The 72,089-nt window shown below is 35.1% G+C and overlaps 3 protein-coding genes across 3 annotated transcripts; all 3 read right to left on the reverse strand.

The window, feature by feature from the left end:
* Window positions 1-24,239: 24,239 nt before the first annotated feature.
* On the reverse strand, window positions 24,240-26,383 carry LOC140014100 (uncharacterized). Its single transcript, XM_072064496.1, has 8 exons — window positions 26,287-26,383; window positions 26,086-26,183; window positions 25,649-25,852; window positions 25,476-25,568; window positions 25,300-25,401; window positions 25,024-25,206; window positions 24,389-24,613; window positions 24,240-24,260 (listed from the first exon to the last, which is right to left on the reverse strand). Exons 1-8 carry the CDS (start codon window positions 26,381-26,383, stop codon window positions 24,240-24,242), a joined length of 1,023 nt encoding a protein of 340 aa, XP_071920597.1.
* Window positions 26,384-28,919: 2,536 nt separating this feature from the next.
* On the reverse strand, window positions 28,920-30,149 carry LOC113708359 (uncharacterized). The gene has a single exon (XM_027230820.1). It carries the CDS (start codon window positions 30,147-30,149, stop codon window positions 28,920-28,922), a length of 1,230 nt encoding a protein of 409 aa, XP_027086621.1.
* Window positions 30,150-31,576: 1,427 nt separating this feature from the next.
* LOC113708357 (uncharacterized) lies at window positions 31,577-55,249 on the reverse strand. Its single transcript, XM_072064497.1, has 6 exons — window positions 54,413-55,249; window positions 53,381-54,192; window positions 52,375-53,278; window positions 51,803-52,012; window positions 51,092-51,445; window positions 31,577-31,741 (listed from the first exon to the last, which is right to left on the reverse strand). The coding sequence occupies exons 1-6, from the start codon at window positions 55,247-55,249 to the stop codon at window positions 31,577-31,579; spliced, it is 3,282 nt and encodes a 1,093-aa protein (XP_071920598.1).
* Window positions 55,250-72,089: the final 16,840 nt, after the last annotated feature.

Raw genomic sequence — 72,089 nt, forward strand, 5'->3', positions numbered from 1 at the left:
CCTTTATTTAGTTTGAACTGTTAAGTTAATCTACTATTTCAACCAACCATTTCAAGGAAAATTTGTAGATATGTTTGAGTTTATTGCAAGATGAAATCATGAAGGGGTGAGAGACTAATTCAATTTTGTACCCGTTGACCTATATTTGTATCTTACTTTGTATCATAAAAATCACTTTTGAACACATTGCACTCTAAAGTCTAAACTCTTGGATTCATCCTATTGGAATCCAAACGTTAAAAACATAAGCAAAACTAATCGAAATAAGAAGTGGGCACACTACGTACATGTATAGCAGCAGTACACCAATAAAAAGATTAATTTCGCTTTGTACTTCCTAACTGATGTCTGATTCTTATTTTGTACCGCTCTGAACTTGTCATTAGAGTACATTGCCCCTTAAATTCTTGGAAACTTCCCATTTGAGATCGTTTCTCACAGTTGTCCATATTTTATATCTCTTGTCTTTGTCAAAAATTTAAAAAAAATAAAAAAAACAACAAAAATAAATACATAGTCGATCATTAACATCAGTAGTTTTGAGGTTTTGTTCTTCAAACTATTATTTATCTATTTTCATCTTCCTAACCCGTGGAGTTTAACATCCATTCACTAACTCCTTGTATCTTGGATCTACTTTGGGGTCAAGCCATTGGAAAAATCTTGCAAGCCGTTGGAAGAATCATTTTTATAATTCAGATTTGGATTGGTTCTTGCTAAAAATATTCCAACTGAAACTCTAAATTTTCAATTTTTATAATGTACTCTCTTTTGCTTTGTCGGGTAACTGGGCTTTCCTTTAACCCTAGCTAAGTCCTGATACATGAGACCATTTCCCAATGGATGGAAAGTTTTCCTTCTCTATTTTTCTATAATTTTTTTTATACAATTGCTCGATTCGTGCATTCTATGCACTCTTTACTTTTGTTGACGTTGATTAGACTGAAATGGGGTAGATAGGGTTGACCATGTAGTCTGGGATGCAAAGTAAGACTCTATTAATACAAGCTAAGGGTGCAAAGTAGAATTATCTTTATGCTGATGTCCATTTGCAACAGCATTAGAAACTAATTAACACGAATCTTGTTAATTTCGTGAATTTTGAAAGAAGGAGATAAACAGAGAAGGAAATAAATAAAAAATAAAAAAGGAGAATAACAGTCAATATGTCTGGTAAACTTTAAGAAGTAGTTATTGGATTGGTAAAAAATTTGAATCTATCTATTTAACACCGATCAAAAGTTGAGTTTGAATGTACAATTATTTTTACATGGACGATAAGAGTCAACCCACATAACACCCACTAATTAAAGGATTTAATTGAGTCACCAATTTAAATGTCATCTTTCATTTAACAATACATTGCTCACCTTTTGGCTAAATATGCATTATCAATTTCAGATTCTTGTGTGTGGAATGACTGTCTATCTTGCTTAGTTATTTTTGCTCTTGAAGCAGATCTAGTGTGCTATTAATAAAATTTGCCTCTCTTTCTATAAAAAAAAATTAAACTCATTTAAAAATTCAATGCATATCCAAACGCAACTAGTAGTGGATGGATTTGGACTGGTCAACTTAAGTGGGTTATAGTTGACATCTATATCTTTGATGTATGATGATGATAATAATACCCAATTGATCCAAATAAATGCAAACCAATTTAATTAACCTTTTTAACCTATGAACGAATAAAAAGGTTAGTTGGAAAGAAAAGAACAGGGGAACTTTGGAGGCAAGCTAGTAGGAAGGAGCAGGCAAATTAATACTCTGTCTAAGAAAAGGACAACTTCAACCGGTCTAATTTCCTGCTGGAAAATGATAAAAAAGAAAGCGTTTTTTTCTGGAAACGGCAAGGACATTACAAGGAAAAATAGCGAAAGTAGAACAGTGTAACATATCAAGTCAATGAAGACCTCGACATATCAAGCTTCACCACTTGCAAGGAAATTAGCTTTCCATTCTCAACACGAGAAACTAATTAAAGGAACTGGTAACTCGTGTATGTACAATTAAGCTAAGGTATGTCAGAAAAGATTTAATTTGGTATTAAAATTGAAACATGCTAAAATGAAGGGGGAGAAAAAAGTAAAAAGCTCTATTTCTTCGAGCAAATTTCTTGAGGTCATAGAAATATTTGTTTAGTAGTCGATTACTCTTTATTATGATTGACATTATGGTCAATTGAAGAAGCAATTTAACTTAAAAGACCTAAATGTCTCTTGTTATGATATAAAAGATAAACTTTGATCACCAAATATACTTTTTCTATAGTCTAAATTAAACATTATATAACTTAAAGCAAATCTTTTATACATTGTCAGTGCATACATCAGCAGATTTAGATGCATGCTATATATGTAAAATTTTGTATGTAAATTTAAATTGAGATGATTTGGCATGCATCTAATTCTGCAGGTATATACATTGATAATATAAAAAAAATTAATCATATAGCCTATCAATAAACAGTTTGGAAGAGAAAGAAGAGGCGAGCGATCCCTTGTGAAGGATGTGGATTCGTGATGGATTATATACAAAGAAGGGACTTGCTTTGATGATGCCTTTTCCAACTCAAAGGCTATACGTAAAATTAAGAGAATTTTATCCTATGATTTTTCATTCAATGATTTTCAGTCTCCCTTATTTCTTTTTGGCACTGTTGGTCTTTAAGCAGAATTTTGCCTAATTCGAGCATTTGTTGGGCCAAAAGTTGAGACTAGATGCAAGTTGCTAAAAATGCCTCGGCAGTTGAAGAATTTACCAAGAAAAGAAATGGAAGAAATAAAAAAATTAAAAGTATTCTCCGCATAGTTTTTGGATACGTATTGCCAATTGGTTAACAATGTCAACGGTAATCATACAACATTTTGTTCATGCAGAGACGTACTAATATGTGTTTTGTAAATTGCAAATTGTGAAAGAAGAGAAAACCACGGGCAAAATTTTTTTGAAAAACAAAATGAAAAGCTAAGCGAGCAGATTACTTAAAAATCAAGAGTGGTAAACGCATTGGATTAAAAGACCTGAAAAATAAATTCTTATCTTATACTATATATCCTTATATTATATAAGATTGAGTTTTGGTCAAAAAATAGGTTGAATTTCAACCGCATAAGTGGGGGCTTTTTGGGATGTGAAATATTGTGCATTAGTTTAAAAGCTTTAGGTACAAGTTAAGGAAACATGTATTTGGGTATGTTTACTGAAATGACCCCATTTTAATACATTTAAAGTTGTCATTGATGATCCATCTGGGTATTGATGGAATGTTTAATTAGTGTGCAACCATTTTTGCATTTTGTACAACCCATATATGCTTATGTGTTGGTGTAATTACCGGAATATCCCTTAACTACCAATAATTTCCCTTTTCAACCGCAAATAACCGTTTGAGATGTTACTTTGTCTGAAGCGTTTGAATGGCAATCGGATTTAGGAAATGAGCCAATGATTTCTCTATCAATGGTAAGAATCCATTTCTCTATCATTTATAACCTGCATTTACGAGTCACAAACGTTGGTCAGTTTATTCCCTTTCAATTTCAGGAGTTAAGTTTTCCCTTTTTGCCTTTGTTTACAACGATTTGCCTTATCGTTTTCTCTTCCATCTAAGATCAACTCTGAAATTACCTATTATTTCGTCATTAATTACACCCAATTCAATTGCTCAACCATTGGTATGTTAATTAGGGGGTCTGTTTCGGATTGGCAGATCGGATTGAGACCCGAGTATAACAGAAAACCCGCTGACCTGAACCGGACTCGCCAACCCGAAATGGGTCAGAATATTTGACACGAATCTGAAAATTTCGAATTGGCGGGTCGATCCGAAATGACTCGAAACTTAATTTTTATTTATTAATTTATCACTATAATTTCTAATAAAATTAATTTTGTACAAGATTAATTACATAATCAAGTAATAAAAATTTAAGTAAATAATCCCAAATCAAATCTAAAATAAATTAAAACACTGTAAAAGTATTTTATCCCAACCAAATATAAAATAAATTAAAATAGTATAAAAGTAAAAAATAATATAATACATTATTTGTCCAAATATAATAATTTCAACTTCACATAAGTTAAATAAATTCATTTATGACTAAGTGATTAATGCCTTTGGAAAAAAAGAATAACTTAGTTTAGTTAGATAAAATAATTTTTATGTTTATTAAATTATTTTTAATTCATAAAACTGGTTATCGGGTCATATCAGGTCACTTACGGGTTGACCCGAATTCGACTCATTTTCTTTCCGGGTCCATTAGGTTCGACCCGATTCTGACCCGAACCTGCGAAACCTTAACCCAAATCCATTAATTTCGTATTAGATTTGTATCATATTTTCAGGTCGTATCGGAAATTGTCACCCCTAATATTAATGCCTAAATGGTTGATTATCAGTTTCTCCCTGTTCGCATTCTAGGATTGAAATAATTCTACCTGACTTCATGCTAATCAGCTCAGAATGCTCTTCAGTCCCAGCTACTCCTGGTGGTTCAGCGTGAGGTTAGATTTCTCCCCCCCAATTTTTCAGTTCCTCCCTTAATTTTGTCGATATGTTCTTAGTACCTACAATTAGTAATTCTTATCGCGTTGCCTAACCCCAATTGGTTTGGGTTGGTTATAATTTTATAGGTTTGCAGCAATAGCAAATAAGAGCTCTCGGTGGAGATTCTGGAATAAGGTTAGCTTTCTGTGTTGTTCTGCCTTTCTGCATTATCAACGACCTTCAATTTGATATAGTTTTATAGTAATGCTGTGTGAATTGATTGATTATATCGTTTATCTTTTCATACTAAATTTTATTTCTTCTCACAATGCATTATTGTTTGTTCAATAAAAAAACCTCCTTCCCCACAAGGACCAAACACCCGCGCGATGCGCGGGCACTCCCCCCTAGTTATAATATATAAGAAGATCTTTCCGGCCACTGTTCATACCATTTTCATCTGCTCTCCATCAGGGGTGTTTTTGTCTTTTTAGTTTCGTGGCCGCTGTTTGTGTAACGTTGTGTGCTAGTGGCAGCTGCATGTTTCTTTGGCTGGAAAGACTATTGTGGGCTTTATATGCATCGTCTGAATGAGGGAAGGAATTCAGGTTGTTCCCTGTGCCTGTTGTGGTCATCTTATTGTTCACTCCCTTTTGGTGTGCCAATTACTCCATTTCCATCTGCTCATTTGGGGGCCTTTTTATTTCCTCCCTTGCATGCTGTACTATTGGCGTCTGCATGCGTGTTAGTCAAGATTACAAAATTGCCCTTCATATGCTTCATACCAACAAAGATGCACTTCCAAGTCTCACGTGCTTTGCTTAGCTGCGTCATAGCGGAGTTTGATCAAGAAACAGAGTAATTTTCAGAATTCAATTACAGATGTACCCTCCAAGATGCTCTTTGCATGGACTTCTTGTGTTTAGCTACTGGGTAAGAATGACATTTTAACTTGGGGTCTCCCACTTGTGCCTTTTGGAAGTGGTGATCACCATAGCAGTTGAGTTTATTCAGGTATAGCCATATTTTCTTTCTAATTTCCTCTTCATCACCTCTCCGGTTTTTCCATTTGCTCTGTGTCAAGCCTTTCTTCTGCAACTTCACCGCCAAGTTTGCTTCTTTTTTTATCCCCTTAGATCTAATTACCTCTGTTTGTCTTTTATATCATTATATGGTTGTAGTGTTTTTGGACGCTCATGTTGTACTATTGTTTTTTGGGATAATTTCAGAAACCTCCCTTGTAGTTTTTGACACTTTCACTGACCTCTCCCCTGAGATTTTAAAAATTACACTAACCTCCCTTATTAAAAATTTGGACCCACTACTTACATAAGATACAGTGAAAGTGCTACTTTGCCCTAAGACATTATGCATTATTACAAATAGATATTTTGTGACGACTCCACTTTCTCCTAGGGTGTACCCAAGATTTTGACAGACTGCCTATCCAACTCTCGTCAAAACTCATTACATTCACTACAATCAATTCTCAAAATAACCATTCAAACATCCATATGAGCACTAGAATTCTACAATTCAACCAATAATCCGAGCTTAATTACAAACCAAAATTGAATGTAAGAGACAACATCAAAAATCTAAAATACACTCTATCTACCAAAAGTACAAGTACAAGTACAAGAGGGTTATACACACTAGTTCATACCTATTTGTTCCGCACTTCCACTCATGTAAGGAAAACAAATTAAAGAAATGAGTTAAAAATCCAGTGAGGTTCCCAAACAAGCATTCAAGTAGTATATCACAGACATGTCACATTTAACAACAACCAATCAAGGAAAACATTTGGAGCATTCAAGTAACAATAGCACATTCAGTAAAAGGATACGTACTCACTTGAAACCATTTATTAATTCAGTCATTCAGTCTCCTTCCATTTCTTCCTTATATCTCCGACATTTGAAAACATTTGAAAATAAAAACTCCAATAGCAATCATTTCATTCAGTCAGTCATTTTATTCATTGCATTTTATTTACTGGCCAGTATTTCACCTAACTTCATGGTCATACTCAAGTATACCAAAACAGCGGCCCAATGTAACGACCCCACCTCCCTCTAGGGCGAATCTAAGGGTTTGACAGACCGCATGCCCAACTCTCGCCAGGACTCAATCTGTCTCTACTTCAAGAAAACAAATTACAACTTCAAAAGTAAGTGAAACAACAATTCCCAAACTTAGAATGTACATCTATACACATGTCTATCTCAAATGCTCATACATACTCAGATCTAACAAAAATTCAAGTTCTAGTTGAACTTCTAACCCATTATTTTTACTTTCAACTCTTTAAGTATATGTGTTCAACATAAATACCCCTAAACATTATAATTACTAATATAAAATTATTTTATGAAAAACTTTTAAAAGATTAAAGTTTGCTTTAGTAATAAAAAATTTATTTAAAATATATGATTATAAATATTATGTATTTTTTAATTGCACACACATTGGGTGTTCATGGAGTGTTGTTCTCCTAGAACAAGAACACAAATGTTAAATAACAAAATCAACAATAGTTATAATAATAATTTTAACAATTATAAAATAAACTATAATAAAATAGTTAAAATAATAATATAATAATGCACAAATGTGGAGGGTTGAGGCACGGATATCTCGCTTTCTTTAAGGTGATTTAAGCTTCTGTGGAATAGAGTTGCAAACGAATCGAGCCGCTCGCGAGTGGCTCGAGTCAAGCTCGAGTCGAGCTCGAGCCGACTCGAGTCAAACTCGAACTCGAACTCAAGCTCAGAATATTAAGCTCGTTAGCTCGCGAGCTGAGTATATATATATTTTTTATTTTTATTTTTATTTTTATTTAATAATAAAATTACGTATATTATATATTTTTTTTTATTTTTTATTTTCATAGTAAAATTACGTATATATCCTTAATATTTTATTATTTATTAAGAAAAAATATTATTTTATTTATTTTTTTAAAAATAAAATAATTATTTTTTATTTTTTTCGAGCTCGAGCTCGACTCGACTTGATTCGAGTCAAGCTCGAACTTGAAAATTGCCGGCTCATCGAGCTCGACCTCGACCTCGAGCTTGGTAAAATTTAGTCGAGGCTCGTCTCGATTAGTTCAAAATTCGACTCGGCTCGGCTCGTTTGCAACCCTACTATAGAAGAATCAATTCCAGTGCAACAGATTCTCTAACTTGTCACCCCCAAAATACAACAACCCTACAACACTTGCTAACACCCTCTCTAGACTGCAAAACTAGGAGAGTATAGCTCTACAAACACCTTTTTTCTTGCTTAACTATGAGATAGAAAATAGTGAATTTAAACTTACAAAACATAAGTTGCAGTATTTTTCCATCTCAAATATACATATTTATAGGTGAAGAAAAGTTATACAAATATAACCTACACTACTAACAAGACACCAAGTAAATATTGAAATTATTGGCCATTCAAAATACATTCAAATTTGTATTGTGGGTTACAAAAATTTATGGTAATTGAAAAGCCATAATTTCATATAATAAATTTTTAGTCAAAACCATTCAAACACCTATAAATTGTAGAAAATTTTACCAATCTATTTTCCTTGTAACTGACACCTTTAATTGAGAATTTAATTATTTTATTAAAATACTCCAACAGTCCCGCACTTATTTTAATAAAATAAAATAGTATACTATTATATTGCAAGAAAGGACTAACATGCATAATATAAGTAGCAATGCTTTGAACCTATATTTAGTGTTATCATAATTTCCAATACCAGAGCCAGTAGTGAATTTCGGTCTTGAACTATGGCTGCTTTTGGGATATTGAATATCACATTACACACACAATAGTCCAAGTGTTCTCATGAGCTAATAAATCTGGCACTTTACGGACTTGTGCTCAATCCCAGTTTTTTCATGAGTGTATAAGAGAACAAGTCTCAATTCTCTTTAGGGCGGTCCCACCCATAACACTCATATAGGTGAAATCTATCAAGGGTGCTCCTGTAACTCAAACACCTCACTCATATAGATTTCATTAAGAGCAATGTAGCTCAACCTTTCTTCCTTTACAGGATGTATGCATATGTACCATAGGGATGGACCATACTTATCAACACTTGCGCATACTTCATTTCAAATCACCATGTAATTCGTTTTTCTCTTTGAACCTAACTCTTGGCACCTCCAATCATTAGGTTGGGTATCGTTACATATGATTTAGAATTTATGGACTTTAGTCATATCCCTCTCATGGTTTATCATATCTTTGCCTCAAGCTTGAGTTGTTTACTATTATCACAAAAATATAAACAAATATATGATCTCATTGCCACTCGAGTCAAATTATTTTCATCAAGTATCGCAATAATGCTGTGGTAATACCAATATTTTGTGAGAATATTTCTCACATAATTGCCATACAAGCAATTATATTCACTTCAGGTGAAGGCCCAATATTTTCATTTTTTTCACTTAGTAGCCAGTAGTCCCACTAGAAATCATCAACTTAGATGACCATTAGTTTACTACTAGGAGCTACTTTATTTCTCAAATATTATCAATTTCATCTAGTAGGCCATTAGTGCACAGACTTACTGGGAACCATTTTTGCCATCTCCATGAAATTTCCATAGAAATTCTTTTCGCAAGAATATGAAATACTTATTTCAAGTGCCTTCACATTATAATATCACTTTTGAGTGTGTGTCCATTTGCACAAACTCGAAGAAAGAATTAAGAAATATGATACTCAATGTCATTTAATATTGCACTTAATTGCAACTTTAAAATTCATATCCACAAGTTGCAAAAATAACATGATACCACATGAGATTTGTATATATATTTTTCAAAAGATAGATCCATGTCATTTAATTGAGTATTCTCATGTAATTAATCTAATTCTTTGCATTAATTTTTAGCAAAGAAAATACCCCCACTATTTCTAACTTTTTATATCAATCTCATAAGAATCACCAAACATAGATTGAAGTCTATGAGTCGTAACATAACTTTCACAAATTATAAAGTATATCAAATTAGATATAAACTAAGCTGATAGATTTTGAAGAACAAAAATGTGGCTAACAAATTCTGTAAGCACAGTCATTGATAGCATTATGACCTGCATTTTTGGAAGCTTTCCTAGAAAAAAAATATTCCACTCTAACTAATTCAATATAGATGGGATGGCCATAGCTTCCTGACTCCCTATAATTCTTTGACAATCAATCACATATATATCCACATAACAATATAATCTTCATTTTTTAAATTCACACATATTCATCAGCTTATCAAACACCACAAGTAGTAGCTAAATTCTTATAACACATGTTAAAGAATTTTATGGTCCTGCTTTGAAATTCATCTTGACACAAGATATTATACAGCTTCTTATTATATACGCAGTGAATGGAGTATACATTTATTACAATTCATAAATTCAAGTAAATAACTCAATTGATAATGCCTATCATTTTAAGAAGAATGGAGTAAAATTTGCATACTAGCATAACTTAGAAGCATGAAATATGGACATTACACAATTAGTATGAATTTCTTTTATCAAATCAAGGGTTCAATATGATCATATCACACAAACCAAATTTATCTAGGTTAATTTGGTTATACATAAACTCTTCAATAGATCAAGTCATCAAGTTGCCCATTTGCCCATTGGAAGAAGTACAAATTCATTTTTTACTTGTCAAGAAGACACCTTTATAATTTCTTCCAAAATGCATGGTGCAACTTGTCTAGTGCAGCAACAAGTTGTAATTGTTCAATAATTTGAACTCCTTTGGATCTATTTCTCTGATGCCACATTTTCCTGTTAAGCCTTCCAAAACTTTTGGTATTAGGATAAGAAATTTCATAGAGACTATAAAAGTCATTATAATACTAGTAATGGAATTCAACAACATCCCTTTTTCCTAAATTTTTCTTCACAAGCATTTTATGCGTCATATATCTCATTGGTAGAGATCTTCTCATTTTTTTCCCGTCCATAAGTAGACTACTCAAGTCACTTGAGTTGATCGTAAGTGACTTGTAAGTTGAACTCCATCTTGATTTGAATCACCTTAAAATTGTTGTTTTTCTAGAACAAAAATACAAATGTTAAATAACAAAATCAACAATAGTTATAATAATAATTTTAACAATTATAAAATTAACTATAAAAAATAGTTAAAATAATAATATAATAATGCACAAATGTGGAGGGTTGAGACATGGATATCGCTTTCACTACTACAAAAATGTCGTTTTATGACATTTAAAAGCGTCATTATAACTCGATGTAATGACGTTTGATCTATAATGACGCTCTACTAGAAACGTCGTCCATTCCAGCGTCACTATAAGTTCATGACAGTTGTACGAGTCCTAATTTGTAGTTCTATTGGCATTTATAAACGTTATTATTTATCGTTTTAATGACACTTTTAAATGACAAGAAATACTAGAGAACAGCTTTAGATACTCGATGCCTGTCATATATTGGATCTATCATGACGCTTCTATTATGTAAGTACAATAAGATATTATGACACATTTGCCGTATAAATAGAATGAAATATTATGACACTTTCATGGTGTAACTAGATCAGATTGTTCTGACACTTGTTAACATGAAATTTTGTGAATATTATGAACCGCAAAACTCGAAGTGGTGACACTTTTAAGTGTCAATACATTATATTGCATTAGCCCTGTATCCTATCCGAGGTTTTATACCCAAAAGCAGAATCACATTTCATCCTGCCTACACAATATAGATTCTAATTTTTGGAATAATAAAGTTATTACTACCACCTTATAAAGGAAAACCAAGGCGATTTACATTTTCATAGTAATTACTGCAATACAAGTAGCCAAAATACTGCAAAAGTACTGCATCCAAGCAACTGACATTGCTGCTATGTCAACAAATTACATGTCAATTCAGAGATTTTTCAAAAGTTAAGAGTATTATAGCAGCATTGCCAATACATATCAAAGAAGCAATTGTGAGGACTCGAAAATTTTCTTATTTTTATAGAATATTACTGGAATATTTAAATGATTATTCACTCATTTTCTTCGAATTATTTATTTCGACCATTTTAAATCCATTTATATGGAATGACGCCTCTTTATATTTTAAAGCGTTTTGTTGAAAAATTCGCTTTTCGAAATTTTGTTTAGTCCGGAACGACGGGTGCACGTTTTTCTAGGCTATACTTGAATCGGGGGTGTATTAATATTGGAGAATTAAGAACGATCAATAATAGATTAAGAAAGGTTAATGGAGGAATTAATACTCAATTCACGCGAGGACTCGTAAAATTATTATTTTTAAAACCCCCTAATTTTGGCTCAATTAATTATCTATTTGGATTTTTACCCCGAATATTATTTTCTATCCTTATTAGACCTAAGTACATGGTTTTATAGCTTCGTTATATTTTTAAAGTATCTCGTTTCAAAAAATTATTTTCTTAGAAGCTTGTTTAGTAAAAAAGTGAAAACGTGTCTAAACACTTTAGCCAATTGGGAGTACACTAAGCTCGAAAATTTGGGGATATGTACAATGGTCCTAAAATAGGTAAATTTAGGTTTAAGTACTCAAGTGATAGTTAGTGGTACGATCGTTATAAGAATTTCTCGAAGGTTTCATTTTATTGCGCCTAAATTGGAAATACGTGTTTTCACGTGCGCGCTTAATTGAGAGACTTTGGACAATTATTTTGGGACAATTAAGAATGAATAATATTTATATGAATGTAAGTGCCCTAGAGGTTTAGTGCACTAGTGCAACAAACTTAAGGGAAATTGAACACAAAACGCGCGAGTAGGGCACTAGTTGCAATTAAATTTTATGTACTTAAAATATTAGACGGTCGGCGTTCTTTGTACGCAAAAAGGAATCAGACTAACATTCATATCTGGAAGCTTCATGGACGGCTAGCAACTGCAGCAAAGAGCAACCGAAAACTTCCACCATTTCCTCTACAAACTCCACCAAATTCAACCAAAACTTCACACACACTTAGCTCTTCACTTGGACAATCACTTGGACAAAGAAGGAGCTGCACATTCACGGTTTTTCTTGGGGCTTTTGGACACCACAATCTGACCTTTTAGCACACAAGGTAACCATGATCCACTCTTCAAATCTTGTTCATTGAAGGCCAACTCACACTTAAGAGCTTGATAATGCTTATGGGTAGCATATTATTGTTAGAAATTGTTAAATGTGGGCTCTATGAACTTCCACTTTGAGTTGATGGCTATGATGATGTTTGATAATGGTTTTATTATTGAATTAGTGTTTAAGGGAGTAGATTAAAGGTGCATTATCGCCAGAAACTTCATTGAGCTCTTGAAGCAAAAAGTTCCCATTTTGCCCCTGCTCTGTTCGGTCACTTTGATGCAGAAATTTGAGGATTTAATGGCTTGATTGTGTTGTTTACAGGTTGTAGTAGCTGTGTAAAAATTTTCATTGAAAAATACTGAGTTTTGGTTGGTCAAACGAATTTATTTCCAAAGCTAGTAATCTGGAAAACGGTTTCGTCGTAATCCAGACCAGTGTTCGTATTTCGTCCATAACTCCGTACTCCGACGTCGAAATCAAGTGCCGTTAGTGGCATTTGAAACTAGACGTTCCCATATTTCCAACGGTATATAATGAACATTCTGGTTCCATGTGTGTAAACCGCACCACTCATTTGAATTCAGCTGCCCTGTTTCGCCGTTCTGCCGAAATGATTTGATGATGCTGCAACTTTAGGCTTAATTTCGAGCTAGTTGCATGCTGAAACTTAAAATGATTTCTTCCGTGAAATTATAGCCCTATGCATGTATTTTCTAACACTATCAACCATGCTCAAATCCGAGTTAAATTGAGTGAGTTATGATCAAGATACGGTGACTGTTTTGTTCTTGAAAGCCTTGGATTTGGACAGATTTGACGTGACATTTGTGGTGGTCTTACTAAATGAATTTCTTGATACTAAACACTAACAAAATGTACCATGAATGTTTCTTAAACTTTCCTTTCACATATGAACCATGATTGGAGGATTTTCTTAGCCAAACGATTGGATTTGGGAAGAAAAGGATTAAGGGCAGATTGCCTTGAGAATTTTTCCAAACTTTGGTTGATTGGTTAACCACCTTCCCGAAGGTATTTTTTCATGAAATTTGATAGAGAAATACCCTTCATATAGGAGTACCATACTGAAAAATTTGGTGTCAATTCAAGTTCGTTTCGACACTTAACAAAAGGTCCAAAGTCGGAACCAAATCTGGAAATTTTGTAACAGTCTTGAATTTTTCCCAACTTTGAGCTACCATATCTTGGTGCTCGAAACTCCGATTTTCGATCTGTTTATTCTACCCTAAACCTTACTTGCACCTCTAATTGAGCTATAAATTTCAAGGGCTGGTTTACAACGAGTGAATTTTGCCGAATTTCCAAAGTTAGCGAAAAACCAACCCCGACTCAATCCTGGGTGATCTGGGACAGCAACTTTAAACTCATTTTTAAATATCTTTCATTTAGATTCGTGGAACAGTGTTTTCTAGGAACTTTTAGTACTTTCAAAGACGATTCCAACAGTACCAAGTTTATCAATTTTTGACTAGTAGAAAAGAAGTTATGATTTTTCAAAGATTTTACCAAAAATCGAAAATTCTGGAATTTCAAAAGAAATTCGCGCGGGAAGCATTTTTCTAGAATCCGGCCTTGAATCCGGCCAGTTTCTAGCCGGATAGGTGGCCGGATTGTAGTTGGAATTTGAAAAAAAATGAGGATGGCTACTGCCTCCAATCCGGCCAGGTTCCGGCTGGATTGTGACGTGGCCAGCCCAGTTCCGATTTCGATCGTTCGTTTTGCAATTGTTTCGCTCGTACTCGTTTCCAACCAATGATTTTAAGGATAATAATCCGATTTTACTCGAGTCCTGCACCCTTTTGGAAATCCAACTTCAAAGACAAGCCAAACGAAGTTTTCAAAATATTTCCGAACCTTACTCGTGTTCAAACTTTCTCACCACCTGGGGACCTATAGTAATTATCTACTATTCGATGTTCAGGCACGTACGAGGACCTCCAAGAGGACCCTACCGTGGAAGTTTGAACTCTCAATCCAACCTACTTGCTTGCAGAACTTGGTGAGTGTCAAGTGTATGATTACTTGAACTCTAGGGACTTGATTCATGCTTGACTTACCTGATTACATACGTAGCCTATTCGATTTTGACAAAAATGGAGTCGAGTGTGTACTTGATCGCACTCGTTCTCATTTGAAACGAATGACTCATGCTTAACATGATTTGCCTGGTTACATGACTTGAAATGCCTGCTTAAACCTGTCAAATGCTTGAATACATGACATGGTATGCTATGATTGCATACGTCGTTGGAGTGAATCTCCTCGACACTTACATGATACATGGCGGACGCCCAAACTCATAGGCCGACCTTGGAACTCGAGCCGGCATGGGATTGGTCGGGAACCTTGGTGAGCCATGAGAATTACATGATAAACTTGATCTATTTGAGAGATCTTGCTTGGCATACTCGTGGAGTATAGCCTTCTAAATGTCGTGCGGGCCCGAAGCGGTGTATGGTGGACGGATGAGAAGTAAGTGGTGAACTACGGATATGAAATATCAACCCGGTTGACGGAGAGTCAACGCGGGGAGATATACGAATGACATCGGCAAAATGTGGAACTTAGCTCCTGAGAGCTACCATATCCTTGAATTGTTTTGGTTACATTTTGTTGGCATTATTAATTACTTGCAATTTATTACTTGAATTGTTACTTGGCTTGTTACCTGAGCTATGTGCCTGCATGTGTGCTCTTGGCCTCACGAGCGTTTTACTCATCCTGTAGATTTGTTTTCCTTAACTGGATTGAACTTGGTGAGGTATCGAAGAAACCTTCCTGCTACGCTTTTGTTTAGGGTTTCTATTACTTTTGACTTTGTCTTGGCTTTTGGGTTGTATTTTGGAATCCGAATGTAACTTTTGGAGCATGATGTATATTTGAGATATATGATGGTTGTTGAACACCCGATGTGCGGGTTGGATATCGGATGACTTTTTATTAAACTTGAACGCTTCCGCATTTATTGTATCTAAGTTGTTGACTCGTTTGGTGTGGTCCGGCAATAAGTTTAAATGGAATTGCTTGAGTCCTGGCGAAAGTTAGGCAGGCGTCCCGCGGATACCCTTTGGTTCGCCTTAGGGAGAAGTGGGAGCGTCACAGTTGGTATCAGAGCCATATGTCGACAGTTGGGACCTTAAGTCCTTCGTCTGGAAAAGCCCCGAGCCTCTCGTTCGTGAAAAGTCACGAAGTGAAACTCTCCGTAGGGGATGCCCGGGTGCGGGTGGCAAGCTGATAGGTACCCCGTGATGTGACCCTGAGAACTATCACAGTTGGTATCAGAGCATAGGCTTTAGATCTTGTAGTGTATCCTAGGTTTAAAATTTAGGATGCCTGACTGTGGGATTAATTTGAATATTATGTGAACTAGAGGGTCTATTGTATCCTACGGGTTAAAGAAATTGGTTACTTGAGAGTTTCTTACTTGGGACTTGTAGAAATAAAAAAATTGAGGAATTAGCTGATGTTATATTGAAGGAAAATATGGGATGAGAGATTAGTAGTGAAAGATTGGACGAATTTGAATTATTATTATACTTGTAAGTGTGGAAAGAAGCGAGACAATTATTAGTGCTGGCTAAAGCGGATAAGAGACCGAGATTTGATGGTCAAACTCCATGTATCGTGATTGTGAACCCAGATGAAAGAGTTTCAAAGGAATAAAATGCATTTTCCTACTCATTTACCTCCTAGAGAATTTATGCTTTGAAATTTTAAAGAAAAAAATGAGGATGTACTAGTTTTATTTTCAAACGATGGTTGGAAATAATATATATATGCTTTAAGTATGTGTAATTTTTCGATTTTGGTAAATATGTAAATTTTACTTGAATTTCAATTTAAAAATTTGTGAAAAACTGATGAGTTTGTTGAAATTTTGTATGTGATGGGCTGATACAAAGTTAAAATTTTCTAAACTAGATTTTCCCCCTTGATTGGATACTGGTGTATTCTCACACTTGAATTCATCTATGCTTTAAAAAAAATAATAATAATATCTTGAATTTTCGGAAGAATGGCGAACTTATGTTTTTATAATGAAAATCTTGAACTTGATAAGATTTTTGTTACTTTAAATACTCTTCTTATCTTTTAAAATTCTTGATTTTCAAGAAGGGTGAGCCTATCTTTAGGTGTACGGATTGAGGGAATTTTGAAATATAGAGTAACCGCATTCAAGAACACGCAGTTAGTGTGAATTGACTTGGTTTCCATTTGACACGTAAGTTAGCAAGTTGTACTTATTTCTTGGGTTTGAACTTGGAGCTTGAGACTTTAACTATAAAACCCTAAGACTAGTTATTCTTGAAAATGATGGTGCTCTGGTTGGTGGCTTGCTTATTAAAGATTTTGAATTTCGAATGGATAACCTTTGGTTTCCGCTTGTGTTATGGTTTGATTGGATCTAATTTCGTAAAGACATGTGATCTGATTGAAATTAGTGATATTCGGACCCATTGATTTAATTAAGGACTTAGGAAGGGTGGTGCACGTCGTGAGACCTTTTGTATCCCGCTTGCATATACTTCTACATTTTGTGACCCTTAATTGCCTATATACAGTATTTGACATATTGGGATTGTTTTGTGACTTCTTAACTCGTACTATAACTTTCGATACATGTAAAGAATCATGTCTTGATTCTAAATATTTTTGCAACTTGTATATGCATTAAGTTCTTTTATGATTAATTATTCCTTTTCTTGCGCTTATAGACTCCTATTAAGTATGGTAGCAGGAATAGGAAAAAGGGGGCATGGCCGAGGACTTAGACAACCCTGTACTCGTGAGAAAAATTGATGGATAGTCTTATATAATTTAATGAGATCCTAGTACAGAATATGAATCGAGAATAAACCAGAAAATTAGATCTACCAGTGTATAATGGATCAACCTAGTTGGGAATTTAGTGAGATTTTCCTGTGTGAAATTTTAATAGCTGCTTTATACGTATATTATGATTGGTCCTGTGGCCATATTTCAACTTTTGTGAAAGTTTGAACTCCAAAAGTATTTCGTGGGTTTGGTGAGATGACTTGAACTCATTACCAATTTGTTCTACTTGAACAAAAGCGCTTTCAATTTTACTTGACTAATACTATAGCCAGATTCACTTGTTTTACTTTTCACAAAATTTATATATATATATATATATGTATACACATTTTGAACTCGTTTGAGACTCGAAATCAGATAGAGTTCAAGTTCGAATCTTTCTTAGGAACATGAATGCCTATTTGTTATGAATCAGGTATTAGAAATAATCGAGTTTTATGTACCAGTAGAGTTAACTCTTGGTTGGATAAAAGGGTGGTAAAAGTATTGGATCACAGGTTATGCGAATATGAACCTACATGTTTACCTATCTTTCTTAAAGGTATTTTCTAAAATATACGTCTTACTCGAACATAGATTTAACTCGAAATTTTGAGGAAAAGTGTTGGAACACCCTCCATGTATATGTTATGATTATTATGTATATGTTTTAAAAATCATGCATTAAGTTGCATGATTAATATTCTTAAATCTATTTGAGAGATTTTGAATATGTATTGATGATTGTGGTTAAACATTATTTGAAATCTCTTACTAAAAAAATTTAGTTTTGGGTCGTGAAGAAAAATTTGTATCTTTAACTCTAATTTTGAAAATTTTGAATCGCATTTTGTCACAGATACATTCAAAATACATCAAAAGTCTTGACCTTATCTTGTAAGTCATGATTGGTTTGATTTAGACAAAATTTTGAGGAAAGGGATTTTGGTCCTGCTAGTGCGTAACAGTTTTTTTGTTAGGATTTGGAACTTGTTTCATATGGCGTGTAATTTATGGTTTCACTACACACGGGAGTAAGACCTTAGAAGGGAAATACATATCATTATATCAAGAGGTATTACTTTAGTCGTGTGTGTGGATTTTCTTAAGTATCATTGGAGGAGAGGGAAGAGTAAATATACCTGGATGACTTAGATGCGTGAGAATTTACAGGTTGTGGATAGTTGAGTTTCAAATTCTGATTTGCTACTTATTTAGATGCTTGAGCAGTTGATAGGCTAACAGTCAGGATTAAGAAAATGGATGAATGAAAAGTTTGGAAGAGATGCGTATAGAAATAGAAGTTCTTCACAAGGAGTTGGAATTTCAAACTAAATTGGCTGAATTCTGGGAAGAAAAAAAAAAAAGGTCGAGAACTTAGGGTTGAAAATGGGATCCAATGTTGATCGCCAACTTGAGATATTAAAAATTGTGAGATTTGGGTGAGTGAAAGGAAATATTTGATAGCTTGAATGAGTCTAACGATTAAGGACCGGATGTTATATTTGGAATGGATGCTTGAGGCTATATATACATAGATTATTGAGATTTGAACGATGAGACTATTAAGAACAAATACTCCATAGCCTCACATAAATGAGAATTATAATCAAGGGTCAAGAGCAGCGAATAAGGGATTTAAAGTAGAGTTACTACCAATCGGAAATCCTAGAAACTGATGTGCTTAACCACTTCCAATTCAAGATGGGGATGCTTGAATTTTCAGTTATGCCAATTAGGTTGACTAATGTATTAGCAGCAATTATTGCATTAATGCATCAAGGTTTTAAATCGTAATAGGATTAATCTGTGATGGCATTTATTGATGATGTATTGATATACCCTAAAGTTTGAGAAGATCATGAAAAAAATACCTGATGGTAGTTTTACAAACCCCGAGAGAACGCTAACTTTTGTTAAGTCCAATAAATGTGAGTTCGATGGGAAGAAATAGCCTTTCTAAGTTATATAATATCTAAGGAAGAAATTGTTATTAACTCAGCTTAAGTGGAAGCTGTTTAAGAGGAAATGACTAGAAAATCCTACCGAAATTTGGAGTTTTTAGAGGTAGTCGAATATTATCTTGGTTTGATCAGGGACTTCTAAGAATACGAGACTTGGCAAGTTATTTGAGATTCTAAATGTGAGGAAGAATTTGAAGGTGAAAATCGTTTAACCAGTGCACTTGTGTTGGCTTTACCGAGCGGATGAGGTGATTTTGTGATTTATACAGATGGTTCAAAGGATGGTTTAGAATGTATATTAATAATATATGATGAGATGATTGTATATGCCTTCTGAAAGTTAAAATTTCCCAGAAGAAAGTAATCAACTCATGATTTGGAATGAGTTGGAAAATGTAAGTCAATGATTGATCTGATAGGTTTAACCATGAAGGGAATGATATTGTTCTAAGTATGAATTTCGAGAACGAAATTCCATTCAAGAAGGGGAGGATGTGAGGACCCGAAAATTTTCTTATTTTTATAGAATATTACTGGAATATTTAAATGATTATTCACTCATTTTTTTTCGAATTATTTATTTCGACCATTTTAAATCCATTTATATGGAATGACGCCTCTTTATATTTTAAAGCGTTTTGTTGAAAAATTCGCTTTTCGAAAATTTGTTTTAGTCCGGAACGACGGGTGCACGTTTTTCTAGGCTATACTTGAATCGGAAGTGTATTAATATTGGAGAATTAAGAATGATCAATAATAGATTAAGAAAGGTTAATGGAGGAATTAATACTCAATTCACGTGAGGACTCGTAAAATTATTATTTTTAAAAATCCCTAATTTTGGCTCAATTAATTATCTATTTGGATTTTTGCCCCGAATATTATTTTCTATTCTTATTAGACCTAAGTACATGGTTTTATAGTTTCGTTATATTTTTAAAGTATCTCGTTTCAAAAAATTATTTTCTTAGAAGTTTGTTTAGTGAAAAAGTGAAAACGTGTCTAAACACTTTAGCCAATTGGGAGTACACTAAACTCGAAAATTTGGGGATATGTACAATGGTCCTAAAATAGGTAAATTTAGGTTTAAGTACTCAAGTGATAGTTAGTGGTACGATCGTTATAAGAATTTCTCGAAAGTTTCATTTTATTGCGCCTAAATTGGAAATACGTGTTTTCACGTGCGCGCTTAATTGAGAGACTTTGGACAATTATTTTGGGACAATTAAGAATGAATAATATTTATATGAATGTAAGTGCCCTAGAGGTTTAGTGCACTAGTGCAACAAACTTAAGGGAAATTGAACACAAAACGCGCGAGTAGGGCACTAGTTGCAATTAAATTTTATGTACTTAAAATATTAGACGGTCGGCGTTCTTTGTACGCAAAAAGGAGTCAGACTAACATTCATATCTGCAAGATTCATGGACGGCTAGCAACTGCAGCAAAGAGCAACCGAAAACTTCCACCATTTCCTCTACAAACTCCACCAAATTCAACCAAAACTTCACACACACTTAGCTCTTCATTTGGACAATCACTTGGACAAAGAAGGAGCTGCACATTCACGGTTTTTCTTGGGGCTTTTGAACACCAAAATCTGACCTTTTAGCACACAAGGTAACCATGATCCACTCTTCAAATCTTGTTCATTGAAGGCCAACTCACACTTAAGAGCTTGATTATGCTTATGGGTAGCTTATTATTGTTAGAAATTGTTAAATGTGGGCTCTATGAACTCACACTTTGAGTTGATGGCTATGATGATGTTTGATGATGGTTTTATTGTTGAATTAGTGTTTAAGGGAGTAGATTAAAGGTGCATTATCGCCAGAAACTTCATTGAGCTCTTGAAGCAAAAAGTTCCCATTTTGCCCCTACTCTGTTCGGTCACTTTGATGCAGAAATTTGAGGATTTAATGGCTTGATTGTGTTGTTTACATGTTGTAGTAGCTGTGTAAAAATCTTCATTGAAAAATACTGAGTTTTGGTTGGTCAAACGAATTTATTTCCAAAGCTAGTAATCTGGAAAACGGTTTCGTCATAATCCAGACCAGTGTTCGTATTTCATCCATAACTCCGTACTCCGACGTCGAAATCAAGTGCCGTTAGTGGCATTTAAAACTAGACGTTCCCATATTTCCAACGGTATATAATGCACATTCTGGTTCCATGTGTGTGAACCGTACCACTCATCTGAATTCAGCTGCCCTGTTTCGCCGTTCTGCCGAAATGATTTGATGATGCTGCAACTTTAGGCTTAATTTCGAGCTAGTTGCATGCTGAAACTTAAAATGATTTCTTCTGTGAAATTATAGCCCTATGCATGTATTTTCTAAAACTATCAACCATGCTCAAATCCGAGTTAAATTGAGTGAGTTATGATCAAGATACGATGACTGTTTTGTTCTTGAAAGCCTTGGATTTGGACAGATTTGACGTGACGTTTGTGGTGGTCTTACTAAATGAATTTCTTGATACTAAACACCAACCAAATGTACCATGAATGTTTCTTAAACTTTCCTTTCACATATGAATCATGATTGGAGGATTTTCTTAGCCAAACGATTGGATTTGGGAAGAAAAGGACTAAGGGCAGATTGCCTTGAGAATTTTTCCAAACTTTGGTTGATTGGTTAATCACCTTTTCGAAGGCATTTTTTCACGAAATTTGATAGAGAAATACCCTTCATATAGGAATACCACACTACAAAATTTGGTGTCAATTCAAGTCCGTTTCGACACTTAACAAAAGGTCCAAAGTCGGAACCAAATCTAGAAATATTGTAACAGTCTTGAATTTTTCCCAACTTTGAGCTACCATATCTTGGTGCTCGAAACTCCGATTCTCGATCCATTTGTTCTACCCTAAACCTTACTTACACCTCTAATTGAGCTATAAATTTCAAGGGCTGGTTTGCAACGAGTGAATTCTGCCGAATTTCCAAAGTTAGCGAAAAACCAACCCCGGCTCAATCCTGGGTGATCTGGGACAGCAACTTTAAACTCATTTTTGAATACCTTTCATTTAGATTCGTGGAATAGTGTCTTCTATGAACTTTTAGTACTTTCAAAAACGATTCCAATGGTACCAAGTTTATCAATTTTTTACTAGTAGAAAAGAAGTTATGATTTTTCAAAGATTTTACCAAAAATCAAAAATTCTGGAATTTCAAAAGAAATCCGCGCGGGAAGCATTTTTCTAGAATCCGGCCAGTTTCTGGGCGGATAGGCGGCCGGATTGTAGTTGGAATTTGAAAAAAAATGAGGATGGCTACTGCCTCCAATCCGGCCGGATATTCGGCCGGATTGTGACGTGGCCAGCCCTTTTCCGATTTCGATCGTTCGTTTAGCAATTGTTTCGCTCGTACTCGTTTCCAACCAATGATTTTAAGGATAATAATCCGATTTTACTCGAGTCCTGCACCTTTTTGGAAATCCAACTTCAATGACAAGCCAAACGAAGTTTTCAAAATATTTTCGAACCTTACTCGTGTTCAAACTTTCTCACCACCTGGGGACCTATAGTAATTATCTACTATTCGATGTTCAGGCACGTACGAGGACCTCCAAGAGGACCCTACCGTGGAAGTTTGAACTCTCAATCCAACCTACTTGCTTGCAGAACTTGGTGAGTGTCAAGTGTATGATTACTTGAACTCTAGGGACTTGATTCATGCTTGACTTACCTGATTACATACGTAGCCTATTCGATATTGACAAAAATGGAGTCGTGTGTGTACTTGATCGCACTCGTTCTCATTTGAAACGAATGACTCATGCTTAACATGATTTGCCTGGTTACATGACTTGAAATGCCTGCTTAAACCTGTCAAATGCTTGAATACATGACATGGTATGCTATGATTGCATACGTCGTTGGAGTGAATCTCCTCGACACTTACATGATACATGGCGGACGCCCAAACTCATAGGCCGACCTTGGAACTCGAGCCGGCATGGGATTGGTCGGGAACCTTGGTGAGCCATGAGAATTACATGATAAGCTTGATCTATTTGAGAGATCTTGCTTGGCATACTCGTGGAGTATAGCCTTCTAAATGTCGTGTGTGCCCGAAGCGGTGTATGGTGGACGGATGAGAAGTAAGTGGTGAACTACGGATATGAAATATCAACCCGGTTGACGGAGAGTCAACGCGGGGAGATATACGAATGACATCGGCAAAATGTGGAACTTAACTCCTGAGAGCTACCATATCCTTGAATTGTTTTGGTTACATTTTGTTGGCATTATTAATTACTTGCAATTTATTACTTGAATTGTTACTTGGCTTGTTACCTGAGTTATGTGCCTGCATGTGTGTTCTTGGCCTCACGAGCGTTTTGCTCACCCTGTAGATTTGTTTTCCTTAACAGGATTGAACTTGGCGAGGTATCGAAGAAACCTTCCTGCTACGCTTTTGTTTAGGGTTTCAATTACTTTTGACTTTGTCTTGGCTTTTGGGTTGTATTTTGGAATCCGAATGTAACATTTGGAGCATGATGTATATTTGGGATATATGATGGTTGTTGAACACCCGATGTGCAGGTTGGATATCGGATGACTTTTTATTAAACTTGAACGCTTCCGCATTTATTGTATCTAAGTTATTGACTCGTTTGGTGTGGTCCGGCAATAAGTTTAAATGGAATTGCTTGAGTCCTGGCGAGAGCTAGGCAAGCGTCCCGCGGATACCCTTTGGTTCGCTTTAGGGAGAAGTGGGGGCGTCACAGCAATAGTTCAACAAGAACTCAACAAAAAACACATTGACAATGTCTTCAAAAAATAGCCATTTGACCCAAGGACGATCCTTTAGTTTTCTTCAAAAATCACCTACAAGTATCATAAACCAAGAAATAAAAGTTACAATCATATCTACAGCTCTTCTTTTACAGTTTTAATGTTAGAAAATAAATAAAAACTAAGTTAACCAAATGATAAAGATAAGATAAAAAGATTACCAGGTTTATTGGCCAAGCAATCGCTACTCCAATCTTGAGAAAATTATGGTATGGCCTCATTAGCTCTTCATCATTCTCCACAAGCACATTCACATGAACTTCACACCAATGTGATCCCAAAGGTATGTCACCAACTTCAACAGTCGGATCCAAATTTCTAACCACTCCAACAGCACAAATTTTGGATGAATCAACCATGCTTCTTATTGTAACTTTATCCCCAACCTTGAAAACAAATTTTATAAAACATATAACCACATATAAGAGAGCAAGTCTTGAACAGATATTCAATACACAGTACCACAAGAACCAACCCAAAATGACAGCCACAACAAGTACCAAAACCAAAGTGCAGTCCATTACAATCAATAATGATATCCAAAATAAGAATCTCAACAATTAACATATAGCAATTACAAACATATTCATGAAAACCATTTGTGAACGCAGCATCTAAAGAAGATCATAATTGAACTGTTTATTACTTGTATTGGCCGAGAAATAGCATTTGATGACTGTGAAGTATGTCTCTGCGAAGATGGCGAAATTTGTCCTTGTGATCTTCCTTGTTAAATTGATTCTAGTTGCTGAATTCTTCGCTCCATTTTTGACATCGCAGCACTTTGTTCCATAACCAAGCGAAAACATGTTAAACGACTTGGTATATCGCCCCACAAATCAGATTGTGTAACTCCTAAACCATATGTACGAACTCTTCCACTCCTTTCTTCATCCATTACTTTTGCATACACGTCATTCCTACCCACACTATCTTCTTCTCCTTCTGGAAGTTGATTTTTTAAGCTTTCTATCTCCTCCTAAAATTAACAATTCAAAGTTACTACATTCTCGTTCTTATCGTAACAGAAAAAACCTGTTATGAATGAAGTGCATAAGCAGCAACAACATACCATTTTTTCCCCAACTTCATAACTAGATGGCACCCCATTAGAATTAGTGTAGCATATGGTGAACATATCTGCTCTAGAGAGAGAATGCCCAACCTCTTTTTCCTACATATAATAGTACATCCCAAGAATATATCAGAATGAAAAATTAGATGTTGTTATCAATTTATATATTATACCTTTTCTACTCGAACTTGAGCAAATGGCTTTTTCCTTGTACTATGATTCATCTTTTTCTTCTCTCGGTGCTTCTTATTTGTTGCAGATATTCTCTACATAGTTAAACATAATAAAAAATAGTTAAGTATAGGCAAACAGAAAAATTGATCACGACTATGAGAGCATTTCATACCTTTGACTCTTCGGAAAGCCATTTAGCCAAAATATTTCTCCATTGCTGTGGAAGAATTCGTTTTGGTCTTTTAAGCACTTGACTTTCAATTGACTCATTTGGATTGAAATAAGTTTTCTTGAGAGCATGTTTCCAGCTTCTCCATTTCTTTCCTACTGATTGCTTAACTCGTTCTTCCATGCCAACAGAGAGATCAAATTTTTCCTGTAATATTGAACACTCAATTAAAAGAGAACAAGCATTCAACTAATGTAGTAGGTTCAAGAAATGGGTACCTTTACGACATCTATCATGTCATTCTTTAAGGACTTGGAAACTTTACGCCAACTATCAATGTCAATTGGTGCATATTTTTCAATTCTTGCCAATGCTCCCAAAAATTCATTGAATTTGCTTCTATTTGTACCAACTGGCTAACCAAGTGTATTGAATTTCACTTTAATTCGCTTGTCAGTACCATGTCTACCCCAAATGTGTCTCATATAAGTTGGTCCCCGAGTTTTCTTAGGCTCCTGATCATCATCAGAACCACCAGCTGCAAGTATAATAGACAATTATGACATATCTTATGAAATAGAAACTATTGTTATAGATTATATCTAACTGAAATATTAAGTAATTAGTAATTAATAACATACCGGTGCCTTCCTCATTTTCCAAATTTTCAGGATCTTCATCACGCAATTGAAAGCTCCTTGATCCTCGATAGCTTTTTCGTCTTCTTGTTCTCGCCATATTTGTGCAACTACAATTTTAAATTCATAACAGAAAGTGTACAGCTAATAGCATATTAACATGTAATAAATAGCAAAGCATAAAAAATTTAAGCATGTAGATACACCACAATTCAATGCATAAAAAGCAACCGAATTTACTGGACATTAAAGCAAAATCAAAAGATAACATTCATTTAATTTATATAAGATACCAAAAGATCATCCTTTGGAACTAAATGCTACTCTAGTAGTATCAACTATTTCTCCTATGACACCTTCTCGAACCCAATTAATATCATCAAATGTATCTCTTTGATGACTACTTGAAGGCTGACTTTGCAAGTACATCTCAACATCTATGGGATCCATCTTCAAATCATCTCGTGGTGCAATTGGAATAACAACATTCCACCCCTTATCCAAAGGATCCTCCACGTAAAATACTTCTTTCACTTGAGATGCAAGAACAAAGGGTTCATGGTGGCGCTTCACATTCATAAAATTCACAAGTGTAAACCCATCATCATCTTGTTTCAATCGTTTCCCCTTAGAAACCCAATCACAGTCAAACAAAACCACTCTTCGACCTCCACCATAGTCCAATTCCAGAATATCCTTTAAGACACCATAATAGGCCAAGTCACTTGAAACCGGATTCATATCCTTGGTGCTTGCGAAACTTGATGTTATTGCAGTAACAATCACCCCACTATTTTGATTTTTTCTTTTGCTCTCCAAATATTTTGTATGAAATCTAAAACCATTCACAATGTATCTCTCATACTTCGAACCCACAACATTTGGACCCTTGGCCAATAATCTCAAATCTTTTGAGATAACTTTGTTCTCAGGTAGAAAATCATCCACCTATGCAAAATAAAAAAGTAAATTAATAAAATAATTGTACAGAATTTGAACAGCTAAAAGTACAGTGATACTTTGTATATTAACTCACATGGTTGTCAAACCAATTTGTAAATGTCTCACTATGAATCCGCTCTTTTTCATGTTTTGAACTACGCAAATGCTGCTCTTCAACCAATTTACGATGTTGGCTTCATCAATTATAATAGTCAATCAACATAGTTGTCTATATACATCCATCATTATTAAAAGATGATTAGTTTTATAAAACAAGTATAGAGTACAATTACTTACTTGATATATGGATCCACGGCTTCACAATTGAATATCACATATTGATGTGCCTTTTTTATGGTTTCATCATCCATTACAACTAAAGTTCCTTTTCCTAATGGCCGACCTTGTATAGAAAAAATCTCAAGTCCTTCAGTTGAACTTTCACCTCCATCTTCATTTCTACTTGATCGATTGAACTTAGTTGTCACTTTATCAGATAAGTAGAGAGAGCAAAATGTCAAGCACTCATCAACTAGGTACCCCTCTGCAATTGAACCTTCAGGCCGACTTCTATTTCGGATTTAATTTTTCGAAGTGCATAGGTACCTAAGACAATTACAAATGTAGTAAGTGATTAATGATGATACTCACATAGCAATAAAATAGAAATTATAAAGTTATAAAAGTTACCTTTCAATCGGCTACATCCAACGATAATGTACTGGACCAGCTATCCTTGCTTCAGTTGCTAAATGAGTGGTCAAATGCACCATTATAACAAAAAAAGATGGTGGAAACACGCGCTCTAACTGGCATAGTACAACAGCAATTTCCTTTTCCATACGAAGCAGTTCCCGAGGACAAAGAGCTTTACAACATAAATCTCTAAAGTATTTGGACAACTTTATCAACGGAGACCGCACCGATTTTGGAAGAAGTTTTCTATAACAGAGTGATAACAGTTGTTGCAATAATATGTGATTGTCATGACTCTTAAGTCCGGTTAATTTGGGAGGTTTCAAATGCACGGACTTCGAAATTGTGGCTGAATAACCATCCGGTACTTTAACCTTTTTCAGAATTTTACAGAATAACTCTTTCTCCTTCTTATCGAAATAGAAACATGTTGGAGGCAAGTATGCTCTCCCAAACTCATCTGTAATGGGATGAAGACCTGCTCGTATGCCTATTTCTTCCAAATCACGCCGTACACCAAGGTTATCATACTTGCCATCCACATTCAATAATGTTCTAACTATTGTCTCACATACATTTTTTTCAATATGCATGACATCAAGACAATGACGTAACAAATTGTTCTTCCAATATGGCAAGTCAAAAAAAATGCTTTGTTTCTTCCAGTTAAAGGGTAATTCAGGGTTATCATTGACTGCTTTCCCAATTTTGATTTTATAAGACCTCAACTCCTCCAAGATCATATCACCTGTCAAGCGAGGTGGTGCAACTCCATGTTCTTCCTTTCCATCAAAGTGACGTTTATCTTTTCGATATGGAAGCTCCTTTTCCAGAAATTGCCGATGACCCATGTAACATTGTTTTGAACCATGTCTTAAATGGCGTGAAACGGTGTGCTTATGAAATACTGGACATGCTAAATAACCTTTAGTACTCTAACCAGATAAATTAGCATAACCAGGAAAATCACTAATGGTCCAAAGTAAAGCAGCATGCATCTAAAAATTTTCCTTTGATGATGCATTATAAGTAGTCATACCTACATCCCACAATTCCTTCAACTCAGCTATAAGAGGTTGAAGGTAAACATCAATGTTATTCCCAGGTGCATACGGGCCAGGAATGAGTAGTGACAACATAAAGTATGGCTGTTTCATGCACATCCATGGTGGCAAATTATAAGGCATCAGTACTACCAGCCATGTACTATGGTTCACATTCATAGATTTAAATGGATTAAACCCATCAGAAGCTAAACCCAATCTGACATTACGAGGATCTTTTGCAAATTCGGGATTTTGGTAATCAAATGATTGCCAAACCAGAGTATCTGTAGGATGTCTCATGCGACCATCCTTAGTACGACCCTCGACATGCCATTTCATGAAAGAGGCTGTTTTAGATGACATGAACAGACGCTGCAATCTGGGTTTAAGCGGAAAGTGCCACAAAACCTTGTGGGAAACCTTTCTTTTTTCACCAGTAGGATCATCCTTTGTTCCTTCCCACCGTAGATGCTTACAAGTGTCACATTTTATCTTTGATTCATCTTTTCCCCAATACAATGTGCAATCATTAGGACATGCATCATATTTTTCATATCCAAGTCCTAGTTCTTTCATAATTTTTTTTGCTTCATAATAAGAATTGGGTAGATTTACACCTTCTGGGAGCGCTTGCCCCAACAAATCAAGAAGTGTATTAAATATAGAATCGGGCATTTTGCTGAGACGTTTAATATGTAACAAGCGGACCAGAAAAGATAGTTTAGAGAATTGCGGGCAATCTGGATAAAGGGGCTGCTTCGAAACATTTATTAAATTGCAGAATTTTTCTGCCTCAATATTCGGCTGTTCTGTTTCTAATCTTTCTCCCACATCTAGGTTCTGGTTTAGAACTCCTACTGCATCTTGTAACAACCCCTGCATATCATCTATGGGATTGAGTGGTGGAACTTCATTTGATGAGCCATGTGAAGATGTATGATGCAAATTCAAAGATAGCTCTCCATGAGCTAACCATTGAGTATATCCCTTAATAAATTCTTTCCATATCAAGTGTGATTTGGCCTGCTCTCTCGTGACAAATACCCCATTCCCACACCTAACGCATGGGCATAAAATCATCTCCCCTATACTTCCATTCGTAAATGCAAAATCAAGAAAATCTTCTAAACTAGCTTTATACTCATCACTTGATCGTGACATACTCATCCATCTTTTATCCATGTTCACATAGATTCTAATTATAAAAAAAAAAAAAAAAAGCTTCATTAGCATCTACAAGATAGTTCTACCTAAACTATTACTGATTTTTCCATAAAATATTTACTTAGATAAGAAAACTAATTTCAATGAGATTAATAGAGGACACAAATCACTCACGAAATATCTTCTAAAGTAAAGATACCAAAAGTATCAAAACAGAATGTTAGCACCAATCCAAGTGTTCTAGACATATCAGAACAGAATGTTCACATATCCAGGTGTTCTAGACATTTGAGTAATAAGAACTAATCCAAAAGTATCAAAACAGAATAATATCAAAAGGAAAGACAGCAAAAGTTCAATTCCAGATTGTAACACACAAACTATAAAACAAGATGGTAGGCACAAAAGAATAACAGTCTACGGAATTCAAAATTAGTCCAATAATGTAGCCAATATCAATTTGAGATAGAGAACTTTGACAAAATATTAGCAACCAAACCAATCAGCAATAGAAGTTCTACCCAATTAACAATAACTGCCACAAACTTTAATGTATTGGTAACCTAAGAGTAGCAGAAACTTAATGTATAATTTTGGTTACCTTCTACTCCAATTTGCTCAAAGTGGAAAGGGAATCAATGATCCGTGCTCGCTAGATGGAATCGAAGATGATGGCCGCTACAAACTTGAAACTGCATTGATGGAATAAGCTTGACTTAGTAACCGCTTTTTTTTAGTCACAAAAAGAATATTATATTATGAAAATGAAGCCTGAAGAGGTAGAACAAAATGATACAACATGATCCCGTATAGTTGTGGTATGCATTAAGCAGAAGAGATGTCAGTACTCAAAAAAAGAAAAAAACATTTACGTCAAAAAATTATGGAGCAGTTATGAGTCATTTATCATCAGATATGAAGCTTATTGAGTAAAAAGAAGTTTCTAATGTCTAGTACGCAGACCAACTTTTTCAATTTTTCAATATTACTATTACGCATGAAAGGGGAAGGAAATTGAACTCTATAAAATGCAAGAATGGTCAAACTAGACTTCATTTTGGCCATCATATGCAAATCTTGGCATCACGCGTGACCTATGCTTCAACTATATAAATAACTGAAACCTGATGCTACTGTGTTAAACTTCTCTGTATCGCTAGTTCTTATAACTTATGAGCACAAGAAAAAAAAAAGTTTTGGTTCATTAGTTGCATTAATAAAAAAAAAATCTAGTAATGGGAAAGGTGGAACATGGGCAAGAGAAGGAACAATCTCAGCAACCAATTTGTTTATTGACCCCATATAAGCTGGGCAAATTTCAGCTATTTCATAGGTAAATCCTCTTCTTTGCATTCATTCCTTGGTCCGTCCATTCACTGGGCCCATCAATTCCAGGTATGAAATCTATTCTGGGACCAATCCAGTTAAACTAACAATGGAAATTTTTAACAGCACCCAACAGTGTCAAGAGAATCAGCACCCAAAGATGCAAATTTTGAATGTCCAGCAACTTCAGATTCATCAGCCAGAGCCAGCTGCTTCCTCACAATCTTACATACTTTGTCCACTGTCTCTGGTTTGGCTGCGCAGGACACACGGAAGCGAGCCGGCTGCACGTGTAGAGAAGGGAAACTTTTTCCACTGATAGAGAGCGACACCGAACCCCCCAATTTAGAGACCCTATTGACTGCCTGGTTAGGCATGAGTGAGCAAGAGAGGGAGGTGAAGGATCCTGTAATTGAGGCCATGGCTGGATCAAGAGAGAAAAATGGATTTGAAGAGAGGAAGAGAAGGAAAGAAAATTGGGAAAGGAACGAAGTGGCGGAGAGCACGAAGAGTGTGTATAGTTTACTTTGAGCCCCTTTAGCATAGATCAATCTCTCAATTAATTGCTTTTTTTTTTCTAATTTCAGTGAGTTGAAGGATCAAAAAATTTCGAAACAAAAGGGAGGTAACGAAATGGAGAACCCCATTAGGTGGTCTCTGTTTTGCTGGTTATTAGACGAAAGGCGAAAGAATTCTTCAAGGCGAAAGGCCAATCATGCAAATTGTCATCGGCTTTATCGGATTCCCATCCACATCTACTCTTCCTGCCATTTCGTCTTCCCCAAATCCTTATCCCTCCGTCACCCACCTTGCTCCTACCCCATTTCCCATGCGTTCCTGGAAAAGAAATAAAGTAATAAAAAAAGCTATCAATTTTGTTGAAAATGTATAGGTTACCTGGTAGTAATCTTCCTTCAGATGGCGATTTTCAATGAACACCGTAGCTCCACTGTTGCTAAAAACCCAGATACCAATTCCCGTTCAAACTCCATGCTAAAAACTCCATGCTGTTGTTGATTATGCTACATTCTTAAAGGTTTACCTGTTTGTCTTCAAATTGGAGAGAGTTAAAAATCGGGTGGAAGAAAGAGAAAGAAACAAGGGATTCGGTGGTGAGAGGGGTGAAGGATTTAGGTTTTTTACAGAGAGTTTATTTGATTGAGGGTTTTAGGAGAGAGCACTGGGATGAACAAAGAGTAAAGTACGTTGGATTCATTGGAGTAGTTAGAATATTTCCCCCAAAAAAATGGCGCCTGAAGTGTAGCGCCATTCTCTTTCCCACTTTTGGTTTTCATTTTTTACTTCTATTTGGATAAGTTAGAGTGATATGATGTTGTACTCGTCATTTTCTTTGTCATTTTAATGACGTTCCTTACTGCATGTTACATTAACTTGCTGTTGTGACACTTTTAGGAAAATGTCATATTAAGTGTGTCACTAAAGGTGCTTTTTGTAGTAGTGTTTCTTTAAGGTGATTCAAGCCTCTGCGGAAAAATCTATTCTGGTGTAGCAGGTTCTCTAACTTGTCACCCCCAGGATACAATAGCCCAACCACACTTACTAACACTCTCTCTAGACTGCACAACTAGGAGAGTATAGCTTTACAAACACCTTTTTTCTTGCCTAAGTATGAGGTAGACAATAGTGAATTTAAACTCACAAAACATAAGCTGTAGTGGTAGTATTTTTCCATCTCAAATATGCATACTTATAGGTGAAGAAAAGTTAGACAAAGATAACTTACACTACTAATAAGACACCAAGTAAATGTTGAAATTATTGATCATTCAAAACACATTCAAATTTGTATTGTGGGTTACAAAAATTTATGGTAATTGAAAAGCCATAATTTCATATAATAAATCTTTATTCAAAACCATTCAAACACCTATAAATTGCGGAAAATTTTACCAATCTATTTTCCTTGTAACTGACACCTTTAATTGAGAATTTAACTATTTTATTAAAATACTCCAACATGGAGCACCAGTTCTAATTATGCTTTGTGTACGTGAACTCAAAAGTGGGGCTTCTTGTAATCTTATGAAATATAAGTGGAGCATGTTTGCAGAGTATGCAATCAGATGCTTGAATTAAACAGATTGCGTTGTGCCATCCAACTAGGCCCAAGCAAACAAAGTTAATTACTCAAACCCCATATTCAGTGGGGATGAACTTCGACGGTAATTTATTTCGTGAGTGATACGAATCAAATAATAATGTGTATCTTGTTGCCAAACGACGAGCATCATCTCATTAATCCAGTTGGGAGAGCCACCCCAAAAGGGTTCGACATTGCTCAATTCCTAATTAGTTGGGGCCAATATGGTTACTGGAGATCGAGAAGTTTATACAAAAAGAAAAAAAAAGGTCTCACTAATCCAATCTAGTTTACCATAATTAATATTCCAGTTATATCGATTAATAAAATCACAGTTTGCTTACTGGTATTCATTGGGCACAGAGTTTCAAGCGTTAACCATTTTGAAAAAAATATCTAAATGCAGGGGTATCAAAATTATGATTAGGTATAATCATGTGGTATCTGAAGTGTTAATTAACTATATTAATGGGTACCCCATTATAAAAATCCACATAACTATTTGGTATAAAGTGTCCATATTCCTGTTAGTGCATGTTGCAAATTAAAGTCGGTTGAATCTAGTGTTCAAAGGAAACTAAATGTCGAATTTCTTTATTTTGTAGCTTTCACATTTTGAGCAAGTTAATTTTCTTCCTAAATTCATTCATACTTTTTTTCCTCTAGGCAATGCAAACCCGTCATTGTCTCGACATACAATTTATAGTAAGAAAAAATCTCTTGTTCCCAGGGCTTTCTTTTTTATCATTCTTTCCAAAGTATAATGGGTACGACCTTCATAGGTTCCTAAACTTTTGGTTTCACACCGTACATTCCATTTTCTTCACCATATGAATGCGAATAAATTAGATGGAAGAGAAGAAAGAACCCTCGAATAACCTCAAGAACTTCCCAAAGGCTATCAAGGCTCAAACATGGCCATTAACTTTGCCAATTATTTGGCTTCAACAGAGGAGGCTCTTCCCCTCATGTAACATCTTTCTCTCTCTCTCTTTTATATCAACAGTTGTCTTGTATGTATTTTTTATTATCAACGTGGATTAATCCAAGTTTTGTATTTTTTTCGTTCAATTTTCCTTTAGGGGGCTCTCAAAATCTTATGGTGGGAAGTCGAAATCTTTTAGGGACTTGTCGGAAGTTCGAGATGTTGAAGACCTGTGGAAAAGAGAACATATAATAAATACGAAAAGGGCTTTGAAACTTAAATTGCGAAGATTGAATGTCAAGCAGAAGTTCCCAAAATCCACTGTGCTAATTAATCAAGAGGAGGAGATTGAAGGTGAAGTTAAATTCTTGAAAAGAAGTTTCTCCTTGGATGATCTTCTGAGTTAAGGAAAAGTCAATAAGTTTATGGTGACCAGCATTTTTTTTTTTTTTTCCGAGTCAAGACTCCGAACCTTTATAGGGAAAGGAGAAAAATACTTGCATGGATATCATTTAGAAAGTACTGTTGTTTTTTAGTAGTATTTTAGAGAATTTATTATAGTCATGAAAAGGAGTTCAGCCATTGATATTGTGATATTGTGTTGAAATTAAAATTATACTTCTTGTCCCAATCTTTTTTTTTTTTGGTGCCTGAATTAATAATATTTATTTTGTTTTTCGAGTTCAGCAGAATACCAGACTACGCATGTTCCATTACTTTTTTGGAAGGAAATTAGCATGAGTTTCTTAATATCAGTTTTGGCCAGAACTTCTATTTGATTTATTTTACTTGAGAAAAAGAGGGGGAAAAAAAAAGAGTGACTCATATAATTAATTCCTCCACGAGAATTTGCCTGGATACGTGACTTGTGAAGTATAATTTCCCAATCGCATACTAAAATCACCGAAATGGGAGTAAACTTCAGTGCTTTAAACTAAATATACTCGTTTTATCTGTTTTATCAATTTCTGTAAGGGAGTAACTAGTCCTTATTTATGGTTTTTTTTATCATGTATTGGAGGTTTTGGTTTGGCCCCCCTCCATTTGCCTAATTATTTTGATGATCAATAAAATAGGGCTAACATCCCTCTTTCGTATACAGGGTTTGCCCCGAAAAAACAAAAAAGAGACATCTATATTTCACTAACCACAAAGCTCTAGTTCAATGGCCACCACCTCTCTTGGTGGGGAACCCTTGCCTCCCACCAAATTGCTTGTCCCTCATGAGCAACTCGGTTGATCTCAACAAGTCTTCTTAGGAGCTGGTGTCTAGTGCCCGCAAGAGTCCGAATCCCGTGGTTATCGTGTTCGGGGGGATGGGGTCTCTCATCCCGGATCGGAGTGGGATTAGTCGGGCCTGTAAGGATTGACTCGGACACCCACTCCGTCCGAAAAAAAAAAAGACATCTATATTTCACATATTATATCATTTGGTAATTTTTTTCAAGGCCAGTTGTTAAATTCATATGCTTCATTCATTCGGACAATTGGTGTTTTTACTACCATGCATTCCTGTGGCAGAGCAACATGTAGATGAGGGGCCACAATTCCCCGACCCGCCTCCGCTCCCCAAATTTTTAAAATTCTCTTTCTTATTATATGATATGTTGTCCGCCCACAAAAAATTGACACTTCACAAGTATTACCCTTTACAAGAGTGTTAGGAAGTTAAATAAGGATGTAAATGGAGAAGAAATTTTCACAGCAAAATTTAAGCATCAGTTAGATTTGAAAGCATATTTAACATACAAAAACAATGAATTTCTAAGGTAGACATTTTATTAGTTTTAAACCCTATTATTACTGCATTTCTTGTACTATCAAAGTTTGGCCCCTCTAACTTTAGGGTCTTGATTCTGCCACTAATGAAATCTGACGCCCATTTAATTTCAAGAACATTAAACAAAGAATAAGTCTATTCCTAATTAATACTGCTTATTGTTTTTCATTCCAACAAACGTGGTATGTGTATCTCACTACAAAAGCCTGAGAAAGGGGGTGAATCTCTGTGCTTAAGCCCTAGAACCTGGAGACTCCTTTCTTACCCACAATACAGAAGGTAAAATGGTGGTAACCTATTCCAGAAAAATGTGGGAAAAAAAATCCTCAATTCATATTTACGAGCAATTGCCACATTCCTAGATTTTTCAATTCGGTAACTGTCAAATTTACAAAACTTTCTTCTCAATGTTTGCTTTTAATTTGTAACACATAGGTATGCCTTTTTCATTTCACAGATCATTTGATACTGCTTCGTGTCCTCTACCGAGAAATATACCTATCTAGGTTAAACTACTTATTATCATAAGATTCCAAACGTTCATTACCTTAACCTTACAGGAATAAACAAAATTTTTGTACCCAACAATATAAAAACAAAATAAGAAAAGGTCTCTGACTTTATCCTCAACTAGTTTTAGAAACGTAGAGTGATGTATGTGAGACAAAAAGATGATTAGAAATTTTATTTTTGATATAAGTTGAATAATATTCTTTTTTCTACAAATTATGCTAATTGGAAATTTTTTATATTTGATAATCATTAAAACACATAGATCACACCCAAGTTACTATATTAATATACACTTTCACATTTATTGCATCCCTAAATTGTTAAACTTCCCAAATTAATTACACTATTTTAAAAAAAATAACACTGGAATTTCATGAGTTAAATTTTTGCAGCAATAAAGTTAATTTGAAAAAAAATATTTAAATATAAGGGGTGCAATGATTTTGAGTGCATGCATCCATATGATAAATTAAGTATAGCCTAATTGGGGGAAAAAGTATAAGTGAAAAGTTTTGGTTTCGAACCCTCCCACCTATACTAATAATAATAAAAAAAAAAGTGTAGTTTAGGTTTACCGGTGAGAGCTCTGGGCACCCATTAAAAAATGAGCAAAATATCTGGATGGCCACCAAACTTTTAAAATCGTCGACTTTTGACTATCGAACTATTAAAAGTCTGATTTTGACCATTGAACTATCTAAAATTTAAATTTTGGACCATTCTATTAGACTTCATCATTAAACATGAAAGATTTGAATGGTCGCATGATTCACGAGACAAAAACAAAGGACATAGTTAACGATTCAATCTAATGAAATAACCCAAAATAAAAAATTTAGATTGTTCAATGATCAAAACCGGACTTTTAATAATTTAGTGGGCAAAACTTGACGATTCCAAAAGTTCAGTGGTCATCCGGATAATTTGCTCTTAAAAAATATATTGTATTGCAAATATAGATCTTAATCATAGAAGTAAATTAGTTAACAGTGTCCCGGTGGCCAGGCAGTTGCAACATTTTCTTTACCCTTTGACTCTCTTAACTCCAATCTTTTGTCCCCACTGTCGGAGTAATAGGAATTTCACAAGAAGTTGTTCGCAACAAATTCAGCTGTAATAGTATAGAAGAACACATTACATATGAAGAAAAAAAGTTAGAAAATTTTGGCCTTCCAAAGTGATCATCAAATTTGGCAGGGGATTAGTCTTGTGGAGGCCAGAAGTACCACCTGTTATGTATCTCAATAAAGAATTACCTTCCAAAATTGAACTGGAATGGAAGCTCCTTTCTTATAACAGCACACAAGAGGAAATCGATAGAAACAAAACAATGGTGGTAGATAATCTCTGAAGGTTTTGATTTCATACCCACGAGAAAGTTTACAGTACTGTTAGGGTAATATGTTGTTAGTTTGATAGCATTAGTTTTATAAATATCAAATAGCTTATATTAAACTAATGATATGACATAATTCCGCTTTTACTAGGCATTAGTGAAACTTCACCATGCATCAAGCATTAGTATTAGTAGCATAGGTTGTTTGAATTTTGTAGCTTTTGTATAAAACAAAATATCAAAGAGAATAATATTGTAAACGAACAGAATGAACATTATGGCTGTTTAATATAGATGAAGAAAGACCTGGTTTTAATAGTATTATCCAAGTTTTAGTTGGTGTAACAATTCTCCATTGATAAACTAAATGATAAGCGTAATAATGCATTGAATGGACAACTATTACTACAAAAATCATGCAGCAGAAGTAACATTGGAATCTCACGAACTATGGGAATAGATGAAACACCTATGCTATAGACTTCCGTGTATATGACTAGTCGCAGTGGAGGAAGTAAAGGATTCAATGGGCTGAAAATATCAAGAAGAATAAGGCACTGGAGGATTTGTGTCGACCGTCGACCCCATCATACCTGAGACGAACCAAAGGGTTAGGCGGACCACCTACCTGACTCTTGCTAAAACTCACTCATTTACTCACATTAACTTCAGAGATAACATTTCACTAACTAAAATCATTAGCAGTCCACCATACGTAGATACATACCAAAACAAAAGAAAAGTTGTTTTAGCCTACAACATTTAATATGTACAAACCCTTAAAGATAACAAAGTTGGCAAAATCATAACATTATATACAAAGAGATTTATCCAAGTACAATTCAAGTCTCAGGCTTAAATTTTTTACTAATCTCTCACCCATCCTACAAACTAATGGGTTGAGCTAAACCCAGTGAGATTCCACACAAGCAACAATCAATTAAATACTTAAACAAGTAGCAAAATTAAACAAAGAAGGAAACACTTCGTTAAGCAATCACTATTAAAAGGATACAATGCTTGTATTAGAGCCACTTCCATGCACTACACATTCCGCCGAACTCCTCCTTATAACCTCCAAAACAGTAAACACTTCCCTCATTTAGATGGCTATATCAGTAATCTACTACTCTGTGATAATACTCGAGCATACCAATACACTTGCCCAAAGCTATCGTCCTATTCGACCAAGCCCTTTTCCTGGCTCGAATAGTCCATTGAACAGACGGTTTTGGGACCTAGTTCAGCCGGTGCAGTAAAGTACACACATAGCTTGATTAATTATTAACCTTCAAGATCAAACTAAGTCAGGTGTGATAAAGTATACTCCTGATTTAGAAGGCAAGGAACAATTGAAAATATCGTACAATCACATACACATTGTTTAAGTAACACACAGACAATTTTACATACATAAATGAGGAAACACTCACTTTAGATTGGTGTTCACTCCACGATATTGGTTTCCCTTTCAACTTCACCCTCGGCTCTTGAGATATAGTTACATTACTAAATTAGTTCTTGAATTCCTTAAATGATGCCCAAGGTGAATTTTAGTAAAAGAACTCAAGTGAAATCAAGGTCTAACTAGTTCATACATCTCTAGTTTTAGATACCTCAAAATCTTAACATTTGGTTTTCTTGAATTGGTTCTATTTAAATGCGACGGATCAATTTAACTCCCATTCCCCTTTTTAATCATTCAAGTTCAAAAGTAGCTGACTTTAATCTACTTTCTTGTTCCATAATTCTATCTTTTATTGACCAAAAACCACATGCATGACTAGATTATTACATTAAGGTGTGTGTGCAATTCATAGAAAGACAATTAAACCCGATAATGGTGGAAGATTCACTCAAATAAGCTACAAGTCCCCTGATTCCTATAGTTGGTACGGCAAACTTTCCCTTCAATTTTAACCATTTTAAATTTTATTTCCCGGCACAAACCACACAAACAAGTGTCAATCAAGTATTTTTCAACCAATTTTATATCAAAATATCTATTCAAACTCCAAGAAGCTGGAAAATGGTATAACAGTCATGCAACTCTCAATCAAAATTCCGGCCCTAAAAACCAAAATTTTCACCATAAAATTCACATACAACACCAAATAATGATTATACTAAACATATTTCATGAGTTCAAGTACATTTATCGAAAATTTGGAATCAAAAGTCAATTACACCAACAACATAACAAGCGGACAGTTCATCATTCAATCAAAGAGAGCTTCACTTTAATCTTCAAAAACTACCATTTTCACTACCTAAAATTAACATGCAACCGGCTAATCTTCTTGCATGTGAAAGAAATGGAGTTTTGGAAGATTTTTTACCCTTGATTAAGCAAGAAAACTTAAAAGAAATGCAGCTAAACCTCCCTGTTGCCTTGAAACTAAAACAATGGACAATTTCTTGCAGGTTGTTTTTCCAGCTTTCAATCTCCCTTTCTCTCGCTTGTGGCTTGATATTTTAGGAGGGATTTTGGAGAAGATTTTGGTTTGAATTGGAGCTTCCTCTCAGCCGACCAGACAAGGAGATGTTCCTCTCTTTCTCAAAACTCTCTCGGTTCTCTTTCTCTCTTTCTAGTTGATAGAAACAAGTTTGCCTCTTGTGCAAAATTGGGGATGTGTTGCCGACTGGAATAGAGCACAGGAGGGTCCGATTGGTTTGTTGATAGGTGGAAGAGCTAGTGGTGGTTAAGAGTTTGTTTGGCTAGTTGGTGGAACTTTGGGATATAATGGTGCATGGGTTTTGATTCCTAATTTGATAGTTATATATATATATATATATATATATATATATGTATGTATGTATGATTTTGTCTAGTTATTTGATATGATATTAATCTTGCAACTAGTATTTGAATTAGGACAAAAGAAAATTTTAAAAAAATAGGCATGCACGAATAAAACTCATAGTGCAAATCAATGAACTCAAAATAAAATAACTAACGTAAAATTTTGTGATATTTAATCTAAATGCATTCATATAGGGTTTTAAGAAGGAAAAAATTAGATAACGAAGCAAGGAATCATATAGATACGTGTTTGCCCTCACAGGATTTCAAGTCCTTAAATAAAAAAAAAAACAAAACTATGAAAATTTATTTCAATTCTAATATCTAAACACAATCAAACTTAATTCTTAAAGTAACTTTGATACAAAATCTAATCTAGATACCAAATAACAAATCCCTTCTAAAACTATTAAAATTCTAAATAACGTAGTTTTCTTTTTATCAACGTTCACTCTTTTGAACCAAACTCTTCATGTAATCGAATCTGATATCATCTCTAACTTCAATCCCTATTGCAAGTTCCATTGCAGTGCAGACCATGCACAACTCCAACTTATAATTATTGCCTATTTTCATTTTCATACATGGGAAATTGAGAATGGATTAAATTTGCATTTTTGCATACAATTTCATTGCTAATTCTGTCTTATCAAAGAATTCCTTCGTAATGACCTATTCACCCATACACAAATTTATAATTATAAATTGCCTTCCTTAAACCAAACTATTCGTATAATCAATTTGATACCATCTCTAGCTTAAATCGCTATTACAAGTTTCATCACAACATAGACAATGTATAACTCCAACTTCTGATTATTATCCATTTTCGTCTTTACAAATGGGAGTCAATTAAACTTGTACTTTGCATACAATTTCATTGGTAATTCTTCCTTATCAAAGAATTCCTCCATATTGACTTATTCACTAGCTAAACCACCATAGTTTCATACATGATAATTATTCACACGATGTTCATTAACCAATAGATCATACCTTTCTTTTGCCGATAAATTTTACCAGAAAAGTTTGTAATCCCATGATTCTTAATAATTTTACCCATCCCACCAATTAAATCCGCAATACTATTCAAATCTTCATTCGAATAAATAGCTTCTCCAGCAAAATCCCTATTCATGGCAACTCACAAACAAACTTATGTACCTTCATATAATTTAAGTATCTTTCCCATTAGAATTTCTCAGCCTCCTTGGGTTTAGACTTCATCAAATTAACAATTTGGCAGGACCTTTTTCCTGATCATTGCACTGCACCAATATAAGCGTTATCAACAATTTTGATAGGATTTTCTTATCATTGCCAACACCAACAATTTTGATGGAATCCCTCTTTTTACAACTCTATCCAATTAGAATCAATTTTTCCCTAGTTGTCAATCCTCAAATAAGTACCGAAGACCAATTCTTGTGGTCCAATTCTCTATTAATTATACGAGTACTCTACCACTCAACCTCTATACCCTTCTATGGCACATGCTCCCCTATCACAAACTCTGCACACCTTTTACGCACCATAGATATCTCAAGACCAAACTCTTAAATCTAGGATTTTGATACCATTTGTTAGTATACAAAAGTAACATTCAAATCTTACAAACCATGGGAATAGATGAAACACGTATAGGGGAGCATGCGTAACATTCAAATCTTACTGCAAATTTTTGTGTACTTCGGTGGATTTTGATTCAAACGATTGAAAATGTCAAAGAGAATTTGAAGGCACAAGAGGATGAATAGCATATTCTATCACAGACTAATTTTGCTCAATCTACAAACGTGGACTTCAAATCCTAAAATAGAAATTAAAACTATGAATATTATTTCAATTCTAATACCTAACACAATCAAACTTTATTTCCTAAAGTAATTTTGATACTGAATCTAATCTAGTTACCAAATAACAAATCCACTTCTAAAACTATTAAAATTCTATATAGCTTGATTTATTTATTTATTTATTTTTGTCAACAACAACTTTGGTTCTTAAAACTTCTCTGCTTGAACTTGCACTTAGAGGGGTTAATTACAAAAAATTTTCCCCTTATGTATAGCTGATTTTGCACTTTAACCCCCAATGTTTATTATTCCTCTTTATTCTCAAAACTAACCGTCAACTCTCATATTGTATAATATTGTGTCAAAAAGACATTTGTACCCTAAGGTTTGATTACAATCAGCCACCTTAGATGATAGCAACTCCTTTAGGTTTTCAACAACCAACATAATATATTTTGTAGAAATAGATATGTATCCTATAATAAGTCTTGAATGGATACTATTAGGCTTTTTATATTCAAATTACAGTAATAATAGAACTTAATAGGTTGGAAGACAAAATTGACACCTTTACATTTTGACTGGAATTAGGAACATTGACAAAATGTTCCATTATAACCTCTAATTTACCATAGTATGTTTTGATAGAGTTTTTTCTATTCTGTCCGCTGCCATCAGGTTACAATACCAAAAAAGAAAGTGCGCTAAATGTAAAAACTTTGATTATATTATTTACCCCTAGAATTCGGTATGTTTTCTTGAAATAACTTTATACTTCCGCAGTCAACGAGACACAGGTGTCACTTTAATTTTGTGCCATATATACGACTATAAATGTAAAATAAAATAATGATATGAGAAATTACCAGCATGAATAAATGAGATAAAGAGAGCAAATAAAAAGAAGAAAAAGAAGTTTAATTCTTATTACACATCTAAAAAAATCTTGATTTAATTCATTTTTCATTTCATAGTAAAACTCTCAATGTTATTATTTGAAACTTAAGGAACTATAATGATTGAAGCTCTAAAGAATGGGATAAAACAAATACAAAGTCAAAACCGTTAACTAACACTAAATCAATTTTGACCATTATGATTGTTGAAGGAGAGAATTCTAACATACTTAAGCATACAGCCTAAAATATTTTTAGGTTTTTATGGGGGTGAGAATTTAATTTTATAAAGAGGTTTTTTGAAAATCTTTAATTTTATAAGGAAGGATATTTAAATTTTATAAAATATAGGGGCGGGGGCCCTTCTTGTCCCCCTAGTTCTGACCTTGCATGCATATCTCACTTGTTTGAATTGTTATTTCTCTGTTTCTTTTGTCTCACTTGTTTGTCATTTTTGTAAGTTCAATGTGCAAAGTTGAACTCACAGATGGGCTGTTATCAAGTTAAGTCAACTTTGAGCAGCACCAAATTCGACTGCGGACTTGATCTTTGTTTATGCTACACTGCTACTCATAGCCACGGTACACGAGCTGAGGCCCGACTCAAATGAGTTTGAAATTTCTATTGAGCGTTATTAAACTCGAGTCAAGGCCGGTTTTTTGATAAAACTCTCTTAGCTATAAATGTAATTTTGGAATAAATAATTAAATTGCACATACATACATATATACATACACACATATGTGTGTGTGCTTGTGCATGCGTGCACGGTGCCCGCATTATTCGACAAAGCTCGACAAATACTCGAAATTAATTTAGTTTTTCCTACTCGTTTAACAACTCAAATATCTTATCAAGTAACTCTAACCTGATTAACATCAAGTTTGAGCCTAGCCTTTGACTGAGTTACTCGTGAATCCGAATTGAGTAGTTTAATTTATTTACAACCCTACATATAGACCCAAATAATGACAAGACAAATGATTGGAAAATGCTGTCATGCCCCATTTTTGAAATAAAATGAATGAAAGTTAAAAACGAGTTTTTGATTTTATTTTAGAAAAAAAAAAGAAAAAGGGCCTAAAATGGGACATAGAAAATGCGACGGTTTGGGTCCAAAATAATAGTGTAAAAAGGATTTTTAGAAAAAATAGAGTCGCCACTTTGGTTTCAAGTTTAGGTGTACCAAATCACCCAAAATGTTTGAAAATGAAAAGAAGTAAATAAAACCGTTTTAGACAACTCCAAATATTCGAAAACGAGAGAAAAGAGTTCGAGAGCCACTGTTGAAGAAAAGGAAGGCAAAGATTTTGATCTTTGGTACTCTTTCAATCTAATCAAGGCTAGTTGCAAAATTTAGTCAAAAATTTTCCTAATCTAACGTATAAAACTTATCACATTTAGATGCTTCTATATGGATACAAACTTAGACCTGGGGGGTATCGAAAGGGACAAAATGTCTCTTCGAAATTTAATTGGTGCAAATCACATTAATTTAGAAGCCCAAGAATGATCCCTTGAAGAGGTCATGAATATACAAAAGATGAAACTCGAAAAAAAGAAAATTATACTATATAGATAAATATACGTGACCTAAAGGAGAGGAACGCAACATAACAGATATGAGATGCTAAAATTGGTGACACAATCTTCCTTATAGAGGGGGTAAGAGCATGCTATGACTAAAAAGCCATACTCACTCATTTCCCATATTCGAAGGGTGATTCTTCTAATCTAGTCAAGCAAATGAACTAACTTACTTCTAATTTCCTAAAATGAGATGCAATTCTAAATAATATGGTTCAAACATATAGACGGTAAGCGAAATATAGTAGGGAAAATATCATGCCATTGAAAATAATCTAAAAGTAGGAAAAAATGCATGAGATGCAATAAATGTCACACAACGTATGAATCTAGCGTGAAAACGGCCTAAATAGTCTATCATTGGATTAACTTATTTCTATAAGTCCTCACTAATATTGGACTAGTGAGAAATCGAAAAGAAAGATCACAACTAGCATTGAACTAGTGTGACGATGTTATGCATTTATTATAAATAAATAAATAAATAAAACATATAAATCATAACGTAAGCAAATAAATACATAAAATATGTAGAGCATGTAGAGTACATAGCACATAAGCATAATATCTAAATGTAAAATCCTAAAGAAAGCAAATAAACACACAAGCACACATGCATGCAAGCAAATAAAAACTAACTATTACATTGGGAGTCCTAACTATAATTTAGAAGGGGAATTTTTTAAAATAATAAACCTATCTATTATATTTGTCTATCTAAATATATTTTTCTTGAGCAAAAGAAGAAGACCTATCTATTACAACTTGGTATTTAAATGTCTCCCAAATAATCATCAAATTTTAAATAAATAAAATAGATGAAAGCTAAAAAAAATGAATAAAATAAAAGAAAAGGCACTTAAAATATGCAATCACACACATAAAAAAATATATAGGAGCACATAAAAAAACTTAAAAATAATAGATGGTATCTCCCTTGAAATAGTGGCTAAATGAGGTAGAGTTTGCCCTATTTACACTCCAAAATCAACAAAATAATCAAGGCACCAATTAAATTAACAATTTAAAAGAAAATGTAAATATATAGCAAATCCACTTTATTATTATGAAGAAATATGAATAAATACAAAATCCCTAAAATTTACTAATTAAATGCATTTAAATGAAACATGATTAACAATTAAATGAGATAAACAATTGTAGCTAAGAAATAATAAAAACTAGGGACCTAATTGTAAAAATTAAAAGTTTTGGGGCCAAATTATAATTCTTAAAAACTTAGGGTCAAAATTGAATAAAAATAAAGTTTAGGAATAAAATGCAATTCAATTAAAGACCTAAGTGAAAGAAATTCAAAAGTTATAGGGCTATTATAAAATACTCAAAAATTAGGGGCCAATTTGCAAAATTCAATGGGCCGTATTTGAGCCAGAACTCTCTTCAGCCCAGAGAAAATAAACGGGCTTTTTCACTAAAAAGGAATAGATCAGCCCAAACTAGTCCTAAAAAAAATGTCGAACATGAAATCCGAAACCCAATCACACACCCAAGGGAAAAATAAAAAAGAAACCCATTTCTTAACCCAAAAAACACCAAAAACGTAGCCAAAATGGATTGGAAAGATCAAAACACAACAAACAAATCAAGAAAAAAAAAGAACCAAAATAGCAACCAAAAAAAGTGATGAAGATTCCGGTGGGTTGACCCGTCAGAATCTAGAAAATTTCACCGGAATCCATTTTCATCGGCTTTTAAAACCGGATTTCAACATAAACGAGTTCCCTACAATCTTGTGAACCAATTCAAACACCAAACAAATGCTTTAACATCATAAATCATGAGGAAAAGTGATATCTAAAGTTCATGAACTTGGAATTATCATATGGCCCATTTAAATCTCACACAAACTTTGAAACCTCAAAGAGAAAGGGTTAGAGATTACCTCTGGTGCTTGAGGGTTCGAATCAACGTGAGAAAACTCAAGAAAAACAGTTAGCTGGAAATGAAGCAAACAAATTACAGTCGCAGAGGTTCAAGTGTTGATGAACTAGTAAATTTGGGCTCAAATTAGAGTGGTTTAATGACATTTATCAGGTTGTTCTCCAATGACCAAAGATAATGCAGAAAAAATAATCTCCTCAAAGGAAGTCGGAGCTGGTTGGAATCAGGTGACGAACAGGGCTGTTCGGTCAACCGTGGCTCAAATTTTTTTGTTTGCAGAAAAAGGAATTTCTTTTCTTTCTTTCTTTCTCCTTTTCTCTCTCTCTGATGTTTTGCGACTTTCCTCCCTCTCCTCTACCCTAAAGCTGCGTTATCTTCTATTTATTTGGGACAAAAAAACCTAAAACCTAAGATGAATGGTTGAGATATGAAAGAAAATGGGTTATGTGGCTTTTTTGGTTCATTGGATTCATTTTTCCAGTTGTTTCTTGAAGAATTTGGGGTGGTGAGGTGTCCTAGTACTCGCTAAACTTGGAGCAAAAGAAAACAAGAAGCAAAAACAATGTCACGCCCTGAGCCCGCACGTGCCCGTCACATGACATCCGCCGTACTCCCAAGTCTCACTCAAGAATACAAGGCTACATTAACTAATTTAACTTTAACAACACTAAATCATTCAACTAAATAAAGTGCAGTACGAATTACATATAAGAGAAAGTCCACAAATATTCAAGACGTTCGTACATTTATTCTCCAATTGACACAGCGGAAACAAGAATAAACATGACTAGCAACTAGAAGTAGCTAGTCTGCCAACTTCTATTCATTTAAAACTAATAAAAGTCATCCTCAGAGTCTTCTACGTAAACCAATTCATACTCTTCAGAATCTGCAAAAATGGTAAGAAGTGGGTTGAGCGACACATCGCTCAGTAGGCAATATTTACCCCTCTGTTGGACCATGCACTCTTAATTTTATAGATACATAAGTATATAAGTACAACTCAAATCATTTGCATATCATTCACATCCGTGATTTTGAAAGTAACGTTATTTATAAAGAATTCAGCAGTAAAGAAGGACAAGAAATTTTAAAGCATCTTATTGATAGTTGTACATGAGAAATCGTAAAGTCATAAATCATTTCATCTCAAGGCACAAATCTCTTCATATCCATTCGTAAATCAACTCATATCAGTTCATAAGTCTCATTTCAACTCGGTTCATAAATCATTCCATCAGATCAACTCATAACAAGTACATGCAATGACCGGCTACTGAGTACTCAACCTAGAGATTAGATCCCTTCTAGGTGGGCGACCAATAGATTTCATAACTATCGATTGATCTCACATTTCATTCTTGGGTCAATCGACCGGACTTTATACCAGTCCGGTCGATTGACAAGGTCATGGTAGCCTGGTATAAAGTCCGGCCGATTGACTTTATACCAGGCTACCATGGCTTTGTCAATCGGCCGGACTCTATACCAGGCTACCATGACCTTACCAATCGGCCAGACTTTATACCAGGCTACCATGGCGATTAAACAGGATTATATCCCCTACCGTCTATTCCATGACTGCTCTGAGTTTTACTTGTCAAAATTCATTTCATATATCATATACATAAATCTTTGCTTTCATGAAAGATCCATCTCATTTGTATATAAGAACATATCAAAACATGTCAAATAAGTCACATGGTTCATTTTGTATAATAAAATATAACTTTCATAAATACACAAGTAAAGCATTTAATCAAACATCTTTCGAGTCAACACAACAAAATGTGATTGAAAACAAGAATTTCATTTTATATATTTGAAATCTCAGAAGGGTAAGTACCACCTACCTCTGTTTGGCTGCTCGAGTGGAACTACCTTAGACCCTTGTATTGCACCTATCAAACGCATAGGTTCCCTAATTAGTTGCTACTTCCTATAAATGCATAAATATACAACCTCTAAATAAGCATAAGATTCATACCTAAACCATTAAATGGACCCTAATAGCATCTCCCTCAAATTGGGCGATTTTCTATTTTTGGAAAGTTTCCTAATTTAAAATAAAATAATTATTTATAATCATGTTTATTATTTTGACTGTTATCTTACTATACATATTTATAATTAATAATTATTATATTATTATATTATTATCGTCCTTGTCGTCGCTACTTTATTTTATTACCACTTATATATATTTATTAATTAGTTATTATTACCTTTCACTTTATTCCTACCTTTGTGCACGTGTAGGTGTTATTATTATTTATGTATATATGTGCACATATATATATATATATATTGATTTATTATTATAATTATTGTCTTAATTTATTACACTTGTATATGTATTTATATTTTCGTTTACATCCTTTATTTGTTCCATCCATATTATTATTACTATTATTATTATTATTATTTTAAGCGCTTTGTTCAACAATCTAGAGCATATCTTACATTGTATAACTTAATCTAATAAGGCTAGGTTAAAATGTTTTAGATTTCTATTTAAGTACTTTAGACTTAATTAATAAAGTAATATTTTACATGACTAAACCTCAATTCTAACAATTATATTAAATTGGGTCCTGAATTTTAATATTCACAATATACTATAAAAATGGACTAGTTATAATTAAAATCTATTTATTAAATATTTACTAAATTTTTTTATACTATAATCTGGTCCAAGTTTAAATTGCTCCTTTTCTACTTATTTATTTTTGTTTATTGTTATCTTTATTTTCATTTTATTTTTTTATTATTATTATTTTATTCCTGGCGGGGCCCATGGTTGGCCGGCCAACCATGGCCTGACCATGGTCGCCAGACTCTCTAGCGACCCAAATCAGCCTTTCGGCCAACCAAAATTGTCCCATTGTCGCCAGCACTCGCTGGCGACATCACCTTCATTCTTTTTTTTTTTTTTTTTGCCTCGGCCAACCCTTGTAATTCCTTTCCCCTGCGGCAGTGCCTGACCAAAACAGAGCAGCAGCTCTTTTTTTTTTTTTCAACAGATTTGGGTCATCTACTCACCAATGATCAAGATCTAACACCCTATTTTTACCAATCCAAATATGAATCCTTCTAAATTTCTTATAAGAACATATACATCTACATATATGTAATGACATCACATGTCCATAAATGTTCCAAAATAATTAATTCATCTACTAAAACTTAAAAGAGAGGTTTTCTTGCATAAATTCGAGACTTACAGGTATGGGTGTCTAATCGTCGGATCGATTGACGATGTTGCCTGCTTCTCCTTCTCCCCTCTCTGACGGCTCTTGCTCTCGGGGGCAGACGAAAGAAAGGTAAGGTTGGGCTTATTTTCTGTCTAGGGTTTCAATAAAACCCTAAACCTAGCACTACTTATATTAGTACCCCTTGCCCTATCCTAAAGTTACCTTATTTTATTTTTCCCCTTTTTACTTAGTAACTTTATTCTTTTAATTAGTTGAGAAAATAAAATAAGCTAAAAAAACTAAATAAAAATAAGGAACTAAAATTGGTACCACATTCATGGGTTTCACATTTTACCCCCTTACAAAAAGTTTCGTCCCCGAAACTTGCGTACCTTGATCAAAGAGGTATGGGTACCTATTCCGCATGTTCTCTTCCAACTCCCACGTTGTTTCTCGTGGTGTATGGTTCGTCCATTGCACCTTGACGTACGGTATGGTCCTTCTCCTTAAGACTTGATCCTTTCGATCTACGATTCTTAAAGGAACTTCCTCCACTGATAGGTTCTCCTTCGTCTCGATGGGTTGGTCTTCCAAAATATGACTCTGGTCTGATACGTACTTTCTCAGTTGGGAGACATGGAACACATTATGTATCCTTGACAAAGCAGGTGGGAGGGCCAGTCGATACGCTAGAGGTCCAACTCTGTCCAGTATCTCGTAAGGTCCTACCTATCTTGGACTTAACTTATCACTTCGTCCAAATCTCATCACCCCCTTGGTAGGGAACACTTTCAAATATACCTTTTCTCCCGGTCGGAACTCCAAAGGTCTCCTTTTTGAATCCGCCCAACTCTTGTTACAGTCCTGGGCTACCTTTAATCTCTCTCGTATGATCTTAATTTTCTCCAAAGTTCGTTCTACCAAATCAGAGCCAGTGATCAGTTTCTCGCCTACTTCATCCCAATATAAGGGGGATCTACACTTTCGTCCATACAATGCCTCAAACGGCGCCATGCCTATACTGTTATGATAGCTATTATTGTATGAGAACTCCATTAGTTTCACCAACCTGTCCCAACTATCCGTAAAGTCTAGCGCACAAGCTCTGAGTAGAACTTCCAAAGTCTGTATGGTTCTTTCCGATTGTCCATCCGTCTAGGGGTGGAAGGCAGTACTTAATCTCAAGTCAGTCCCCATGACTTCTTGATAGGTCAACCAAAATCTAGACGTGAACCTAGAGTCTCGATCGGACACTATACTCATTGGAATACCATGAAGGCATACAATTTCTTCCATATACATTTCTACTAGCCTCTCCATTGATATTCCGTTCGATATTGGTAGGAAGTGAGCTGATTTGGTTAATCGGTCGACTATAACCCAAATGGTATCATTATTCCTAATGGTTCTAGGCAACCCAACCACAAAATCCATTGTCACGTGTTCTCACTTCCATTGGGGAATCTCTAGGGGTTGCAATAAGTCGGCAGGCCTTTGATGCTCAGCCTTTACCTGTGGGCACACCAAACATTTCGCCACATATTCGGCTATCTCTCGTTTCATTCCATTCCACCAATAGTTCCTCTTCAGATCCCGATACATTTTGGTTCCCCCAGGATGGATCGAGAACCTTGAATTGTGTGCCTCCTTCAGCAATTCCTGTTTCAGTCCTTCATCTCTTGGCACACATAACCTACCATCTTTCCACAAACTCCCATCACCCTTCAATTCAAATCCATCAAAGGGTTCCAATTCAAGTTTTCCCTAATCTTTGCAAACCCGTCATTCGCGCGCTGCATTTCCTTAATCCTATCTATCAAGGTCAGCGTGACTACTAGGGCAGCTAGCATTTTAGCAGTGGAGTCCACCGTTTCCACCTCAAAATTCTCCATCTGATCCTTTACCGTGAGTTCTCTTCATACCCTCAATTTCTTACTAAGGGCATCGGCTACCTTATTTGCCTTGCCCGGATGGTAACTGATTGTCAGATCATAGTCCTTAATTAATTTTAGCCACCTCCTCTACCTCATGTTCAACTCTCTTTGAGTGAACAGATACTTGAGATTCTTGTGATCGGTAAATACCTCACATTGTACACCATACAGGTAATGACTCCATATTTTTAATGCGAATACTACTGCTGCCAACTCCAAATCATGCGTCGGATAATTCTGTTCATAAGATTTTAGTTGGCGGGAGGCATAAGCAATAACTTTTCCATTTTGCATCAACACGCATCCTAAACCATTTTTAGAGGCATCACTATAGATCACAAATCCTTCCATTCCAGAGGGTAGGGTAAGTACTGGGGCTGACACTAATGTCTCCTTTAACTTCTGAAAACTTGATTCACATTTATCTGTCCATTCAAACTTTGCTCTCTTTTGAGTTAACCTAGTGAGAGGCGTAGCAATAGTGGAGAATCCTTCCACAAATTTTCGGCAGTAACCAGCCAAACCTAAGAAACTCCTTACCTCGGTTACATTAGTGGGTCGTGGCCAGTCTACAATCGCCTCCACCTTCTTCGGGTCCACAGACACCCCTTGACCCGATATCACATGACCTAAGTATGCCACACTCTTCAACCAAAATTCACATTTACTAAATTTAGCATACAATTTCTCTCTTCTTAATATCGTTAGGACCTCTCTATGGGCAGCATGAGTTTTCTCGTTTGGAGAGTACACTAAGATATCATCAATAAATACTACGACAAAACGGTCCAACTGTGGTTTAAATACCCGATTCATCATATCCATAAAGGCTGCCAGGGCGTTAGTTAATCCAAAGGGCATGACCAAAAACTCATAGTGCTCGTATCTCGTGCGAAATGCACTTTTCTGGATATCTTCGGCCTTAATCTTCAGTTGATGATATCCCGACCTCAGATCTATCTTAGAAAATATCTTAACTCCTTTCAATTGGTCAAAAAGATCATCTATCTTTGGAAGAGGGTACTTGTTCTTTATCGTGATCCGATTCAACTCCCTATAATCGATTCACAATCTCAAACTACCATCATTTTTCTTTATAAAGAGCACTGGCGCACCCCACGGAGAAATGCTAGGTCTAATGAATTTCTTGTCCAACAATTCTTGTAATTGCTTCTTGAGTTCCTTTAATTCCGCAAGTGCCGTCCTATAGGGGGCCTTGGATATGGGATTCGCCTCAGGTATAACATTTATTTCAAATTCTATTTCCCTATCCGGAGGTAGGCCAGGAAGGTCCTCTGGGAACACGTCGGAAAAATCCTTCACCATTGGAATTTTTTCTAAGGACGTCTCTTCCTTCTCCATATCTACAACGTAAGCTAAATATGCCTCGCATCCTTTTCTTATTGCCCTATGTGCCTGCATGGCAGACAGGAGAGGTAACCGACGAACCCTCCTATTATCAACATTTCCTTGGTATGAAAAATCCTCCTCATCCGGTTTCATAAATAATACCCTCTTCTTCCTACAATCAATTTGTGCAAAATGTCTAGCTAGCCAATGCATCCCTAGGATAACGTCAAAGTCACTCATGTTTATTTGTACTAGATCCACTTCCAATTTCTTGTCCTCCAATTCCACACTACAGTTCGGATACCTAGTATGAGACACTAAGATTTTATTTTCTGGAGCAGCTACTCGGTAGGGGTGGTCCATCCATTCAGGAGGCATGCACAAGTATTTAACAAATTTCCTAGCAACAAAAGAGTGACTAGCTCCACAATCAAACAGCACATATGCAGGCGTAGAATTAATTAGAAGAGTACCTGTGACCACGTCGCCTGACACCTCCGCCTCAACGTCGGTCATGGCATGTACTCTCACGTTAACCTTTGGCTTCATATCGGCGGGCTTGCCATTCTTATCTCCTCCCGACTTCCTATTTGGACAATTCATAGCTCTATGTCCCAGCTGTCCACATTCAAAACAAGCCCTTGTTCCAGATCAGCACTTCCCTCGATGCATCCTCCCACAAGTCTTACACGTAGGGGTCGTCTTAAGTCAGCATTCTCCTCGATGCATCTTTCCACAAGTTTTGCACGTAGGAAAGGTGTTTCCTCCAGTTACCTTCAGTGGTGGCCCACGACTTTTCTTAATTAGGCGGAACCGCCCGCCAGGTTCCCGACACTACCAGTTCATTCCCTAGTCTAGGCCTTTTATTCCTACCCTCTTCGTCCAATCTTTTGCAGTCAGCCTCAGCCTTCACGCTGGCATCCAGTACGTCATTAAACATTGGGGCGTACGTGGTGTTTACCCTAGTTTGAATTCTACTTGCTAACCCCCGTACAAACTTATATTTCTTCAACTCGACATCCGCCATGGTCGACGGCACGAACCTTCCCAGCGCCATAAACTTATTTGAATATTGTACCACAGACATACCCGGTGTTTGCCTCAAATTTTCAAACTGATCTATTTTCTGCATTCTCACGGCGGGTGGGAAAAAGTATTTCAGGAATTCCTCTTTAAATTTTGTCCAACTTACTGGTGGGGCAACGGTAGGTTCCAGAGTTGCCCACCACTTATTTGCCTCTCCTACCAAAAAGGGTTTGACAATTAGGTGCTTTATCTCCTCTGGCACTTGTAAAAGTGCGAAATTATTTTCTATCTCATCTAACCATTTTTCTGCCAAGTCCGGATTAGGGGTTCCATCAAAGGTAGAGACATGGACCCTTTTCATTTTCTCATAGTAGGATTGGGTTCCCCCTTGTCCATGACCCTGGGTTTGGACAGCCTGGAATTGCGCTAACTGGGATTGGGCTTGTAATGCTTGGGCTACTCCAGTTAGGGCAGTCACTAATTCCGTTGGTAACATCATGTAGGGTTGATGCCCGCTTGAACCAGCCCCCTGGTGACCCATATCCTGAACATTATTTCCTGGATACGGTTCTTGGCTGTGACTACCCTGGACATCCTCGCCATTAGAGCTGCCATTGCGATTCCCGCCACGCCCAGTTCTTTGTGCCATTTCCTAAGTCACACAAATGAGCCCCATACTACGTGAGTCTGTTACCCCTATTTATCATTATGCATACATGTATACACATATATAGATACACAAGAAAACACGCTTTTAACGCTATTAAGACAGTCCAACTAGGGTTGCCTACTTGCCTACTTTACGCGTACTACCCTTAAAACAATATGGCGAATGATCACATAAAACAAATTATGATGACAATTAGCTATATAATAAAATAATATATATATATATATATTTAAGTAGGAGGTTTCATTCGCTACTCCGAATGAGAACAACAATTGACCCCCTTACACAGCGGTCAAATAATCCAACTATTTCCTCAAAAGAAAAATGTCTTACAACCTAGCGTCCAAACTGTCTAATTATAGCCTTCGACTGACTACAGGACTAATCTACGCAAACAACCGCTAATCAACCTACCAAAGTTTTTTTTTTTTGGAATAATATTCCATGATACTAATAAAGCGAGTGATTCGTCAAACGAACCCTCTTTTAGACCAACTCCACTACTCATCAACTGGTGGATCTACATCCATAATAGCTCCATCTCTTATGCCCTCCCCAGCACCATCCTGGTCCTCAACTCCATCTTCTCCCTCTTGATTTTCCATGGGCATGTTCCCAGGGTCCTCGTCGGGGTCATCCTCTATCTCTGCATCACTATCAGGCCACAGGTGATTCCACCCAGGCATCTGCGGTGCAAGGGGCTGGTGGTCAGCTATCCAATTCATCACGCGTTGCCTTTTCTCAGCATATTTCACCGCTAGGGTTTCTTACTCCGCCTGTCGATTCTGGAGTAGGGAAGCTACTTCTTCAAATCTCTCATTATACATATCGGCTAGTCCCTTCTGTACTTCCATATCTGCTTTCAGCTTAATGACCCAGGCATCTGCGGTGCAAGGGGCTGGTGGTCAGCTATCCAGTTCATCACGCGTTGCCTTTTCTCACCATATTTCACCGCTAGGGTTTCGTACTCCGCCTGTCGATTCTGGAGTAGGGAAGCTACTTCTTCAAATCCCTCATTATACATATCGGCTAGTCCCTTCTGTACTTCCATATCTGCTTTCAGCTTAATGACCTCTTCTCGCAGACGGAGGGCCTCTCCACGCCAGCCTTTCATGTCCTGTCTCATGTGCTCCCGCGACACTATCAGCGACGAGATCTCTTGCCTTTGGTCAGCTACTTGGTCACTCAACGCATAAGCCTTCCTAGCTCCGTCCGTGGCTCTCTCTAACTCCTCGAGGAACCGTTCCCTATAAAACCTTTGTCTCTTCCTAAGGCGAGCCACGTCACATCCCGTCAAATGGACTGGGCAGTCGCAATTCTCTTGCTCCCCGTGCACTGGTTCGGCCATCTCCTATAACACCAAATGGAATGCCATCAGCCATGCCTCCCTCCTCTTTAAAGTACACAGATTTTTTTTTTCAAACCTACTTTACTACTTACACTACTTATTTCATGAATTATTCTATCTTATGGTCTTATCTCGAACCCAGGCTCTGATACCACTAAAAATGTCACGCCCCGAGACCGCACGTGCCCGTCACATGACATCTGCCGTACTCCCAAGTCTCACTCAAGAATACAAGGCTACATTAACTAATTTAACTTTAACAGCACTAAATCATTCAACTAAATAAAGTGCGGTACGAATTATGTATAAGAGAAAGTCCACAAATATTCAAGACGTTCGTACATTTATTCTCCAATTGAAACAGCGGAAACAAGAATAAACATGACTAGCAACTAGAAGTAGTTAGTCTGCCAACTTCTATTCATTTAAAACTAATAAAAGTCATCCTCAGGGTCTTCTACGTAAACCAATTCATACTCTTCAGAATCTGCAAAAATGGTAAGAAGTGGGTTGAGCGACACATCGCTCAGTATCCAATATTTACCCCTCTGTTGGACCATGCACTCTTAATTTTATAGATACATAAGTATATAAGTACAACTCAAATCATTTGCATATCATTCACATCCGTGATTTTGAAAGTAACGTTATATATAAAGAATTCAGCAGTAAAGAAGGACAAGAAATTTTAAAGCATCTTATTGATAGTTGTACATGAGAAATCGTAAAGTCATAATTCATTTCATCTCAAGGCACAAATCTCTTCATATCTATTCGTAAATCAACTCATATCAGTTCATAAGTCTTATTTCAACTCGGTTCATAAATCATTCCATCAGATCAACTCATAACAAGTACATGCAATGACCGGCTACTGAGTACTCAGCCTAGAGATTAGACCCCTTCTAGGTGGGCAACCAATAAATTTTATGACTATCGATTGATCTCACATTTCATTCTTGGGTCAATCGGCCGGATTTTATACCAGGCTACCATGACCTTGCCAATCGGCCGGACTTTATACCAAGCTACCATGGCTTTGTCAATCGGCCGAACTCTATACCAGGCTACCATGACCTTACCAATTGGCCGGACTTTATACTAGACTACCATGGCGATTAGACAGGACTATAGCCCCTACCGTCTATTCCATGACTGCTCTGAGTTTTACTTGTCAAAATTCATTTCATATATCATATACATAAATCTTTGCTTTCATGAAAGATCCATCTCATTTGTATATAAGAACATATCAAAACATGTCAAATAAGTCACATGGTCCATTTTGTATAGTAAAATGTAACTTTCATAAATACACAAGTAAAGCATTTAATCAAACACCTTTCGAGTCAATACAACAAAATGTGATTGAAAATAAGAATTTCATTTTACACATTTGAAATCTCAAAAGGGTAAGTACCACCTACCTCTGTTTGGTTACTCGAGTGGAACTACCTTAGATCCTTATATTGCACCTATCAAACGCATAGGTTTCCTAATTAGTTGCTACTTCCTATAAATGCATAAATATACAACCTCTAAATAAGCATAAGATTCATACCTAGACCATTAAATGGACCCTAATAGCATCTCCCTCGAATTGGGTGATTTTCTATTTTTGGAAAGTTTCCTAATTTGAAATAAAATAATTATTTATAATCATGTTTATTATTTTGACTGTTATCTTACTATACATATTTATAATTAATAATTATTTATTATTATATTATTATCGTCTTTGTCGTCGTTACTTTATTTTATTACCACTTATATATATTTATTAATTAGTTATTATTGCCTTTCACTTTATTCCTACCTTTGTGCATGTGTAGGTGTTATTATTATTTATGTATATATGTGCATATATATATATATATTGATTTATTATTATAATTATTGTCTTAATTTATTATACTTGTATATATATTTATATTTTTGTTTACATCCTTTATTTGTTCCATCCATATTATTATTACTATTATTATTATTATTATTTTAAGCCCTTTGTTCAACAATCTAGAGCATATCTTACATTGTATAACTTAATCTAATAAGGCTAGGTTAAAATATTTTAGATTTCTATTTAAGTACTTTAGACTTAATTAATAAAGTAATATTTTACATGACTAACCCTCAATTCTAACAATTATATTAAATTGGGCCCTGAATTTTAATATTCACAATATACTATAAAAATGGACTAGTTATAATTAAAATCTATTTATTAAATATTTACTAAATTTTTTTATACTATAATCTGGGCCAAGTTTAAATTGCTCCCTTTCTACTTATTTATTTTTGTTTATTGTTATCTTTATTTTCATTTTATTTTATTATTATTATTATTTTATTCCTGGCGGGTTGGCCAACCATGGCCAGACCATGGTCGCCAGACTCTCTGGCGACCCAAATCAGCCTTTCGGCCAACCAAAATTGTCCCATTGTCGCCAGCACTCGCTGGCGACATCACCTTCATTCTTTTTTTTTAGCCTTGGCCAACCCTTGTAATTCCTTTCCCCTGCGGCAGTGCCTGACCAAAACAGAGCAGCGGCTTTTTTTTTTCTTCAACAGATTTGGGTCATCTACTCACCAATGATCAAGATCTAACACCCTTTTTCCACCAATCCAAATATGAATCCTTCTAAATTTCTTATATGAACTTATACATCTACATATATGTAATGACATCACATGTCCATAAATGTCCCAAAATAATTAATTCATCTACTAAAACTTAAAAGAGAGGTTTTCTTGCATAAATTCGAGACTTACAGGTGTAGGTGTCTAGTCGTCGGATCGATTGACGATGTTGCCTGCTTCTCCTTCTCCCCTCTCTGACGGCTCATGCTCTAGGGGGCAGACGAAAGAAAGGTAAGGTTGGGCTTATTTTCTGTCTAGGGTTTCAATAAAACCCTAAACCTAACACTACTTATATTAGTACCCCTTGCCCTATCCTAAAGTTACCTTATTTTATTTTTCCCCTTTTTACTTAGTAACTTTATTCTTTTAATTAGTTGAGAAAATAAAATAAGCTAAAAAAACTAAATAAAAATAAGGAACTAAAATTGGTACCACATTCGTAGGTTTCACAAAAAACAAATCTAAGTTGCCAAAAAATCTAGCTGTTCCTATGTACCATTTATTGAAAAAGAAGAAGTTATAGTACAATTTTTTTTTAATAGAAACACATGGGCCAATGGGCCTTCTTTTTGTTTTATATCTTCAGACTTTTTGGTGGATTTTGCCTTGGGTTTTGGGAGTTTTTGCTTGGACTTTATTTGGGTTTTGATTTGGGTTTTGGGGGGAATTTTTGGTTGGATTAGAAAGGAAATCTCTACTATTTTCTTTTAATTTTGAAAATCCCATTTTTCTTTTCTTTTCTTCCTACAAAATAATACAAAAATAAAATAAAAATGAAAATGATAAAATAAAGATACAACAAAAATTAATAAAATTTTTTGGAAAACATTTGGTGTCTATAAATGCATTTAATGATTAGTACTAGTGGTGGTTTAAAACTTGTCGTCCAACTTCTAATTCTTGTATAATCATGGCAATCTCTCTTACAAAGATTCTAATTAAAAAGTTCGAATTTTATTAGGAGTAGTTCAAATTTAGGACCTTGGTATTGAATTTTTTGGGTGCAAAGTTGAGCTTTGATGAAGTGCTAGCTTAAAAATTCCTATATATATGGGAAAAATTACTGTTGGGACTTATGCATTGAGTTTGTGGTACAAAATTGAATCTTCATATGAGATTTTAACAGATAATTTGCATTTGTATGAGGATAAATTTATAATTTTGTAAGGATAAATCATATTTAGGATCTTTGCATTGAGCTTTAAGTGTGAGATCATGGCTTTAACTTATAATTCTGTTTTAACAAGAAAAAATGTTATTGCTTCTAAATCCTTGCATGCCACCATTGCTTTGTAGTTCAGTTTTGGCGTTGTAAACATCCAAGAGGAAACGTATACCCAGAGTCCAGAGTCCGTCAACCATTTCAAACTAGTTGGCATTCAGTTGATGAATATGATCATCTATCATGAATAGTTGTGGTATAATATCATCTTAGTGGCATCCAATTTCTTTTATATTTTTTAGAAATAAAGCTGGTTCATTTATTATATTGGTAAATACAAAGGCGATTATACTTTTAACCCAGTTGAAATATTTCTTGAGAGATTTTTAAGTTTCGGTTAAAATATGAGAATATCAAAACCAAATTAAACCTCATACAGGTATTTAAACAATGTCTGGTGTTGGGTTGGATCGAGTTTCTTTAGCATATTATTTTACCAGAATTGACTTTTTCTGAAGATCGCATTCAAGCTTTTGAACATGTCTGGCTACTGATGCACTTTGCTTTACAATTTCTCCCACAATTTCTTTGCTTAAGTGGAGGGTATGATTTGGTAAGGGTTAAAAGAAATCTTCAAGGACTGAGTGTCTGGTTGATAATGTGAAAAGGTGCTGAATCTAAATCTTTCAGAGATTTAGGAGTTTTGATTGTTTGATAAATAAAAACTTATCTGCTAAAATTATGAAGTGGTGTTGAACCTATATGTATTTTTTTGTACCAAACAAATCCTAACCGAATGCTTAATTTTGATTCAAATCAGTGAATTTACTTCAACTACTTTACCATATCTATCAAATCTACATTTATTTGTTAACTAAGTTCAGAATCCTTCTCTAGTTAAACAATATGATACTTTCAGCCTAACGACTTTCTACTTCTTCCTTTTTTCCCCTCTGTTTATTGCCTTTTTTCCCTTCTTTAGTAAGGTAAGTGATGTTGCTTATTTTTTTGACAAAAAAAAGTGATATTGCTTAGTTGTTGCTTTTTTTTATGTTTCTTTTTTAATACATTATTCTATATAGGTCTATCTATATGCAACGTAGGTATGAGACCAAAGAATTCTAGCAGGGCTAATTAGAAAGATTTGGAAGTATTCAGATGATTCATAGAATTACATTTGATTGAAACACATCCTAATAATTATAGTGGAAGCAGTTTAAAAATAGAATGTTGGAAATGAATTAGATCAACTTTGAAAGATGAAAACAAGGGTGACTTTACACGAAGAAAATTGAAGAATGAAAGGGATCATTTGAAATAAAAATACATAATTTGGGCAAAACTCATTGGTAATACAATACAGGAAATATTATAAACAACCATTTCTGACTTTCTTAAGTCGAATTTAGATGTTTTTTTTTTTTTTGGCAAAAACCCCATTTACGGGGAGGGGACTGCCAGCCCCTTAGTTATCTCATAACTGAGAAACAAAAGTTAAAATTACAAACCCATGCAAAGCCATACATGCGGGAACCCTGCTATCTAGAAGTAGGGATGTTCTAACAGACACAGGAAGATGCAGGTAGGAGGGAAAGAAAGAGTCTTAAGGCAGCCGCAGACAATGTTTCTTTTAATGTTTTCCATAATACATTTCATCTTTTATAGTTATTTGATTTAAAAATAATTATTGTCTTTTTGATACCTAACAACTTCAAGCTAATGAAATCAAAAGTTCTTTTTTGTTTTGTTATAAATAGACAATAGGGAAAAAATTGTACGATTGATCTATATAGAGATTTCTTTTGTGTCAAAAGAAATTAATTTCTAAATGATGTTTTATATAAGTGATCCTTTAACTTAGGATTATCATGGTACCTTGAGTATGGATAGTTATATCCTGTGTTATTTATTTGCTTCTGTAAAATAGAACACTCAAAATATTAACATATAGGTATACAATTGAAGTACGAAAGGGTAGTAAATAAGGGAGAATTGTAATTTTGATCTCCAATCTATAGTGTATGTGCGTAATTAGTCTCCAATCTATTTTGAAAATCAATATGGGTCCCCAATCTATCAATTTTACGCTAAAAGTAGACAATTGACGGAATTTCTTCAATTTCAACCAGAACCAAGTCACGTGAGATCACATGCCGACATTAAAACCCCTTTTTCAATTTTTAATTTCTGAAACATGCTTTTTAATATTTTCAGCTTTGTCTTGCCTTTAGACATATTAAACAAAGACATTAAAGGCTAAAATTCACTAATCAAGGAGTGGACCCCACCATGTGTAGAAATAAATCACAAAACAAAGTAGGACGATGACATCCTCTACTTCCTTCTTTCCTCATCTTCTTTCTTCCAACTCAAGAACAAACCCTAGGAGCCTCAATCCCATTCTAATCAGACAAAAAAATCCGTCATTCTGGCAAAAAGTTGCAAGATCTGGGCAAAAACTTGGGGTCGAGTTTCTTCTATTTTTAATTTAGCTCCTCATGGAACCAATGAAAAATTGCGACTACAAGCAGCAAGTAATAATGGTTACTTCTTGGACAGACAACAATCCTGGGAGAAGATATTTCACTTGTGCAATCAAGAAGGTATGGTTGTCTCTATTTCTGATTTCGACTTTTCTGTCTCTGTTTCTGAGTTTTGGGCTAAAGCTTTATGATGTTGGCTGTGAAGGGTGACAGAGGAAAAGGATGCGATTATTTTGAATGGCATGATCTAAAAATGTGCAGAAGGTCAACAGCCCTGAGTCCTGGACTACTACGAAGCATGAACTCTAAGAATGTTACAATTGAGAAGCTAAAAGCAAGGGAAAGAAAATTATTGTTACCAATTTTGTTATTGGTACTTCTGCTGGTTATTGTGTTACTGGTGTAAAAGGCAGAAGGCTGGACAGTCTTGGTATCAATTAAGCAGTTCAAGGAAAATGTGTTAAATATTAGGCTAAGCTAGGTACTGTCTAAACTTAAGGATGAAAGACATACCTCCTATTCTATAATTTTGGTATTTTTTGTGGGAATGGGTGAATGTGTAAGTTGTAATATACTATCAGGCTAGTACTTTCTGTTTTCTTGAATGAATAGAGATGAAAGACATTCATCCGGATTGTAATTTTGGTATTTTTGTTGGAATGGGTGAATGTGTAAGTTGTAATCTACTATCAGGCTAATACATTATGTTTACTTTGAATGAATGAATATATTGGATGTTCCAATCTGCTTTTAATTAGTTGTGTTTTTAAAGTTCATTTACAAGTTAACTGGATGTTGAATTCATTTACATATGTAATTTCCAGTTTATGCATGAACATGGGTTACATATCATTGGAATAAACAGTCCTAAAAATCAGAATAGGAAATTCACTGCAATCCATGCATTGCAGATGTAAAGAAACATGGAAGAATAATAGGAATTCAATGCATCCAAGTCATCCACAACTAGAAGCATACTTTCACAACCACCATCCCATTGATCAAATAAAGGCGTTTCCCTGAATCCTATATAAAACTTGAAGCACCTATTTATGATAATCCAGAACGACCAGAAAACAGAATGAAAACTGAGCTTCAAAAACCTAAACATCATATGTAATGGAACAGAATGACCAGAAAACAAAATGAAAACAGAACGACCAGTAAGCTACTATAAAACCTAAACATCATATGTAATGCTGGATAGTAAAACAAAACAAATGGTAACATACCAAAAGACAAAAGAATACCAAAATATAAAAGAAGATTTCATTGCTGGCTTGGAACCAATGTACAAAAGATACATTCATAATTCATTACAACCATCAAATAGACACTGTTTTGTTATTTGCCAGAAATGATTACAAACTTCAAAACTGTCATGTTCACGCTGGCTTGTTCTCAAGATACATGAGTTCCAAATACCAATGTACAAAATGTACTAATCTGACAAAAGCTACTACTAATCAAATTCAGCAACACAACCATCCAAAAGGTGCTGATTAGCAATATTAAGCTAGGTACTGATTAGCAACATCCAAAATTGCTGATTAGCTACATATCAGTTGGCTTTTCCTTTGTCATTGCAAGGTGGATTTGAACATCTTTGATCCTAAAAGGTATCCCTATTCCTCCTTGGCCAACTGGTTGATTGTTATGTACCACAAAATGCTCTGGGATCCCAAAAGCTTCATGCAAGTTTGGTTGAACAGTAGGGGCAGAAGATATTATATTGTCATCACCAGTTGTTGGGTTGTTCTGTGATGAATCTATTTGCTTTGCAATTCGTTTGGTGCCATTTCCCTGCAATACATCAGCATTTAACCACTAAATATTGAACTCACAAGAAACAATAACTAAATGTACATTAAGTAATAAAATTACAACAGATTTTCTTGATGTTTTTGTCTCCTCTTCTTTGCATTTGAAGTGTTGCCCCTGACTTGCCGCAATGCATAAAATGCATTAGCTGCTACAATGTTACAAACACGGGTATATCTATTTACACAAATTACATGCTTGATTTACAGAGTTATCTACTCTCATGTCATCTAGTTGTGGGAGACTCATATCCTCCTGATTTGTTTGTGTTTCCTACCCCTATTCGCTCATTTGACTGGCTGCAACACTTGTTTCCTCTCTAAGCTTACATGTCCGTGTGTTATGACCTTGCTCACCACAGAATGAGCATTTACAGATGTTGACCTTGGTCCCAAGCTTTTGATGATTACAGAACAAATGGATGTTGCTAACATCTCCTCAAAGGTTTTTTTCAGAAATGAAACAAATCAGGTTCAAAGATTAAGCACATTTGAAAAAGATAGAGTATGTTAAACCTGTCGGACGCTCAAGAAGACAGTACCGGACGTCCGATAATCATTGCACAACTTCGGACGCATGCTTCGGACGTCCGATAGGATCCTTCGAACTCGACGAATCTATCGGACGCTGAATATATCTCTACCGGACGTCCGATAGAAACAAGATAATTTTTCAAATCTCTTTGTTTGCTGTCGGAAGCACAAAAAACTTGCACCGGACGTCCGAAAGAATTAAAGAAAATCTCTTAAACTCACTGCCTGCTGTCGAACGCATAAAATAGGACTATCGGACATCCGATACTCCAACGGCTAGTTGACTCTTCAGTTACTTTCTATCCGTCGGAAACATTAATGAGGCACTTTCTTGATCCTATATGAATAGTGGTTGGTCAGATATTTCAAACAACTTTGACACACTGAAGATACAAAAGATCTAGAGTGATTTTGGTGAGAAAATACTCTTCAAAGAAGATTTGTAGTTTTAGTGGTGTGAGATTCATTGTAAACTTTTTATTTGTGAGTGAATACTTCATGAGTGTAACTTTGTGAGAGTTGTCTTGAGAGATAGTAAAACGTCCTCCTGACTTGACCGAGTGGAGTTCGGGGCAAAGAGGAGGTGAACTTTCATTTGTACACAAGAGTGATTGTAATTCATCAACTTGAAATAGCTTGTTTGAATTAACCTACAAGCTCAAAAGGAGTTGGGTAGTTAATTGGTTTGCTATTCTTTTCTTTTTATTTGCTTATTGTTACATTTGAAATCTGTACTTTGTTTATCTCTTCTACTCACAAGCACTTGTGCTTTCTCATCAACTGCTCCATTGTGTGGTCGCCTAGAAAAGAGGGTTGTTTTCAGGCCTAACAATTGGTATCAGAGGTTGGTCTCCTAGAGATTAAGCTCAATCGGCTTTGGAGTAAAGATGACAACCAACAATGTTATGTTTTTTTAAGGACATTCTGTCATTAGATCACCTATATTTAATGGGTCAAATTATGTGAGTTGGAAAGAAAGAATGATTATTTTTTTGTAATCTATTGATAATGAATTGTGGTTTATTATTAGTGAAGGTCCATATGATGCCTCTCTTATAGATGAAAATACTCAGAGATCTAGACCAAAAATAAGAAGTGAACTGACTGCTGCGGATAGAGCTCATCTCACATTAAATGCAAAAGCTATAAATGTGTTATATTGTGTTTTAGACTCAAATGAATCTATTAAAGTCAAAGGCTACAAGTCAGCCAAGGAAATTTGGGATAAACTGAGAGAAATTCATAAAGGTAGTGAGAATGTTAGAGAACAAAAGAAATTCATTCTAGTTACAAAATATGAATCCTTCAAAATGCAATCTCATGAAAACATTGATGAGATGTATTGCAGATTCAATGACCTCATTAAAGATTTGGATGTGTTGGAAAAAGAATTCTCTCTATGTGAGAAAAATAGAAAAATTCTGAATGCCTTATCGAAGGATTGGGAGAGTAAAGTGACTTCCATTGAGGAAGCCAAAGATCTAAATACCTTGCCTATTGAATCTCTCATTAATTCACTGACTTCCTATGAGCTAAAACTCAAGTCCAAGGTGCAGGAAGAAGAAGATACAAAAGTGAGAAAGAATATTGCTCTGAAGGCTTCACAAGATGAAGATGATACAGCATCTGTGAGTGAACATGACATGGAAGGTGATGATAGTGATATTGCACTCATCACACGAGACTTCAAAATAATACTCAACAAGAGGAGATTCAAAAAAGGTGGACCTAACAACTCCTTCCCGAATCAGTCCAACAACTTGAGAAACAAAGGAAAGCTAGAGTTCAACAAAAAGTAAACTGATAAGTGTTTTGAATGCGGCCAACCTGGATACTATGCAAGTGAGTGTCCAGTGATGAAAAAGAAAGAAAGAAAAAAATCAAGATTCAACAAATTTCAATTCACATGGAATGAGTGCAACTCCGATGGTGAAATTGAAGAGGATGAAGAATCTACTCAATTGGCTTTTATGGCCATTAGAGATGATGAGGTAACATCTTGTAACTCTCAATTTGAAAGTGATGATGAAACTGATGATGATCTTGAATATTTCATTATAAAATTGCATGATAGTTTGAAAGAATCCTATGTTAGAAACAAGAAGTTATAACAGAAAATTAGTTTTTTACTTCGAGATAATGCAAATCTTTTTCAACAAAATAAAAAGTTGAAAGATGAAAATGATTACTTCAAAAAGAGTGAGACTACTTTACACTTTGAGTTTGATAGAAAAACAAAGCATTGTGAATTGTTCAAAAAGGAACAAGGTGATTTGAAAAGAAAAATGGATGGTCTAAATGAGTTGTTTAAACACAAGAAACAAGTCTGTTTTCAAAAGAATATGTTGAATTCTAATTCCAACGAATTTGCTATTTATAAGAGAAGACAAGTAAGATTTATTAAACATGTTGATATAAATAACTCTTTGATTATGTGTAATTTCTGTTGTCAAAAAGGTCACATGAAAAGTGATTGCTATGTGAGAAAGAATATGAAAAAAGGCATGAAATGCATGTGGATAATTAGACATGATACTAACTCTAACAAGTACGAGATATTGGTAAGATGATAAGATATTGATGAGATTCTTGTTCATAATGCTTTTTTGTAATTCTCTTTTGATGTTTCTGATGTTTTGAATTAGGGGTGTTTCGTGAATCGAGCCGCTCACGAGCCGATCGCGAGCAGCTCGAATACGAGCTCGACTCGAGCTCGTCAATATCGAGTTCGAGTCGAGCTCGAGCCAATTAAGTCGATCTCGAACTCGAGCTCGAACTCAAAAACATTAAACTCGTTGGCTCGCGAGCTCAATTATATATTTATTTTTTATTTTAATAGTAAAATTACATATATATCCCTAATATTTTATTATTTGTTAAAAAAATTATTATTTTATTCATTTTTAAAAATAAATAATTATTTTTTATTTTTTAAAAATAAAATAATAATAATTATTTTTTTATTTTTTAAGCTCGAGCTCGACTCGAATTTGACTCGAGCTCGAGCTCAAACTTGATATTTTGAGCTCGTCGAGCTCGAGCTCGAGTTCGAGCTTCACAAAATTAACTCGAGCTCGGCTCGATTGGCCAAAGTTTGACTCGAGCTCGGCTCGTTTGCACCCTTATTTTGAACTGAGTTTTTATTGATTTTTTACTGAATTTGTATGATGTCAAAAAGAGTGAAAAAAGAATAATGCTGATCTCATGATGATTTGCTGTGATTGCTGTCATTTCTCTGTTTTTATTTGGATTATTGGATTCTCTGTTATTGTTGCTGGTTTTTGGTAGTTGATTTTACTCTCATCTTATGATGACAAAAAGGGAGAGAAATGGATGCTATGTGTAAGGGGGAGTTATTTTGAATTCATAAGTTTAGATGCATTATGTGAGGGAGAGCTTATGCTTATATGCTCAATTTTTTTCTTTTTTCCATCCATTGTTTTGTCATCATCAAAAAAGGGGAGAATGTTGATATTGGTCCCTAACTTTTGATGATTACAGAACAAATGGATGTTGCTAACATCTCCTCAAAGACTTTTTTAGAAATGAAGCAAATCAGGTTCAAAGATTAAGCACATTTGAAAAAGACAGAGTATGCTGAATCTGTCGGACGCTCAAGAAGACAGTACCGGACGTCCGATAATCATTGCACAACTTCGGACGCATGCTTCAGACGTCCGATAGAATCCTTCGAAGTCGACGAATCTATCGGACGCTGAATATGTCTCTACCGGACGTCCGATAAAAACAAGATAATTTTTTAAATCTCTTTGTTTGCTGTCGGACGCACAAAAAGCTTGCACCGGACGTCCGAAAGAATTGAAGAAAATCTCTTAAACTCACTGCCTGCTGTCGGACGCATAAAACAGGGCTATCGGACGTCCGACACTCCAACAGCTAGTTGACTCTTCAGTTACTTTCTATCCGTTGGAAATATTAATGAGACACTTTCTTGATCCTATATGAATAGTGGTTGGTCAGATACTTCAAATAAGTTGGACACACTGAAAATACAAAAGATCTAGAGTGATTTTAGTGAGAAAATACTTTTCAAAGAAGATTTGTAGTTTTAGTGGTGTGAGGTTTATTGTAAATTTTTCATTTGTAAGTGAATACTTCATGAGTGTAGCTCTGTGAGGGTTGTCCTGAGGGATAGTAAAACGTCCTGACTTGACCGAGTGGAGTTCGGGGCAAGAAGGAGGTGAATCTTCCTTTGTACACAAGAGTGATTGTAATTTATCAACTTGAAATAGTTTGTTTGAATTAACCTACAAGCTCAAAAGGAGTTGGGTAGTTAATTGGTTTGCTATTCTTTCCTTTTTATTTGCTTATTGTTACGTTTGAAATCTGTACTTTGTTTATCTCTTCTACTCACAAGCACTTGTGCTTTCTCATCAACTGCTCTATTATGTGATCGCCTAGAAAAGAGGGTTGTTTTCAGGCCTAATAACAGATATGGCCAAATCTCCTCACCTTCTTACCCTGCTCCTTTGTTTGCTGTATCTCATCAGCAGATTTTCTCCTCTGTTTCTTTGGTCTTCCTAGTGGTCTTCCATAAGTTGGTGGCAGGGGTGGCTGAACATCTACATCTTCCCACTCATGCTCTCTATTCACAGGTAAAATGCAAGGGTCATAATACCTAAGATACGTTTCAACACTATAACAGTCATCAATGTACTCATAGGGTCTCATAGCAATCCACAAAGCTGAAATTGCATGAGCACATGGTATCCCTGTCAAACCCCATTTCCTGCATGAGTAAGTCCTATCCTCAATATTGACTGCCCACTTTTCACCATAAGGACAAGCAACTTCAAAACTGACATCGTTTGATTTTTAAGGCACACAGTAAGTTGCCTTGTCAATATTGTCCTTCATCCTTTTTCTAATTTTTGGATAGAAACCAAATTTACTCCACTTTTCCCTAGCTCTATTTCTATTTTCTTGTATTCTTTGCATGACAAAATGCCTCAAGGCCTCCATCATGACAACAATGGATCTTTCCCTGGCATCTAATATTTTGCTGTTAAATAATTCACATATGTTATTCAACAACATATCACATTTAGGGAATGTTCTAAAGTGTGATCTACTCCACTCTGCTGGATTCTTGTCCTCTAACCACTTAATTGCATCAACATCCAGTTATGTTATGGCTTCCATTCTTCTTATGAATTGTGCATGAGTAGTTGCCTCAGCTGCTTTCCATAAGGCTTGCCTCATGGTTGTCCCTTTGAATCTAGCAGCTACCATATTGCTATGCATATGCTTCACACAAAATCTATGATCAGCCCCTGAAAAAACTGAATCACATGCCTGAATTATGCCCTTCTGCTTGTCATTCATTATGGTCCATTCATAGTCTTTTTCAATTTTTAGATCCTCCTTAAGTAAAGTAAAAAACCAAATCCAGGAATCCTTAGTTTCTCCCTCAGTTGCTGCATAAGAAATTGGATACAAACCATTATTTGGATCAACTCCAACTGCTGTCAATAATACTCCACCAGCCGCACCTTTGAGAAAAGTCCCATCTAACCCAAACACAGGCCTGCAAGCATCTAAAAATCCTTTTTTTCACCCCAGCAAAGCACATGTACAATTTTTGAAATTTTCCTTGTTTAGTGACTGAATCACAGTAGTTTTCTGTCACCTTCATTACTACAGTACTACCTGGGTTACTTTTCAAGATTTCATTGATATATTTGGGCAACTTATTTTACTGGTCCACATCACTATCTTGGGTTAACTACCTGCCAATTTTTTTAACTCTATAGCCTTGATGTCTACTCAAATAGCACTTGTTCTCTTTCATTACCAGGTTTTTGAAGCTAGCATAATCCATCTTGGGATTCTCCCTAAATGTGTTAACATATTTTCTGCCAACCCACCTAGATTTCACTCTTGTTATGATATGAAAATCCACAGTTGTGCTTTTGCTAGAATGTTCTAACTTCCAATCTGCCATCACCTTTTATCTTCCTAGCATATATGCACCAGTGACATCCTTTTTTAGGACAAATTGCCCTGCATCTAATAGTGTCACTCTTGGTAAATTTAAATGGTCTACCCCACTTGATATTTCAGGTTCTAACTGCCTCTTTAAACTCCTTGAATGTGGTAAATACCTGTTTAATTTCAAGGTTGGTGTTATCTACATCCTTGGAGTCATACATTAGGGGTCTTGAATGACTCTCTTCATCTGAACCTTTGAGACTATCAATATCTGAACCTGAATCTGGTGCAACATCTATGTCGGAGTTGTCATCATCAGTATCAGAATTACTCACTGTTTGTCCCCTAGTTTCCTTTACACATTCCTTTTTTTCATTCCTCTTAAGCTGCTCTTTCCTGTGATTTTCTACCCCTAACCATTCTAAATTATGATCAACATTTTCTTCATAGTCATTGTCATCAGAATTTTGCTCATAATCAGAATCTTTTCCTGAGAATTCTCCAAAATCAGAACCCTCTATATATTCACTATCAGATTCATCATCTTTATCTTCTAATACAAAATCTTCGTCATAACATCAAACCCCCACTGTGATGCTAATAACTCACTAAAAGAAACCTCTATGTACAAATCAACTACCCTTCCATACTCAAATTGATCAACATAATAGGCATGTAATTCTCTATCATGCTCTAATAGATGGAAGCCATGTTCCTCTATCAAAATGTGGTACTTTTTGTCACCTATAGCCCCAACCTGACTTTCTAATATTCTATCCATTTCAAAAAGGCTTATACCTGTGACCTCTACATGATCAAACACCCTTAATTCACCTCCCTCATAATGAACATTAGGTTCAGTTTTACATTTTCCCCATAA

This window comes from Coffea arabica, chromosome 9c (assembly GCF_036785885.1).
Source record: "Coffea arabica cultivar ET-39 chromosome 9c, Coffea Arabica ET-39 HiFi, whole genome shotgun sequence".
In the NCBI taxonomy this organism is placed as follows: Eukaryota; Viridiplantae; Streptophyta; class Magnoliopsida; order Gentianales; family Rubiaceae; genus Coffea; species Coffea arabica.

Excerpts from the sequence above, each read along its gene's own strand:
- LOC140014100 (XM_072064496.1), bottom strand. The coding sequence starts at position 26,383 with ATGGCGAGAACAAGAAGACGAAAAAGCTATCGAGGATCAAGGAGCTTT. Across the intron at positions 26,184-26,286 it reads GGAAAATGAGGAAGGCACCG|CTGGTGGTTCTGATGATGAT; the intron begins GTATGTTATTAA and ends TTATACTTGCAG. Across the intron at positions 25,569-25,648 it reads GGCTTTCCGAAGAGTCAAAG|AGAATATCTGCAACAAATAA; the intron begins GTATGAAATGCT and ends TTAACTATGTAG.
- LOC113708359 (XM_027230820.1), bottom strand. The coding sequence starts at position 30,149 with ATGGATAAAAGATGGATGAGTATGTCACGATCAAGTGATGAGTATAAA.
- LOC113708357 (XM_072064497.1), bottom strand. The coding sequence starts at position 55,249 with ATGGCACAAAGAACTGGGCGTGGCGGGAATCGCAATGGCAGCTCTAAT. Across the intron at positions 52,013-52,374 it reads TGTATGGTGTACAATGTGAG|GGTGATGGGAGTTTGTGGAA; the intron begins GTATTTACCGAT and ends TTTGAATTGAAG. Across the intron at positions 31,742-51,091 it reads AGTTCCGACCGGGAGAAAAG|CCGGCTCGCTTCCGTGTGTC; the intron begins GTATATTTGAAA and ends CTACACGTGCAG.